This window comes from Callorhinus ursinus, unplaced genomic scaffold (assembly GCF_003265705.2).
Source record: "Callorhinus ursinus isolate GAN/ISIS: 27379988/994484 unplaced genomic scaffold, GSC_fseal_2.0 scaffold108, whole genome shotgun sequence".
Taxonomy (NCBI): domain Eukaryota; kingdom Metazoa; phylum Chordata; class Mammalia; order Carnivora; family Otariidae; genus Callorhinus; species Callorhinus ursinus.
In genome coordinates this window covers 178,987-245,793 of record NW_027397170.1, presented here as the reverse complement: position 1 = coordinate 245,793, position 66,807 = coordinate 178,987, and the positions used below count along the sequence as shown (strand labels likewise).

At 54.7% G+C, this 66,807-nt stretch overlaps 6 protein-coding genes across 6 annotated transcripts; all 6 read left to right on the top strand.

Annotated features, from left to right (window-relative positions):
• Positions 1-1,388: 1,388 nt before the first annotated feature.
• Positions 1,389-5,859, top strand: KRT19 (keratin 19). The gene is made up of 6 exons (XM_025861877.2): positions 1,389-1,907; positions 4,188-4,270; positions 4,502-4,658; positions 4,965-5,126; positions 5,228-5,353; positions 5,484-5,859. The coding sequence occupies exons 1-6, from the start codon at positions 1,479-1,481 to the stop codon at positions 5,736-5,738; spliced, it is 1,212 nt and encodes a 403-aa protein (XP_025717662.1). The 5' UTR covers positions 1,389-1,478; the 3' UTR covers positions 5,739-5,859.
• Positions 5,860-10,895: 5,036 nt separating this feature from the next.
• Positions 10,896-15,114, top strand: KRT15 (keratin 15). Its single transcript, XM_073889461.1, has 8 exons — positions 10,896-11,426; positions 12,312-12,394; positions 12,520-12,676; positions 13,132-13,293; positions 13,380-13,505; positions 13,705-13,925; positions 14,235-14,260; positions 14,784-15,114. Exons 1-8 carry the CDS (start codon positions 10,896-10,898, stop codon positions 14,861-14,863), a joined length of 1,386 nt encoding a protein of 461 aa, XP_073745562.1. The 3' UTR covers positions 14,864-15,114.
• A 7,092-nt stretch (positions 15,115-22,206) lies between these two features.
• Positions 22,207-26,428, top strand: KRT13 (keratin 13). Its single transcript, XM_025861750.2, has 8 exons — positions 22,207-22,689; positions 23,802-23,884; positions 24,077-24,233; positions 24,450-24,611; positions 24,700-24,825; positions 24,917-25,137; positions 25,810-25,835; positions 26,186-26,428. The coding sequence occupies exons 1-8, from the start codon at positions 22,207-22,209 to the stop codon at positions 26,257-26,259; spliced, it is 1,332 nt and encodes a 443-aa protein (XP_025717535.2). The 3' UTR covers positions 26,260-26,428.
• An 11,170-nt stretch (positions 26,429-37,598) lies between these two features.
• KRT36 (keratin 36) lies at positions 37,599-41,164 on the top strand. The gene is made up of 7 exons (XM_025861858.2): positions 37,599-38,057; positions 38,726-38,808; positions 39,089-39,245; positions 39,785-39,946; positions 40,050-40,175; positions 40,350-40,570; positions 40,969-41,164. The coding sequence occupies exons 1-7, from the start codon at positions 37,599-37,601 to the stop codon at positions 41,162-41,164; spliced, it is 1,404 nt and encodes a 467-aa protein (XP_025717643.1).
• A 5,671-nt stretch (positions 41,165-46,835) lies between these two features.
• Positions 46,836-50,416, top strand: KRT35 (keratin 35). The gene is made up of 7 exons (XM_025861859.2): positions 46,836-47,306; positions 48,094-48,176; positions 48,373-48,529; positions 48,699-48,860; positions 49,153-49,278; positions 49,759-49,979; positions 50,269-50,416. Exons 1-7 carry the CDS (start codon positions 46,836-46,838, stop codon positions 50,414-50,416), a joined length of 1,368 nt encoding a protein of 455 aa, XP_025717644.1.
• A 6,021-nt stretch (positions 50,417-56,437) lies between these two features.
• KRT32 (keratin 32) lies at positions 56,438-62,604 on the top strand. Its single transcript, XM_025861874.2, has 7 exons — positions 56,438-56,902; positions 57,579-57,661; positions 57,824-57,980; positions 59,281-59,442; positions 59,524-59,649; positions 60,323-60,543; positions 62,475-62,604. The coding sequence occupies exons 1-7, from the start codon at positions 56,438-56,440 to the stop codon at positions 62,602-62,604; spliced, it is 1,344 nt and encodes a 447-aa protein (XP_025717659.1).
• The last annotated feature ends 4,203 nt before the right edge of the window (positions 62,605-66,807 follow it).

Here is a 66,807-nt window from a genome sequence, read left to right as displayed (position 1 = left end):
TGTGCAGAAAGGAGGGCTGAGATTTCACTGGGGGAAACTGAGGCCTGTTGCTGCCCCACCTCCCTAACACCGTCTCAAAAGGGCTTAGGGCCTCTGTCTTGCGACTGGGTGACTGCTCTGACCTAAGGAACCATGGGGACAGTTCTGGGGAGGGGTGAGGTCCTTGGGGACAGGAACTGGGGTGAGGCACAGGCAGTGTCTGGCAGGGGGCCTGGCCCTCCCAAGTGCAAAAAAAAAAAAAAAGCGTGGGTGGACTTGTTGAGCAGGGTGAAGAGCAAGGCTGCGGGCTGTGTGTAGAGAGGGGGGCTCCTTCCTATTATTGAAGCTCTTCACTTTGTCGGAGAGCACCCTGCAGGGCCTAGCAGTCCACTCATTGATCCAGGTACTAAGACAGGACCCTGTCAGGCTCCAGGATTCAGTCTGACACCCTCCTTCCAGATGCTCACAAGGAGGGAGGGATCCCATCCCATTTTTGTCTCTGGGTGGCAGGTGCTAAATGTCTCATGGGCAAGTTATTTGCCTCCTTCAGGCTCAGATTCCCCATCATAATTTCAGCAAATCTGTGTTGAATGAATGCATGATTTGGGGGCTGGAGGTTGGGGTTGTCCTGGAGGGGGTGGGCGGTAAGAGGCCCCCAGTGGGGGCCTGCCCCAGGTGGGGTCAGGCTTGAGCCTGGGGTTGCCTGCAAGTCTTTTACAGTCCAGCCGCAGAAGCCTGCAGAAGCCTCCCTGCAGCTGTTCTCAGGAGCCTATGGTCACCCCAGGGCTTTGTACGGCTCCAGCAGGGCAGGGCAGCTTTGTCTCAGGAGGCCAGTGGCCAGATCACCCTCCTCTGGGGGACTGAGAGGAAGTCAGGGTGTGGGTGATCCCCAAGGGGCAGGCTCTGAGAGGCTGTAACTCCAAGTGGGGTGTAGGAATCTCCTGAATGTATTGGAGGGAAGTGTTTAGCTCTGACTCCCAGGAAGGGGCTTCAGAACATAATCCCAGAGGGGATGGGGGGTTGAAGGGAGGACAGGGTGTAGGAGTCTACTCCCAGGACGGCTGAATTCCTGGGGGGTTTCAAGCCTGGGTTAATCTTAACAGCTTCACGGGGGAGGGTCAGAATGTGAATGAGGGTGTCTGTGTGTGTGATGGGGGTGAAGAAAGGAAGGAGTGTGCTAGGAGGTGAGGAGGTATGCAGTCGGCGCTCCGGGACTCCGGAGTGGGCTGGGGTGGGGCAGTTCCCCGCGCGGCCGCAGCAAGGAAGAGCTGAAGGGAGAGCCACCAGGAACTGACCAATGGGGACAGTGCCCGTGTTTGCACCCAGGAGCCTGCAAGTTCCTCGGGGCTCGGATATCCGCCCCATCCCCTCCCACCTCTCCCCTTCTCCCTCCTCCTCCCCCGCCCGCCCCGGGCATAAAAGGCTCCAGGTGAGGCTCTCGCCACTCCTCTCGCCCACCGCTGCTCCTCTGACCAGTGTCGTCCGAGTCCTCCTTCGCCATGACTTCCTACAGCTATCGTCAACCGTCCGCCACCTCGTCCTTCGGGGGCCCGGGCGGCGGCTCCCTGCGCCTCGGGGCGGGAGGTGCCTTCCGCGCGCCCAGCATCCACGGGGGCTCGGGCGGCCGCGGCGTGTCTGTGTCCTCCGCGCGCTTCGTGTCCTCGTCCTCCGGCGGCTACGGCGGGGGCTACGGCGGCAGCTTTGCCGGCGGCCTGGCCGGGTCCGACGGGCTGCTGGCGGGCAATGAGAAGCTCACCATGCAGAACCTCAACGACCGCCTGGCCTCCTACCTGGACAAGGTGCGCGCCCTGGAGGAGGCCAACGGCGACCTGGAGGTGAAGATCCGCGGCTGGTACCAGAAGCAGGGGCCCGGGCCCGCCCGCGACTACAGCCACTTCTTCAAGACCATCGAGGAGCTGCGGGACAAGGTGGGCGGCGGCCCATTTGCGGGAGGTGCACCTGCCGCGCAAACCCAGCCCCGCGGGCCGGGCGAGGCCGGGGGAGGGACGGCAGCCACCCGAGCCACCACCGGCGGGGCGGGAGCTAGCCCGTTAGGACGTGGGAGGGCCGCAGGGTGGGGCAGAGAGCCGGGGGCAGGTAAGGAGGGGCAGGGCGGTGGGGCAGGAAGTGGATGTCCTGGTATCGGGAAGGGGGCGGGTTAGTGGGTGGGGTGTGCAGAGGCGGCGGGGGCGGGGCTGGTGGGCGGGGAGGTCTGGGAGGGGGGCTCCGAAGGAGTGGGAGGAGATAGGACGAGGCTGTGAGCTGCCCAGAGGTCTTGGTCCGGGGCCGCGGTGGCAGCCCGGAGACAAGCAAGAATTTGGCCTGAGAGGAATGCAGTCCACCCCGCGCCAAACCTACCCTCCGCTGCCCCCGGCATGGGCCCCTCCGCATTCCTTTTCTCTGGTGGGGCAGGTCTGGTTTCCATCACGCTCAGGCTGAAACCCCTCCTGCCCCGCCCAGGGCGGGGGGCCACACCGTACTTAGGAACTTATAGGAAGAATGAGAAGGGACATAGGCTAATGGCCTAAGGACCTGGTAAAGGCAGGACATACACGCGGGGGACCGCCCCCCCCCCCCGAACTTTTCGGCAATAGTTCTCTGTGGGTGGAGAGTCCTGGGGTTGGGGGTGCTTGAGCCATAAGTCTAACAGGGAGCCCCTAAGGGCATGCAGGGTGGGGCTTGGTCTCCACCCTCAGGGAAAAGCTGGGAGTTCTGCCGGGAAGAAATGTTATCAGAAGCCAGTGGGACCTTTAACGATCCCACCTGCTGGGGCTCCAAACACGCCGCTCCCCACTACGTGGCCCCGTGCCTGCCATGTGGCCCGCATGGTACTGGGTGCCAGGGGCATAGAGCAGAAAGACCAGACCTGTGGACAAGGAGGGACAGCTAGAGTTGTAAACAACAAAGTAGAATACTGCTTACACACTTTAAAAAAATTGTAACCTAACAATAAGAAATACATTTTACCATGTACCTTCACCCATTCTCTTTCTGTTATATACACACCCAAAACGGAAGCAAAACTTTATTTATTTATTTAAAGATTTATTTATTTGAGAGAGAGAGAGAGAGCGAGCAAGAGAGCAGGGTCAGGGGAGGGAGAGAGGGAGAGGGAGAGAGAGAGAATCAATCCTCAAGCAGACTCCCGCTGAGTGTGAAGACCTGTGCAGGGCTCCATCCCAGGACCCTGAGATTGTGACCTGAGCAAAAAAATTGAGTCAGCTGTTTAACCAACTGAGCCATCCAGGCGCCCCAGCAAAACTTTCTTGAAATAATTCTTACCGTACTGTGGGTGATCTCTTCTCATATTTTATATTCTGTTCAGGTTCATTAAGAAACTATGCAGGGGCGCCTGGGTGGCTCAGTAGGTTAAGTGTCTGCCTTCGGCTCAGGTCATGATCCCAGAGTCCTGGGATCGAGTCTCGCATCGGGCTCCCTGCTCAGCTGGGACCCTGCTTCTCCCTCTCCCACTCCCCCTGCTTGTGTTCCCTCTCTTGCTGTGTCTCTCTGTGTCAAATAAATAAAAATAAAATCTTAAAAAAAAACCTATGCAAATTATCTCCCAGTACAATGACTAATGAGTCATGACTTGCTCTTTGAAAAACATAAACCCAACTACCTAAACAATGGTGTGAATATGGCCGTCACAGCAGAGGGACCTCAGATGGGGGTGAACTTGGACAAGAAATCCTGAGCTTCATTTCCCGCCTCTATAAAATAGGCATACCCACTGACCTGGCATGAAAGATGAGGTGCAAAGTGCTTGTCACATAATTGATGCTCAACAAATGGGAATTCCCTTTCCTGAGGCCGAATGTGCTTTGAATGGGGCTACAGACAAAAGTACTCCAACACGGCATCTGGTTTGCAGATCACTAGGGTCTGCCTCCCCTAAGACCATTTAGAGTTTCCCTGGGTACAGGTCTCAGACACTTTCCTCCCAGACTTACCTCCATGCCCTCCCACACCCATGCCCTACCCCCTGGCTCAGCGTCCCTGACAATGGTTTCTCCTGCTCCAGCTCCTGGGCATGGACTGATTCTAAGACCTCCCAGAGAGCAGCCCAATGGACAGCTGAGACATGGCTGGGGCTTTGGTCTCTAGTGGGTAGAGGCATACTCATTTGCTCTCCTCTCTTCTAGGAAGAAAGGGGGTGGGCAGTGCCAGTATACTAAACTGGTGCCAACTTCCGGCCTCTTATCTTCCAGATTCTTGGTGCCACCATCGAGAACTCCAAGATTGTCCTGCAGATCGACAATGCCCGTCTGGCTGCAGATGACTTCCGAACCAAGTGAGTATGTGTTTGCCTCGGGGGGCTGCAGAAGCCAGGACAGAGAAGGAGAGGCAATCCCAGACCCTTTGGGGGGGCTCCGTGCAATGAGGGGGACTAGACTCTGTCCTCACTTACCCCAGCTGGCCTGAAGCAACCCTCTCATGGACTCCTGAACCCTGGGGGAGATGGGGGAAGTCTTCAGGGGTTCAGAGGAAATTCTGGTCTGACTACACCTATTTCCTCTGAAAGGTTTGAGACGGAGCGGGCCCTCCGCATGAGCGTGGAGGCCGACATCAACGGCCTGCGCCGGGTGCTGGACGAGCTGACTCTGGCCAGGACCGACCTGGAGATGCAGATCGAGGGCCTGAAGGAGGAACTGGCCTACCTGAAGAAGAACCACGAGGAGGTGGGTTTCAGGCTGGGCCTTCTGTCCATCCCACCCCAACTTCCCAGGGCTAAGGACACTTTTTTATCCTCCTGTATCCTCTTGACCGTGGTCACACTTGCTGTACCCTTGATATGGCCCTGGGTGTGGAGCGGGGCTCCCAGGGCTCCAGCAGGGGATGGTGGCCACCTGGTCTATCTCTCGGTGCTGGCTCCGAGGTCTGCACCTGAACCAGCCCCTTTCCCATCTGGGGGGTGAGGGAGTGACCTGGCCCAGGCCCAGCAGGCTCTGGGCTCTGACATGCCCATCTCTGCTGTGTCTTTCCAGGAAATCAGTGCCCTGAGGGGCCAGGTGGGTGGCCAGGTCAGTGTGGAGGTGGATTCCGCTCCGGGCATCGACCTTGCCAAGATCCTGAGTGACATGAGAAGCCAATATGAGGTCATGGCTGAGAAGAACCGAAAGGATGCTGAAGCCTGGTTCACCAGCCGGGTACGTAGGGGGAAGCAGGTGTCCTTTGGAGAGGTGGCTTCATGCCCTCACGCAGAGGTCTGCCTCACTGCTTATTCCTTCTGCCTGCTCTCTTCTTGCAGACCGAGGAGCTGAATCGGGAGGTGGCTGGCCACACAGAGCAGCTGCAGATGAGCAAGTCGGAAGTCACTGACCTGCGGCGCACCCTCCAGGGTCTGGAGATCGAGCTGCAGTCTCAGCTAAGCATGGTCTGTACCCCCTGCCCTGTGGGATACACACTGGTGCCCTCACAGCCTTGTGCAGTCTGGGCCATGGCTGTGCCTTTGCCCTCTCAGGAACCAGTCTCCACTGAGTCTCTTTCCCTCTCCCTGCCCTCAGAAAGCCGCCCTGGAAGGAACACTGGCGGAAACAGAGGCCCGCTTTGGAGCCCAGCTGGCCCAGATCCAGGCTCTGATCAGCAGCATGGAAACCCAGCTGAGCGAGGTGCGTGCCGACACTGAGCGGCAGAACCAGGAGTACCAGCAGCTCATGAACATCAAGTCGCGGCTGGAGCAGGAGATCGCCACCTACCGCAGCCTGCTGGAGGGCCAGGATGCCCACTACAACAACCTGCCAACCCCCAAGGCTCTCTGAGTCCAGCAGCCTCCTGGGTTTCCTGCACTCCTGCAGAGGAGATCCCCTGGGTAGGGCCATGGGAGGGGAGGGACCCTACCCCTGGTTCTTCCCCTTGACCTGCCAATAAAGTTTTATGGCTCAAGGAAGGATGTTGGGTTTGTTTTTTCGGCCCATAGAGATGGTTCTGTTTTGGTTTTATTTGGATCAGACTGCACCCTGTCCCAGGAGAGGGAAGAGAGGGTGCTCACCAACTCCTACTGGTAGGCCAATTCCTGTTTGCAGAACTCTAAGTTTGTCTAACCTGTTCCTTAAAATAAGCTTGTGAAACAAGCATTGCTCCCCCCTCCTTTCTTTTAAAGATTTATTTATTTATTTAAGTGAGAGAGAGGGAGAGCTCGAGAACAAGCGTGCACGAGTGGGGCGAGGGGCAGAGGGAGAGAATCCCCAAGCAGACGCCCCGCTGAGCGTGAAGCCCAACGCAGGGCCAGATCCCAGGACCCATGAGATCATGACCTGAGCTGAAACCAAGAATCAGAAGCTGTTGAGCTACCCAGGCGCCCCGCATTGCTCCCTTTTTACCGAGGGGTAAACTAAGGGTCAGACAGGTGAGGTGGTTTGTTGTAGATGTAACTCTTCTAACATGGCAAAGGTGGGACTTGAAACTGTGGGTTTTTTTTTTTTTTTTCAGATTTAGTTTTCTCTCCACTTTACTCCTTCAAGTGTTGGTGTGTATTTGTGTGTCTGAAATTAATGTTTACTTGAGCACATAGTATGCACCATAGGATCAAACAACCTTAAAAGGTAGTATGAGTAGCATCTTATAGAGCAAGAAACAGTTTCAGAGAGGTTGAGTAACTTGTCCGAGGTCACACAGTGACCTCACGGCAGAGCCAGGACCAGAAACTAGGTTTCCTGTAGGTGCCACCCTGTATGTACCCCAGTCTCCTGGGATTGATGCTTCTTATTTTTTTTTTTTTAAGATTTTATTTACTTATTTGACAGACAGACACAGCGAGAGAGGGAACAGAAGAAAGGGGGAGTGAGAGAGGGAGAAGCAGGCTTCCCGCGGAGCAGAGAGCCCGATGCGGGGCTTGATCCCAGGACCCTGGGACCATGACCCGAGCTGAAGGCAGACGCTTAATGACCGAGCCACCCAGGCGCCCCAGGATTGATGCTTCTTATGCCAGGTTCTCAGTACCTGTCAGTCTTGCTCGGTGTGAGGGCCTGGGACTAGAATCCCCTGGGGCAGTTCCTTGTGATACATTTCTCCACCTAACTGAAGGAGAGCCTGGGGCTTTGGGGGTCAGAGCCTGAGTAATGGGGGCAGGCATCCCACTCAAAAGGCTGAAGAGGGTATACCTGTCGGTGTCAGTGTGTGTGCATGCACTAACACATTCATCCATCCCTGGGCAGCCCCACAAAAGCCCCTTACGCCCACCAGCTCATACCTGGGCCCGGAGCCTGGAATGGGACCCAGCGGTGACCTGGACCTCCCGTACGGACCCGCAACCTGGCTTACCAGAGGCTGGTCCTAGGCCAGCAAAGGAACGTTAAGTCCCAGCTTCCTGGTCTAACTCTGCCCTTGTGTAGGTATGGTCTTGCCCCTGTGGTTTACAGTTCAGCTGCCAAGAACTGAGGCCAATTAAAGGTAAATAAGTAGTCCCACTTCCCCTTGGCTGAAAGGTGCAGGCTGAGTGGGTCTGTTAGGTCCCACGGATCTGCCTGATCCTGTGCTGGAGGGGGGCCAGTGAGGAGCACTCTATCCTGTGCCCCCAGAAGGTCTGGAGGGGAACACATGGCCGCCATGAGTGCCCAGTGCTGTGTGAAGGAGGCTGTGACCCAGTCATACCCTGTGCTAAGAATCCTGAAGGAGGTCCTCTTTCTGTCAGTTTCCTGTGGGTCTTAGAGACCTTCCTTAACTTGCTTCAGGTCACAGAACTGGGGACCCCAGAGCACAGTGCTTCCTCCTCTCCCTGGGCCGGGAGCCCCTTCTGCCACCTCCCGAGCTATTCTGCTGTGGCCTCCAGCACCCACAGCCCCCCTCTCCCACTTAAATTTAGAGGTCTGGCTCACCCTCAGGCTGAGACTGCCCAGAGATTTTTGTCCCCTGTTCATGAAAGCCTCTGTTGTCACAGCTGAAACCCTCCCCTGTGCCCCAGAGGCCCCTGGATATGTGGCCGTGGGGTGGGGTCTGGGCCCAAACAGGTGGGGCAGGTGACTGGGTCGCAGGTCTGGGTGTCAGGAATGAAGCCTTCCTGTGTGTGTGTGTGTGTGTGTGTGTGTGTGTGTGTGTGTGTGTGGCATGGGGAGGCAAGGGCAGGGACAATTTTCTCTCTCAGTCAGGGAGCTGAAACCAGGGGTACTGTGTTAACAGGCTGGGATGGAGGAGAGGGAAGGAAGGAGAGAGAAGGGGAGGGGATTCATGGGGTGAGTCTTGGGGTGAGTCTTACCCTCGCTGCTGGGCATAGCTCCATCCCTGGGCGGCAGGCTGGGCAGGGGTTATTTCCATTTTCCGGATTGGTAGACAGGCTGAGAGAGGCAGCCGGATTACTAAGAGAGCCACATACCTAATAGAGGAGGAATTATCCAGGCCCTAGGACTTGTGCTCTTTCCTAGCATCTCCCTGGGGAGTGGGGAGGTGAGGGGTGGATGTAGGGAGACCACACCCCCATGTGTCATCGAATGCTGTCTGGGACCCTGTAACAGGACTCAGTGTTAATGGCTCCATTTTTTTCTTTTTGTGTCTTCTGGTAAAATACACACATAATTTACCATCTTAGCCGTGTTTAAGTGGACAGTTCTGTGGCATTAATTCCGTTCACATTATGGTGCCACCAGCATCACCATGCGTGCTCAGGACTGTTTCCATCTTGTAAAACTGAGACTCTCAATCTGTTAAACAGTAACTCCTTCTGTGATTCTGACTACTCTAAGTACTCATGTGAGTGGAAAAATGGCCCAATGTTAAGTTGGGAACCTGGCTCAGAGAGGTAGAGTCACACCCAGAGGTGGAGTCCAGCCCAGGCTTTTCCACTGGGCCGCACATCCCATCCCATCCCAAGGAGAGAAGGCCCTGGGGACAGGGCCCTGGGCTGCAGCCTGGGCTGGAGCCAAGGAGAGCTGGGTCCCCACCCTTGCCCCGCCTCCCCACCTGGTGCTAATGAGCAGGCACCAAGTGGCCCAGACCTTGAGCTCACAGGAGCTGTTTGCACCGAAAACGTATTTGTGACTGGGGCAGCTGCTGCGCCTGCATGGGCCTGATAGCGTATGAAAGCCACCTCTCGCGGGGCGCTGGAGGGGAGTCAGGGTGCAGAAGAGGGGCTGGCTGGGGCCCAGGCCTCCCTCAGCCTGGAGTGTTGGTGTGCAATTGTTCCCCTGTTAATTGCTGGGGCCGTGATGTCTGCAGAGGCTTTAATGAGCTGTGGCTGATCTGAGTTTGATTATTTTTCTTTTGGAAGAAAAGACAATACCCTCCTACCCACGAGACAATACCGCCCTGTCTGCGCCCAGCACTCAGAGGCCTGGCTCATCCACCCCCATCCACCTAGGCCTTTGGTCCTTCTTGCACCACCCTCGCTCAGACGAGAACCCCAGGCACTGAGCCCCACTGTCTGCTTCCTTAGAAGATGGGGAGGCAGGTGGAAGCAGGCTGGGGGCTCTGGGGCCTCAGGTGGAAGCTGAAAGTGCCCCTCGCCACGGTAACACGTCCAGGGTTTCATAGGTAGTAATTGATGGAGCCAGGATTTGAACCCGAGCCTGAGGGGCTCCAGAGCTCCATCCACCTCACTGTGCTTCAGCCCTGGACCAGATATCCTTCTGACTCTCCAGATTGGCCTTGCTTCCCTCCCCAAGCCCCCAGCTCTTCCGAAACCCTGGAGCCTGGGCCAGAGGGCCAGGCTCTGTCTCCAAGTGGCACAGCCGGCATGTATTATGTATCCCCGAAAGCCTGCCCCTGGGTTGGCGGCCGAGAGAAGGGCTCTCCTGAGTGTTCAGCTCCCCTCTCTGGCCTCAGCATCCTGCTCGAGAAGCGGTGTCTTCGGGTCTGCCTGCCAGGCCTCCCTGAATCCTCCTTCCCGACACTCAGGCAGGTGGAGCCCTCTGGGTTGGGTCCCTCCCCAGCCCCAAAGCGCTTGATGGGACAAACCGAGTTACTCTGGCCCTGCTCTGCAGGGACATGCCCTCTCTCTGGAGAAGGCAGGGGCTTTCTGGACTGTGCTCCGGTCTTATCTGCAGAGGTTTGCCCCGACGTGTCCCAGGAGCAAGCAAAGGTTCAGTGACATGTGCAGTTGGCAGGTGGCGGCATTATCAATCAGCCCCTTGTCAGCCCCGAGCCTCCTGGCCTTTGTGAGAGTGCCAGTGCAATGGAGCCGGGGGCTGGGGGGGAGCTGGGGGGGAGGGGGGAGGCATGGAGGAGGAGGGTCCTGCGGTGGCAGGGAAGAGACAGACGGTAGGCTTCTCTGATCACCTTAGCTGGAACTTGACTCATGACCCCCCTCTCCTGTCTTCAGCCTGTCCCCCATGGGCCCTGCATGCCTCCCTGTGCCTCCGCCCACTCACACCCCTCCCCTCTCCTCCCCTCCCCCCTGCCAAGCCATGGCTCTCCCCAGGCCCTGCAGGCTCACACGTGGGGTCTGTGAGTGGGACAACACAGAGCAGTGATGGGGAGTGGACTCTCAAACTGAGAGTGGGGAGCTGGCCGCCTTGGGGTGAAGGTCCTGGGCTGGTGGCAGCAGAGAAGTCCAGCGAGGGCAGATCTGTCTCGAACTGCTCCCACCCTGCGGGCGGAGGCCTGGGAGCTGTGGAGTGATTGGGGTTTGCTCCCCGCTACTCTTGGTTTTCTCCCAGAGCGCAGAGATGAGCCTGCATTGGAAGTGTTAAAACCATGGCCCTGGGGCAAAACACCATTCATTCTGAATCATCTCTTTTGTTGCATTGAAAAAAAAAAAGAAAGAAAAGAGAAACTCCACATCAGCCACACAGAGGTGTGCAGGCAGTTGTGTTTGAACACAGGAGTTGGCTTCCCTTTGGGGGAGGAGATGCGGTCCCACAACACCCTCGGAGGGGTATATAAGGAGCCCCAGGCTGGGGGATGACCAGCCAGTGCTCTGCTCTCAGCCCAGCCTGCACTTCCACCAGCACCTCTGTGCTTTCAGAGAACTCACCCACTGCCTGGCCATGAGCACCACATTTCTGCAGACCTCTTCCTCTACCTTTGGGGGTGGCTCTACCAGGGGGGGTTCCCTCCGGGTTGGGGGAGGCGGCTTTGGTGGGAGGAGTCTCTGTGGGGGCGGTGGAAGCTGCAGTATTTTGGCTTCTTCTGCTAGGTTCGTGTCCTCCGGGTCAGGAGGGGGCTATGGGGGCGGCATGAGCTGCGGCTTCGGTGGAGGGGCTGGTAGTGGCTTGGGCGGCGGGGGCTTTGGAGGTGGCTTTGGAGGTGGCCTTGGAGGTGGCTTTGGTGGGGGTTTCGGTGGTGGCTTTGGTGACTACGGTGGTGGCGGGGGCAGCCTCCTCTCCGGCAATGAGAAGCTCACCATGCAGAACCTCAACGACCGCCTGGCCTCCTACCTGGACAAGGTGCGCGCCCTGGAGGAGGCCAACACCGATCTGGAGGTGAAGATCCGTGACTGGTACCAGAAGCAGAGCCCCAGCAGCCCCGAGCGGGACTACAGCCCCTACTTCAAGACCATCGAGGAGCTGCGGGACAAGGTGAGTCCTCGGGTGTCAGAGAGACGGAGCAGGCGGCTGGTCCTGCACACGTCTGTAACATCAGTGCTCCAGCTGCGGCAAGGAGACCCTTTCCTGCCCGGGCCGTGATTGTCGGTGTATAGCTCGGAGAAGCAGGGAATGGCTTCCCAGGTGTGATGCCAGGGCACATCCGCTCAACTTGGCAGTGTGGGAAGATCCTGAGATTCTGGTCAGGACGGGGTGGGGGCGGGGGGTCCAAGGTGGGGGCAGTGACACATGCCCTGCAGGGCTGTGCATCAGGTGCCCCTTTGCTTCTTTTGCAAGAACGGTAAGTGTCGCTTCAGGAGCCCTGAATGCCAGGACCACCTGCCTCACCCTTTGAGGGTATCTTTGGTGCCAAAAGCAGTATTGGGACTTAGGACACCTCGAACTCATGATGTGCTCTGCCAGCCATTTACTCACCTTTTCAACTCACCTGGACCGGTTTCCTCAGCTGTAGTGTGCCTTCCTGACCTGCCCTCCAGGTTCCTCCTGGCTGTGGGATGTTCTGTGGGTCCATGGCTGTGTCCAGGTGTGCTGGAGGCCAGTGACCAGGGCAGGCTGGTGGACTCTCCCTGGGAGGGCTGTTGTCGGAGTCCACTGAACCCCACCCCAACCCCTCCTGGCAATTCCCACAGGGGAGTCCAGGCACTCTGGGCTCCTTGGTCTTTCACGCCCTGGAGCCCAGGAAGGTGGCGTGGGGGCAGACGTCACGTGGGCACTTGAGGGGGCGCTGAACTCTGCCCTGGGAAGCCTACAGGCTTCTGTTGCTGGTGTCAGCCAGGGGTCTGACCTGGGGCACAGGGTGGGGAGAGCAGCAGGGAGGATGGAACACTGCTCTAGGCACCGACTTCCTGACTTCTGCAGATCCTGGCGGCCACCATTGACAACTCCCGTGTCATCCTGGAGATTGACAACGCCCGGCTGGCGGCGGACGACTTCAGACTCAAGTGCGCTCCTGCCTCCCTCTCCCCTTCTGGATTCCCCACCTTTTCTTGGCCTTCTCTCCCTCCTCCAGCTCCAACAGCCCAGACCTCTTGCCCGTCCTTACTCTGGGCTCCCTCTCTCTTCCCAGGTATGAGAACGAGCTGGCCCTGCGCCAGAGTGTGGAGGCCGACATCAACGGCCTGCGCCGGGTGCTGGACGAGCTGACCCTGGCCAAGACCGACCTGGAGATGCAGATCGAGGGCCTGAACGAGGAGCTGGCCTACCTGAAGAAGAACCACGAGGAGGTGAGGGCCGGCAGGGACTGCTGGTGGCGGGAGGCAGAGTAGGGCCACTGGCACCTCCTCCTAGTTGGCTGAAGGGCTTAGTGGTTCAGATATGCTCCCCTCCACCAAAACAGGGGTCCCCATGGAGAGCAAGGGGTACTATCCTTTGGGGACCCAGACTCCTTTCCTTCTCAGATCCAGAGCCAGGCCAAGTGGTCAGTGTGACCTGCTGTCCTGATTTGTTTCATGAGCTCAGACAAGGGCCCTACTGTCTTGAGGTCCTCCCGTAGCACCTGGCAAGGAAGAGAGGCCCTCAGAGCCAAGGGGCCCATGTGATCGAACCTCTTCATGTTCAGTGGGGAACAGAGGCTGGGGTGGGTACGCAGGAATGCGAAGCCAGGATGGGCCTGTGGGAACCCAGGCTCTCAGCTCTCTCTTCTGCCCTGTGTCCCTAAACGGGCCTGCCCACCCTGCAGGAGATGAAGGAGTATGGCAGCCAGCTGGCAGGCCAGGTCAACGTGGAGATGGACGCGGCACCAGGCGTGGACCTGACCCGCGTGCTGGCCGAGATGAGGGAGCAGTACGAGGCTATGGCGGAGAAGAACCGGCGGGACGCCGAGGCCTGGTTCTTCAGCAAGGTGGGCCTGACCTCGCAGCCCCGCCCCGGCTCCCCAGGTCTCCCAGGATGGCTGTGGGCCTCACTTGCCTTGTGTGTGACATATAGACAGAGGAGCTGAACAAGGAGGTGGTGTCCAACACAGAGATGATCCAGACCAGCAAGACGGAGATCACAGACCTGAGGCGCACGATGCAGGGGCTGGAGATCGAGCTGCAGTCCCAGCTCAGCATGGTAGGGCCACCTGCCCCTCAGCCCACCCCAGCCCACCCCAGCGTGGCCCGGCCTTTCCCACCAACCAGGGCTGGTTAAGTCTTGGGTTCCCAAGCCCCGTCCGAGGGGTTCTCTGCCCTCCATTCAACATTGGTACCCATGCCCGCTGCAGCTTCCTTCCTGGCCTGACGGGGTGTCTCTTGATCTGTTACCCCTCCAGAAAGCAGGGCTGGAGGGTTCGCTGGCCGAGACTGAGTGCCGCTACGCCACGCAGCTGCAGCAGATCCAGGGACTCATCAGTGGCCTGGAGGCTCAGCTGAGTGAGCTCCGTAGTGACATGGAGTGCCAGAACCAGGAGTACAAGATGCTGCTGGACATCAAGACGCGGCTGGAGCAGGAGATCGCCACCTACCGCAGCCTGCTGGAGGGCCAGGACGCCAGGCAGGGGCGAGGGTGCAGGGGGAGGAATGAGGGAGGGGCTGGTTGGGGTTGGGGTGGAGAGTCATCTTACCCGGACAGCAGCGGGACAGCATAAAGGAAGCAGATGGGGTGTTACTGGGTATCAGAATCTATCTGCTTAGGGGTGGCAGGTCTGGACAGGCTCTCAGGATGTCCCAGCCTCTAGAGAAATCAGATGTGCGGCTGGTGGTGGGGGGTCCTGGAGAGGATTGCTTAGCTAGCCACCGGGGCCTCCCTTAAGGAGATCTGGGCTCATGCCCTTCTCTTATATCTGCTTCCCCTCTCTTTTAGGATGGCTGGCATTGGCACCAGAGAAGGTAAGAACGCTTCAGTCTTCCTTCGTGGGGTGGCAAGGGCAGCTGTTGAAGCCACCGTTCCCCCTGGAATGGGCTGGAAGGAGAAAGATGCCCAACAAGCCAGTAGGGAGGGGACACACCCATTCTAGGCAATACCTCTTTCGCAGGGACCCTCTATCAGCCCCAGTAGAGTGGGGGCTGAAGATTTATTGAGAACCTTCCAGGTTGAGCAGGCTTTGTCCGGGGAATAGCTTACCCCAGGCCCCACCTTCCTGCACTTAATGGTAAGAAGCCCCCGATCACTTCCCGTTCACCTGCCACTAAATCCCTGACTTTCTTGCTCACTGCGGGGCATAACTGTTGTTACCACCGCCCACCTCTGTGATGAGTGATTCAGCGCCAGACCTCCTGGCCAGTGGCCATTCTCAGGGGTGCTGTCCAGTTCTTCCCGAGCTCAGCCAAGGTCCTGGCTGCTTTGGGAGGGAGAACAGCAAGGGTCCCCCACTCTAAAGTCTGCTCCTTCTTTCTTTTGTCTCCCTGGGAGGCGGTGGTGGCAAAGTTCGCATCAACGTCGAGGAGACAGTGGACGGGAAGGTGGTTTCTTCTCGCAAGCGAGAGATCTGAGTGCCCGGTGCAGGAGAGACGTCCCTTGTCTCCTCCTCCCTCCCCAGGCTGGGTGGAGGACTGGCCAGAGGGGCCAGAAGAGCAAACGCCAGTCCCTGCTTTCAGAGGATCCAGCTCTCCTTGTTGGGTGCTTGGCATGCTCCCCTTCCTGCTCCCCTCCAGCTCTCCCCATCCGCTTTTGAGCAGGGATGGGCAAGAAGCTGCTGGATCGTATAACAAGCTCGTTTGTACCGTGTCTGTCCATGCAATAAAGAACTGCTTTTCCTTTTGCAAATATCTCTTGGTAGTATGTCCAGTTTTTCTTGTTGGGGGCCTCTGTGGGCCTAGGACCCACAGGTTGGCATCTCTTCTTACTTTGGCCCTTTTCTCTGCATGGTCATAATTCATTCTTTGGGGTGCCCAGGGCACTGAGGACCAACTCAAACTGCTCAGGTAACTTGCTGTTCTGGCTTATTCCATCCAGTGATCATGGAAGCAGGAGATGGGGATTTTCCTCAGAGCATTTTGGTGCACCCAGCACAGTACTTGTCGCATTGAACAGTTATTTACCCAATTGACTGTATAGATATTATTGGTTCACCCTTGTGTGGCTTGGCACTGTGCTAGGCAACCCCACCCATGGGTCTTGTTTAATGCAACTGTGGGCGGTCGGGATTTATGATTCCCATCTGAGAGATGAGGAAGTCAGGGAGGTGAATGACTTTGCCAGGGATGGATAGTGAGCAACAGGGCTGGGACTGGGCCCCACATCTGCATGATTCAAAGTCCAGCCCTTGTTCCGGGAGCCCAGGCTCTGGCCCTTCACAGCTCATTGCCAGGACCTTCCTCCTTATTTCTGGCCCTCCCACACGTGTCCCTAGAACTTCCCCTTTTTTTCCAGTCCGGCACACCTGACCTCCAGAGTGGCTGAGCCAGGTAACATCTCTGCCTCCTGCAAAGAGGGACCTTATCCACCCCCTTGCCCCCTGAAGCCACCATCTCCTTTCCATAAGGCAATTAAAGTGCTCAGAGGGAAAGACACCAACTCCAGGAAGCCCTCCCTGATTTCTCTAAGCTTAATTCCAAAGAAACATCAACCCCTGTTGCCCTCCTCAGTCCAAACCCTGCTCCTGCTCCCCTGTCCCCAGCATCTCTGTCCTTGGGCTCATTAGGGCAGCAACATCCACACACACTTAATTTGTTGCCTCTGCTCTGAGGCTGGTTCTTCTGGGATTCATAACCCCAGACAGAGGGCAAGGAATGAGGAAGCAGAGAACTCTGGGTGCTGTGGCTGGGCTGGGCTCTGGTGAGGACTGGGGGGAGAGGGAAAACCGGTTTCTTAGTCCTGCTGGGAAGAGGAGGTTGGAGGTGCCTCTGTTCTCCTGAGAATCAGATCATTTGTGGGGGCAGAATCAAGCCCCCTTGAGGCACCTCCATGAGTCTTGCTGGGTGAAGCTCCTTGCCCAGCAATCCTGGTTGGAGAGAGGGTGGCACCTGTTTTTTCTGAGGGAGATTTAATCTAGAATGTGTCTCCTGAGTACACACTTTGAAGCCAGACTTCTCTAGGGCTGGAGGAATGAAACAGAATTTATTAAGTGTCTATACTTTGCAGGGCTCTGGGCAGGGCATTCAGTGGATGGTCTCTCATTTACTCTCCCAGAGGATTTGTAAAGGTGGGATCAGCCTACAGCATCAGTTTTCAGAGAGGAAACTGAGGCTCAGGGAAGTTCAGTAACTTGAATGAAGTCGCCAGCTGGGAAGCAGTGAGGTTGGGCCTGGGACTGGTCTCTCTGGTTTCAGACCCTTGCTTTTCCCTTGATGTCTCGAGGGTGATGGAAACCGGCAACACCTTTCTGAAGAGGGTGTGTTAATCTGAAACCCCTTTCTTAACCTCTGTGGGAAACCTGTTCAAATGGCATCCAGCCATTACTGTCAGCAAGAGTATTCTCATGTCTAACCGTAGCTGCTCACACCAGGACTTGAGCTCATGCTGAAGCCCAGAGCACAGGGACATCCTGAGAACAGCCACGCCCCTTCCTGAGTCTCCCAGGCCCAACGGGCTGACTGCCACTCTGGCTTCACTGGCCTCCGGGTCTCTGTCGAGGAGTCTCAGGTCTTCAGAGCAACCCACAAAGGGTTTTCTCAGCCCACAGTTTGCCACAATAACGTCTGCAAAGGTGCAGAGAAGCAAGGTGGGGCCCCCTCCTCATCCAGTGGGCCTTCTTTCAGGGCCAGACCCTGGGCTGGAGAGGGAATGAGCCCATTCCTTCTCTCCTCGGATCCTGGGGTCCGAGAGAGCTCCTTGGACTTGCCAAATCCTGTTTCCTGCCTAACCCTGGAGTGAGAAGCTCACACCCAGGTATCCCTTGTTCCCGGCCGAGCCCTTTAAATAGTCTTTGGGCAGAGATGGCCCGCCTTCTGCCTGCCCCTGGGCTGAGGTCGGGTTTCCAACCAATCTGGGAGGCAGGCAGTAGGCTCCCTTAGAGAGAGGCTAGCTTTGGGACCAGGGATTAGGGACTTGGGCTAGTCTCGGGTGAGGCTGGTCTTCCCAGAGCAGGCACAGGGAATGCCTACCCATCTCCCTGAGGACTTTGGCTGGTCCCTGTCCCTCTCCGGGTCTCAGCGACCTCACCTTTAAACTGGGGAAACTGGCTGGATCAGACTCAAGGTTCTGTATGAGTTCATCTGTGTCCTGGGACCTCCGAGGGGAACCTGGCCTGTGAGATAGGTGACACCAGGGCCTGTGTCCCCTCCTCAAACTGCTGAGCCCTCAGAATGGGACCTACATAAATATTCATTGAATTAATGCATGACCTTGCTTCTCCCTTGCTTTTCCCCACCTTAGACATGGCTCCGGACATTCACTAGTACCTTGGATGAGTGTGCGCCTGGTGGTCACCTGTCCCTTGGCGGGCAGCAGGCAGCAGAGGGGGACATCTGTAGCTGGCCGCTTTTCCTGTGAGATTTGCAGCTGGGGTGACCCCACTGGATACCCCTCCTGGTCGTTGTCCCCTCTCCCCTAAAGCCAGCAGACAGAGTGTCCCTGAAACTGCTTCTCAGGCATTTGACAGCTTCCCTGTGCCAGGAGTAGTATTTGGGGGTACTCAAAGACCTTTTCCTCAGGGAATGTAAAGCAAAGTCGGGGAAATAAGATAGGAATGCCACCAACTGTCACTTGTCTGGTCCTTGTGGGCACCATGCTGGCTGCAGGGACCAGAGACAGGAGCACAGCAAACTGGCACAGAATGGAGGCCCAGAACAGGTCAGACCCAAGGATGAGTTTGAATTTCCTCATTTGTAAAAGGGAGGGCCTACCAACCTCCTGCTTGCCAAGTTTTCCTGCATATTAGGCGCTTCTCACATGCTAACTCATCTAATGCCTGGTTTTCAGTTGTGGTCACCAAACCACTGAAATGCTGAGTAACTTTCCCAGGGTCACACAGCCAGTTGATGGCAGATATAGGGTTGAAGCTCAGTTCCACCTAATTCAAAGCCTTTGCCGCCCTCCCTGGGTTTCTGGGAAGCCCGGGTGGTATAAAGGATTTTAGAAAGTTGGGGACTATAGCCATGTAAGGACTCGGGGCATTGACACTGGGCGGGAGAAGCTCCTGACTACTGCTTATGTGAAGCAGGGGTCTCTGAGGGTGAGGGGGGCTGACCAGATAGGCCAGGTCCACTGCCTGGGGAGGTCTGCTTTTCATGAGAGGCTCTTTCACCGTCGGGGAGCCTCAAAACCCTTTGGGAGGTGGGTCAGCCGTACTGGGCTCCAGGCCCCATGTGGTCCAGGGAAAGAGAGAAGGAGAGAGGAGCCTGATCCAAGAGCCAAGCAAGGATCCCTGAATTCATAGCTGGGGGACAGTATTCATGCTTCAGCTGTGCAGGTGAACAATCTGGCAACTCTGGACAAATCCTTGAGAATCAGAGACTCAGAAAGGCATTGCTGAAGGAAACTCAGAAGTCATTCAACGTAAGGCCTAGAGCGAGTTGGTGGTAAAGCGGGAAAACCATGCATTTCTCTTTGCTTCCCACTGCCTTGGGCCTTGGCATTCTGGGTCTCATTTTCGCCACATGTGAATGAGGGCGTTGGATGGGAAAGTTCCTAGGACAACTCTGGCTTTGACATTCTGCATTGAGCACCCTTGCAAGTCCCCAAGCTTTGGCGTTCACACCGGGACAGATAGCAACCAGGCTGCCCTGTCAGGCCATCAGCAGCACAGGCCCAGCCGCTGGCGGGAACAGGACCATCTAGCCACTGGGCCTGCAGTGACAGGGAGCCTGGGAGCATGGAGGGCAACCGAGGACGCCCGTGCTTGCGCAGGGTGGTGCAGACACTGGCCTAAAGGGCTTTAGCAGGCAGTAGCCAAGGGTGTAGACCTTGGAGCCAGAGGTTTGGATCTTGGGCAAGGAATTTAACTTTTCTGGGCTTCAGTGTCCTCAGGTGAAAAGGGGATGTGACCAAAACAGTAGTTTTTTTTTTTTTTTTTTTTTTTTGCAGTGACACATGCAGAGTGTTTAACACAGTGTTCAAGAAATGTTAGCTAGTGTTAATTTATTATCTTTAATAAATACAGCATGGAACACTCAGAGAACATATACTGAGCTCACGGTGAGGCTCCAAGGCACCATTGATCGGGGTACAGAGAGCCAGAGATGAGGTTTGAATCTTGCCTTCATGGTGACCTTGAGCAAGTAACTCAGGCTTCATTAACCTCAGATGTAAAATGGGGCCAAGAAAACCCCTCTCCCGTTGTCGGGGGGACACAGTGACAGTGGGTGAAGCCCAGCCTTGTTTGCGGGGGCTTCTCACAAATGTGGCTTTCCCTCTCCTTACTGAAGTCGGTGTGATTTTGTCAGAAAGCAAAGAAGGAAGCTGAAGACGTGTGAGCTGTAGAGCCTCCGCCCCAGCACTCCGTCCTGCCCCATCAGGAGCAGGGCCAGGAGAGGTGAAACCGGGGCCCCAGGATGGGTCTCTGCCCAGCTTCCTCCAGGAGGGCCCTGGGGTTCACCATGGGTCAGGGGAGGCATTCCTGTGTTAAGGCACCATAAGCACCTGCTCAGGGAGGGGAGGGGCCTGGAGGGGAGGGGCCGGGCCCTGACCCTGCAAGGGGAGGCATGTCATGGCCACCCTGTGTTTGTACTCCTGGGACTTTGGAGGATCTGTGGCATTGTTCTTCTAAGAGGCGTTGGTCTCAACCTGCTGTCAGCCCTTGGGGGGGTGGGGGGAGGATTGTCACTCCAGGCCTGGCAGGTTTTATTAATCACCTTTTTGTCAGTTTTGATCCTCTACTGAGAGAGAAGAGAAAGAGAGCTTGAGAGCTCTTGCTTTGGGCTGAATCACACAGCTTTTCAGAGAGAGAGAGAGAGAGCAAGAGTGCTGAGCTATCAACTTGGGGCAGGAGGGCTGGGCAGGGTGAGAGGTCAGCCTGAACCCCTGGCCTCCCTGTGAGACCTCAAGCATGCCCTGGCTCTCTCCCTGGTGCTGACACCCACTGGGTGAAACACAGGCCTCGTCCCCTACCTGCAGAAAACGAAGGGCAGGAAAGCCCTGACTCAGAGCCCTCTTTCCTGGCTTGCTGAGTCTGCAAAGGGGTTCTCTGGATAACCTCAAGCCTGGGTCACCCCACCCTAGTCCTTAGCTTGGTCCAAACCCCCCGGCTGCTGTGGGCCAGCAGGCTCACCCTGAGAGGCCTCACGGTGACCCTGGCCCCCTTGGTGAGTGGGAGTCGGAGCCTGAGTCCCGAGTCCTCCATTCTTAGCCCTGGAAACTTCTCCTTCTGCCCTGGGCTCTGAGGGGCCACCTCTAGGCCCTTTGATTCTGGCCTAAGGCCTTCTCTGGCAGGGTGACTAAGCAGTCCCCGAGTTTTAGCTATGTCCCAGGCTCCTCGGCAGAGACCCTGGCCCCAGGCCCTGGGTCCCATCCTCCTATGTGGCCTCTTGGTCAAATGCTCACAAGCTGAGACAGGCGTCCTGGGATCGGGGGGCTAGAGGAGCCATCAGGCCTTGAAGGCAGCTGGTATGAGTACGATTGAACACAGGGGTCAGGCGGATCCAGCGCTTCTCAACCTCCACACTAGTGACCTTTTGGGCTGGAGAGTTCTTTGTTGTGGGGGCTGTCCTGTGCATGCTAGGGTATTTAGCAGCACCCCTGCTTTCTGTCCTCTAGATACCAGTAGCATCCCCCTGTTGTGAAAACCGAAATGTCTCCAGATATTGTCAAATGTTCTCTAGGGAGAGAAAGAGCCCCTAGCCGAGATCTCCGAATCATTCCAGGGGGACAGAAGTGGGAATTGTGGTCTCGTTAGGGGCATAGGGTGTGGGTAATTGACTAGGAAAAGGTATGGAGCTTTATGGAGTGCTGGTAATGTTCTGGGTGCTGGGTACACAGGCGAATATGTGCTTGAAGCTTTCTACATAGGTAAACATGCATTAAGCTGTTCACTAATGGCTTGTACAATTGACTGTATGAATTACATACCTAGAAAGGCAGCCTTTGTGTCAGACCAAACCAGACTTGGGTTTCCGTCCTGACTACCCTTAAGCCTCAGTTTCTCCGTGTGTAAAATGGGATGACTAGCAGGACCTACCTCATTGGGCTGCTGCAAAGATTGAATGACACAAGGAGTATACTTATGGTGAGGGATCTGAGTGTGTTAGCTATTACGATGCGCAGGGTTGTTTGCTTCCATATTCGGTACCTCAGTTTCCCCAGCTGTGTTAGATGGTCCCTAAGGTTCCTTGCCACTGTGACTTTATCTGATGGTCTTGGAGCTTCCCCACCCCCACTCCCAGCCTAAATACTTTCAAGGTGGTCGATTCTACAGGACCAAGCGAAGTTTCTCATCAGTCGCTGGAATCACTGGAGTAGGGGAAATGTTAACAAGGATGCAGAACATTCTAGTCCGAGGTTTTAGAAATAGAAAGAAGGGAGCTGAGGTCTACGGTGACTTTGTAAAGCACAGGGCCACCTTGCAGCTCCGTCCCCATTCTAGTACTGGGTGGAGCTGAGAGCTTGTGGAGTGAGCTCCCTAAGTGCAGAGATGAAATGGAATTCAGCTGTCAAAAGGGTAGTCTCAGGCAGAACACTGTGCCCTCTGAATCATCCTCTTTGTTAAGGATTAAAAAAAAAAAAAAGCAACCCCAAAAGGCACAACCCATCTTGGAGAGCAGAGGTAACTGGGCCTGTGGGAAACAGAAGTGCAGTTGGCACCAGTCGGAGGGTGGGGTGAGGAGGAGAGAAGATTGGGACAACTGTCCGACCTCGTGGAGGGCAGTATAAAAGGCACCCACTGTGGGGAAGAGCCACAGTCTTTGGCCCAGGCCAACCCCAGCTCCTGTCCACACCTGCTCCTCATCTCGCTCTCACCATGAGCTATCGTCTGCAGAGCTCCTCTGCCAGCTATGGAGGTGGTTTTGGGGGTGGCTCCTGCCAGCTGGGAGGAGGCCGCAGTATCTCTGCTTGTTCAACCCGCTTTGTCTCTGGGGGATCAGCTGGGGGCTATGGGGGTGGCATGAGCTGTGGCTTCGGTGGAGGGGCTGGTGGTGGTTTTGGGGGCAGCTTTGGAGGTGGCTTTGGAGGTGGCCTTGGAGGTGGCCTTGGGGGGGGTTTCGGCGGTAGCTTTGGTGACTACGGTGGTGGCGATGGCAGCCTCCTCTCCGGCAATGAGAAGTTCACCATGCAGAACCTCAACGACCGCCTGGCCTCCTACCTGGACAAGGTGCGCGCCCTGGAGGAGGCCAATACTGAGCTGGAGGTGAAGATCCGAGACTGGCACCAGAAGCAGAGCCCCAGCAGCCCCGAGTGGGACTACAGCCCCTTCTTCAAGACCATTGAGGAGCTGCGGGACAAGGTGAGCCCTCAGGTGTTGGCGAGCTTTCTTCTGTGCAGGGCAGAGCTAGCTGCAAAGGCCAGGGAACCAAAGGACCAGAAGATGCAGCGTGGTGGAACCCTCACCCCACCTGCAGAGGGTGGATTTTTAACTGCTTTGGAATATGAGAGTTTAGTCTTTTATTACCAAGCAAAGCTTTCTTATGCCACTACTGATAAGCTTTCTTATGCCACTGCTCCCCAAACACGTTCTTTCTCATTATCCACTTTTACTGTTCTTACTACTCATGTCAACATTTTTACTGCTTCTCAAATGGTTATGTTATTAATGACTTGATCCCTATAATTCCAATCCATAGAGCTGTTTGGAAACCATGACAGTTTTAAAAGCTGCTAAGAATGATTAAAATCAGACAAGAAAGGGATACATGTTCATACACTGGTCTGGGAATACTAGTTGATTTTGTAGGGACCCCATTTAAACTGTTATTCTCAACTGGCTATGAGGTGTGGGAGGAAGCTCAGGCCGTGCTAAGCTGAGCTGAGACTCCTTCATCAAGGCCTGTCTGTCATGCTGGGGTCCCAGCTTATTGGAACAGAAATCCACCTGCCTGGGCTGGGTCCCAGCTATGTGGGGTGGATTTTTAACTGCTTTGGAATATGAGAGTTTAGATGAGAAATTCAAATGGATGGGAATATTTATTGGCTCTTCCTTCTGCTCAGCCAGGAGGCCAGCTCCAGTGAGGTTACTATGAGCTGTGTGGACCCAGGCTGACCCCCTTCTGACCTTAAGGAGAAGGCTGTCATGACGGTGACCTAGAGAGGTCGCTAGTCTGAGGCCGTGAAGACATGACTAACTAAAGATGTCCTGGGCAGGGTCATTCCCCTGAAATGTACATTTCGATCTTCCCCATCACGACCAGGCATAGAGAGATAGGATGCCAGAGAGACAGAACCAGAGGAAGGACGTGCTCTGCCCCTCACTTCATCGAGGCCCGGAGAGCAGGGCCGTATCTGCTCATAGGGACAGTGCGGAGGCAGCCTGATGCCTGATGACAACAGTCTAGCCCGTGTTTTCTCTTCCTCCCCCGCAAGCTCGTGGACCCTCCAGTGGTTACCCTTTGTGTTTTGCAGATCCTGGCGGCCACCATTGACAACAACCGGGTCATTCTGGAGATTGACAACGCCCGGCTGGCTGCGGACGACTTCAGGCTCAAGTGAGTTCATTGTCCTCACTGGCCTTTCCAAACTGTCTTTTATTTGAGACCAGTGCTCATCTGAACAGTGAAATCAGAGCATCGCAGGAGTGAAGGTCTTGGAGAAGTAGCAGGGTCCAGTGCAGAAGTAGGGGAGGATCTAATATTTCTGTGTTGCTTCTCCAATTAAAAAAACAAAAACAAAACCTTTAGGTATGAGAATGAGCTGACCCTGCGCCAGAGCGTGGAGGCCGACATCAACGGCCTGCGCCGGGTGCTGGACGAGCTGACCCTGTCCAAGACCGACCTGGAGATGCAGATCGAGAGCCTGAACGAGGAGCTGGCCTACCTGAAGAAGAACCACGAGGAGGTGAGGGCCGGAAGGGGCCTGCCAGGGCTGAATCCCCTCCAGCGAGAAAGGGGAGCAGCCAGACCCAGCCCTCTGCTGTGGGACCTGGAAGCGCTTCCCAGAACATGCTGGTAGCACTCAGAGCCAAGGCAGGGGTGGGGGGCGGTAGGGGTAGGGGTAGGGGGGGGGGGGGGGAGGATGAAGAGCATCACACATCTTCCTCTTCCATCCCTATAGGAGATGAAGGAGTTCAGCAGCCAGGTGGTAGGTCAGGTCAACGTGGAGATGGACGCCACCCCTGGCATTGACCTGACCCGTGTGCTGGCCGAGATGAGGGAGCAGTACGAGGCCATGGCGGAGAAGAACCGGCGGGATGCCGAGGAATGGTTCCACAGCAAGGTGCCCGGCCTTCTTACCCTGTGGAGCCGGGGGCTGCCAGGGCCTTCCACTGGGCTCCTCCATAATCTTCTTCCTCCTCTAATTTCAGAGTGCAGAGCTGAACAAGGAGGTGTCCTCTAGCACCGCCATGATCCAGACCAGCAAGACGGAGATCACGGAGCTGAGGCATACGCTCCAGGGCCTGGAGATCGAGCTGCAGTCCCAGCTCAGCATGGTACACCCGCTGCCCTCTGCCCGGCGGCCCCACCACCTCTACGCCTCTGCCTGGCCTGGCTCCCCTCATCACTTCTTTGTTGCCCCACCAGAAAGCTGGGCTGGAGAGCACCGTGGCGGATACGGAGTGCCGCTACGCCACGCAGCTGCAGCAGATCCAGGGTCTCATCAGTGGCCTGGAGGCCCAGCTGAGTGAGCTCCGTAGTGACATGGAGTGCCAGAACCAGGAGTACAAGACGCTGCTGGACATCAAGACGCGGCTGGAGCAGGAGATCGCCACCTACCGCAGCCTGCTGGAGGGCCAGGACGCCAGGTAAGGCCTCTCGAGTCTCTTGGGAAAGTGACCACAGGACCCTTGGACAGCCGAGCAGGTGGGGCCTTAAGGATCAGGTCCTCATGGCCCACACGGAAGGGGACCATCTGAGCTTAAACAGACTGGATGCAGATCCAGCACCAGAGCTCCCTATTTTCTAGAATCAGATTGTGGGGGCATTTCCTCAAGCAGGCTGCAGAGTCTGTCCCTTTAAGCTTTTTGGTTTGGGCCTCTGGATTAGACGGGCAGGAATAGGGGCCATGGACAGAACATCTCATGTTGGAAAAACTATTACCTTGGGTTCAGGTCAGCTGAACAAAGCTATAAACGTGGTGATTTAACTCCCTTCAGACCATTTGCAGGGACCAGGCCACCCTTGTGGGCTCAGGGGGAGTAGAGGTGGTGGGGGAGAGGTACCAAATGGACCAGAGGGAGGACAAAACTTCTGGCAAATGTCCTGGATTTGGGACCAGTATTGTCTCCTCCTGAGGCCTCACAGACAGCAGACAGACCTGGCAGGCACCAGCTGCTGCCCCTTGGGCTGGGGGCAGAGTTGGTAAAAAAGCCCAACTCGGGGGCTCTGAATGATGATCTGAGTCGCTCCCTCCGCGGACAGGTGAGCAACTGTCCTCGGGGGCCTTCTGCTCACGTGACCTCTCTTCTCTCTTCCAGGATGGCTGGCTTACCCTCCTCGGGAGGTAAGGAAACAACCTGAGGAGAGGGCCGAGTCCGGCTCCTGTTCAGCACCCTGGGGGGCTGGGAGAGAGGCCGTGCTGGACTCCCCAGTGTAGGGAGGGAGGGAGGGGGCTCTGGTGGACGTGGTCATTTGCTTGTCTGTTTTCTTTGCAAAATAGCTGGCTCTGTCCCACTGAGCCACTGGGATACTTTGGAGGGGGAGCCGCCTTTGGGGACAATAACCTGAGTCCTTATCAATTAATCTCCAACCTGCGCTGTGGGGGCATGGGGCGTGGGGCCCTCCCCGGGGACCCTGACCTGCTGAGGTCGGTCTTCTCCAGCTTGAGTGTGTCTTGCCCTGCCCATTTCTCAGGAAGCCCCAGCGTCTCGGTCACCACCACCACCTCCTCTTTGGGTCGCAGCACTTCAGACACCCGTAGGCTTTAAATCCATTCAGCATCCTCTTCCTCTGTCTTCAGCGTCCAGAGGAGAGAGCTGATGGGTCCCTGCAGGAGAGGGAGAGACCTCATGATGCTCCCCTGCCCCACGCTTTCCCGAGGGCGGGCACTCCGTGCTTCTCTCCTTGTGCACTTCCTCTTCTCCCTTACCTGGCTACTCTGCCTTCTCAGCTTCTCTACTAACAAGAAAAGATAATTCAATAAAGTTTCCTGCCTTTTTGCAAATGTATTTTTGATTCTGGCCTGGTTTCTGAGGGCAGCACCTGCCAAGACCCTGATTTGGGACGGTGGGAGAATGGGTGCCATTGGGTCAAGTGGCTCCCCCTGACAAGGTCTGGCCCAGGGAGCTCCCAGCTGGGAAGGACACAAGGCACCTGGGTCAACCATCAGGGCACAGACATGGGGGAAACGGGTGGCTCATGGGTGGGGGTGCTCAGCAAACATGGACAAATGGAGCAAACTGGAGACATGGGGGGGACACATGAGCCAGTTCAACACCCTGTAGGATGTATGGCAGCAACAGGGTTCTAGTAGCGTCAGGTGATGGAAAGAGGTACAGAGGACTCTGGGGCAGGCTTTGAGGGGCCAGTGCAGGGCTGATTTAAGGAGGAGACCCAGGACAATTACCCCAGGCCTAACCTGCTGCCTCCCTTTCTGCAGAGCCCCCACCTTTTTTAAAAAGATTTTTTGTTTACTTATTTGACAGAGAGAGACACAGCGAGAGAGGGAACACAAGCAGGGGGAACGGGAGAGGGAGAAGCAGGCTTCCCGCTGAGCGAGGAGCCTGACGTGGGGCCCAATCCCGGGACCCTGGGATCATGACCTGAGCCGAAGGCAGACGCTTAATGACTGAGCCACCCGGGCACCCCAGAGACCCCCTTTTTAAAAGATTATTTATGTATCCGCGAGAGAGAGCACATACATGAGTGGGGGGAAGGGCAGAGGGAGAAGCAGGCTCCCCACTTGAGCAGGGAGCCTCACGCAGGGCTCAATCCCGGGACCCTGAGATCATGACCTGAGCTGAAGGCAGATGCTTAACCGACTGAGCCACCCAGGCACGCCCAGAGCCTTTCCTTTTAAGATGATGGACATCCAGACCTTCAGCTGCCCCTAGCCCCTGGCCTACCCTAAGATCCTGCCATTCCAACCCGCTCAATTTGAGCTGAGCTTCCTCCCCAATTCCCCTCTGCACTCCTGTGCCCCCTGCCTCTCTCTGTGTCCCAGCTCAGACTTACAACCTCCTCTTGCTTGGCTCACTCCTTACATGGAGTCTGGTCCTCTGGATTCTGGCACAGGCACACTTCTCTTTCTCCTTTTCACTCCCCCCTTGGCCCATCTGGGACATGTCCTTGGTCACAATTGCCAGTACATTCTGATGACACTCCAGGGAGGCCCCTCTCCTCCACACCAGACTCTCATGCCCAGTTGCACTGGCCATCGCCTCCTCAAATCTACTTGTCGGAAGGAGCGCCCCTCATTCTCCCAGATCTGTGCCTTCCTGGTCCCCCATTCCAGAGGACCTGGAAACCCAAGCCAGGAGCCCAGGAGTCACGTTGGCCTCCTCACTCCCTACTCCCCTTCCAAGCCCATCCCGTGGATGCTGTTCGCTACAATGTCCTCACAGCCTCCCTGGCCTTCCTGCCTCCAGGTGGAGCTCCCCCTGCATCCTTGCTCCACACGCCAGTGGGGACGATTGCTGGGAATGGAAAGTCTTCCTCCTGGCCTAGCGATGCTTTCAAAGCTACCCCCGGCCACTGGGGACAACACCGAGTCCTCCCTGGCAGAGGGCACCCTGGGACTCTTCCTGCCTCTCTCCAGCCCTGAACTCTCTAATCAGCTCCTCTCCCCCCCTGCAGTCTTGCCGCTGCAAACTCCTCTCCGTGACCCAGCCGTGTGGCCGGGAGCCTCCGGCCTTTGTTCAGTGAGTGGCCTCAGTCTGACCTTCCTCCTCTCTCTCTGTGTTATTGGAGACTACCAGGTTTTTATTCAACATTCAGACTGAGATGAACACCCCCCTTCTGCGGCCCCCGGGTACTGTGGGTGTGTTCAGGTGTGTGCAGGTCCGAGCCGCACAGCATTGACCATGTGCTTGGAGGGCGGGGCTGTCTGTCTGTCTCCCGGCCAGCCTGCCCCTGGGCCCAGCCCCGAGCACCAGAGGCAGAGATGGCTGAATGAACGGGGCAGTGCCTGGCCCATGCTACGTAGTTTCTGTCACGGGGTTTAGGCCAGAGCATAGGTGGGCTCTGCCGCCCCTGCCAGCTCCTCCCTTTTCTGCCTCCTCCTCATTTTCCGCCTCCCCGCCCCCAGGCCCCTGCACAGTTTATCCCCCTCGTTCCCTGTCCTCCTTCTCCTCCTCCAATTGCAAGCTTGCTGCGGGCTCAGCTGGCTGGCTTAGTCCCACAGGGTCACTCAGACATGGCCCACCTGGCTGGCTAAGCCAGACGGCTCCAGGTCGCACCCCACGGCAGAACAGGCGGGGCCGGGTTCTAGCTCCCGAGCTCAGAACTGTGCTCGAGCTGAGGCGTCAAAGGGAAACAGGACCTGGCCTCTTCTCCCGAAAGCTTTGTAACCTGTCTGTGGTTCGACTTCGTCAGCAGCTGTTTGTTGAGTGCCCGCTGTGCGACAGGCACTGTGTGGGGTCTGTCTTCAAGGAGCTCACGGACTGGCGGACGGACGGGGCAGAGGGAAGAGACACCCCAACGATAAGTGATTGCAACCTTCAAAGCTCAGCTCATGCTTCACCCTGTCTGGGTCTCCCCCCACCACTCCCAGCATTCCCAATCTGTCCCCAAAGCCTCCAGCGTCTCCATCTGTCCCCGCGTGTTGATGACCATCGCAGCGATTATTGGAGAGCAGGGCGTGAGGGCCACACGCTCTGCAGCAACATCTGTGTGCCCGGCTCTGCCACATGCTCTATTCCTAACCTTGGCCAAGAGACTTAGCTCATGGGCTCACTTTCCTCACCTGCCCAGCCCTGCCTCCCTGGGAGGCTTAGTAAAGCAGTCCTGGGCACGGAGCCAGCGCTCAGTAAGAGAGCTTTCCGACTCTCCTCCTGAACCGTGAGTCCTTGCAGGGCAGTTCCTTGTAGCCCTCATCCTCACACCCAGAATGTTCTAGGAGCTCAATAAACCTGCTGGATGGAGGACGAGAGAGTGGGTAAAGGTGAGCCATGGCGATGAAAGAAGTAAGGAGGCACATCGCACTGAGATCACCCGGAGAAAGGGTGTCCCCCAGGCCGAGGGAGGGACCCGGGCCAGAGGAGCTCCTCAGAGCTGAGCCCTGGGGCCGGTCCAAGGCTTCCAGGGTCCATATCCCAGGCTTACTGGGCCAGGAGCAGCCCCTCTCCCAGAGACCCAGGCCAAGGCTCTTTAGGGGGCAGCCCCCTCCTTTTCTGAGCTTGTGTTGAAGAACCTAGTGGGGTTTGAGGTTAGTGGTCCATGTGGAGCAGTGAAATGAGCTGGACCCTGGGCCCAGTGAGGGCTCTGGTCTGGGACCCTTTTACCCAGACCCCAGGGAGGACACTGAGAGAGCTGGGCTCCACCCGAGGGCTTCTGTGGCCCTATTGGGTGTCCCAGGGAAGCTGGGAGGGAAGCCCAGGAGGGGCTGTACAAACCAACCCAGGAGCCTTCCCGAACTGGGAGGAGGCGGTCCCCTTAGTAGTGTCATCTGAGGGGTGGGACTTTCCACCCGGGACTCAATTTTCTCCCCTGTCATCTGCAGGGGGTGGTCACTGGAGCGGGGACAGCTTTATCGGGGCTGCTGGGTCCATATTTCCCTCCCTGGTTCGCTAGGTGCCCCCACCCACCCCGGGCTCACACCCCTGCTTCCCAGTGCTGCGGCTACGAGCATCTGGCTAGGCTCTCTGTCATGATTGCCACTGAGCACATGTGAAGACAAGAGATGCCACACAGAGGGGGTAAAAATAAAGGGGAGAGGAACAATATGTCTAGCACTTGACTCTTTACAGAACTCCTTTTCATTCTTTATTTCATCTTTCTAACAAGCCCATGAGTTGGCACCATTGTGCCCATTTTACACATCTGAAGACTGAGGACCAGACTGGCGAAGTGGCCTATCGTGAGAGCGGGGATCCGTGTGCCAGTGTGCTTTCCAAGACTGTGGTTGGCCTTCTTTCAAAGTCAAGCAGTCAGCCCTGGGAATCTAGGGAAAGAAATGAGGCTCTCTTCTAAGCCCCGATGCTCAGGGGACAAAGGCGTCAACCTTGGAATGTTCCTGTGGCGTCCCAGGGCCTCAGAGCTGCTCAGGCTCCGGAGGCAAGCACCGCCACACGGTAGGTGCTGCACAAGGGTGGCTAATTGCTGTGTTGCCTCTGTGGTTCCAGGCTCCCTGGGCCACCTTGCTCCTCACCGGCAGCAAAAGCTGCCTCCCTCTCCCTCAGGCTCCACCCCCTGGATGCGGCAATGAACTTCTGCCCCTCCCTGATGGGGTTGCATGTCCTGCCTGGGCCCTCCAGGGGGCAGGCTCACCCCAGGAAGCAGATCAGCTCGTCTTCCGCCACCTGCTGGGACCCACGGAGGAGGAACAGAGTCCCAGACCTGATCCTATCTGGGCTTGGTCTTGACACATGGCCCTGGCCAGTCCCCAGCCTCGTGTTGGGCAGGTGGGCACTCTGGTGAACAGGGCATAGCTCAGGCTAGAACTATAGCCCCGAGACCCCTTGGAGGCCTCTGTCTCTCTGCTTTGGGTGGCAACCTTTGAGGGTCCACAAAAGACGCAGAGTGTGAGACGAAGTGTGCCTGGGGCTTTCTGGGAAGGGGAATCTCATGGTCCCTCCCAAGGGAAGCTTGAGGGAGGAGAAGGAAGGGGTGTCACAGGAAGGCTGTGGTCAAGGACGTGTGAATATGCACAGTTCCATCTTTCCCATGTCACCGCTGGGGCCCTTCTTGTTTCTCTGCCTGGGTCAGCACATCTCAGGGCTGCCTGGGGACCTGGCTCCTATTGGATGGTGTTCCTGGGGCTGTTAGTGGCTGGAGTGGAGCAGGGTATGTGGGTGGCATCCCTTTGAGCAGTTCCTCTGGGAGGTTCTGCAAGAGCTGAGCACGCATCAGACTCCATCCTCCCACAGAGGTTGGGAGGGATCAGGTTGGTGGGTGGCTGCTGAGACCCGTACAGGCACCTGCTGGGGGTGCGAATAGGGGGCAGTTGGCAAAGAGCTGGTATTCACTCTTCTGGCCCATTTTTATGAACAGCCATAATGACTCTGTGGCTTCTTTCATCCAAGGATCTCAGACTAGTTTGAAAGTGGAATCCACAGTATAAAGCATAGTTAATTACATCCTGGAGCCCACTGTCTGGTTTGCAGACATGCTGTCGTGAGGAGGAGATACTGAGACCAAGTGCACACCAGGCCCTGTAAATTCGGACAATGGAATCCAATTGAAGAGGGTGTTTGGGAAATTTGCTTTGTAGTTCACTTAAGTGGTACCTGAACCAAGGGGACGCGGGAGACTGAGGTACCGCTTCTTTCTCTCAGTGGGCTTGGCTGCGCGTCTCCCACAAACCGCAGGTTCCCTAGGCACATCGGGGAGGGCAGTGACAGCTCTGGAATTTTCCATAAAAGCTGGGTGGGGGGCAGTTAGGGGCTGAGTGGATCTGAGCAGGAGGCCCTGGACTCTTCCAGATGGGAGCTGTCAGCGGACGCAGCTGTGCAGGAAAAGCTGGCTCCAGGTGAGGCAAGTGGGCCTGGGATGCAAGAGGCAGAGCCTGGTGAGAGAGAACTGGAGAGGTATGGCTGAAGATGGGGGTCAGGGTGGCTCTCTGGGCCTCCTCCAAGGCCACAGCCATTTGGAGCAGAATCCTGACGCCCCGGGCAATTGCCAACATTATACCCCAGGGGGAGAGAAAGTACCTTTGTATCTTGGTGGGGGGAATGAGAGTTCCGGAAGCATTCTAGGGCTGGTGAAGTGGGAATTTCAAGGCCTAATCTGGGTGAGGTCAGGGCCATGCAAAGAGCAGCAGGCTGGGAAGCCACAACCCCAGGAGCCCTGGTGAGCCCTTGAGTCTCTGGAGGAGCCACCGCTCATCAGCTCTCCCCAGGCCTCTGAGCATGGGCTCTGGGCCCTTTAGAGGGGCAGTCAGGGAGTGGGGAAAGACCCCCTTCGTCACTTAGGGTGTGTCCAGACTATCCTGAGCCTGGTGAGGGCAGGCAGCAGCAGAGGGTAGGTGGAGGTTTGGGACTCAGTCCGGGGGGAGTGGAAATGAGCAGGGAGGGACTTGCCAAATCTTGCCTAAGAAGATCTGAGTCACCTTGCTCAAGGCAGCTGCTCTGAGGGTGGAATGTCCCTGAGGTGGCCAGGACGAGAGAGAGCACAACCCAGCAGGGTACATCTGAGTCCTGCTCGCTGTTGCCTGTGAGGGCAAAAATGGCAGCCCTGCCCAGTTAATTTGGAATTGCAGATAGAAGATGAATAATTTTTAGTACAAGTAGGTCCCAATATTTTTATGCACTTTTATTTGCTAAATCTGGCAAAGATATCCTTAGGAGGTCTGGGTACAGCTCTGAGTCTCCTATCATCAAGACTAAAGAAGCGAGACCTTTCTCTGATTCTTTGGACAAATCAAATTGGTGGCTCAAAATGTCTTAATTGAAGTTTTTTTTTTTTTTCCCCTCCCATAATGCTGCCTTCAACTTTGTGTACCTGTTACTGCATGTCTGCACTAGAACCCAACAGCTGGAGGCAGATTCGGCACGAGGTTTTGATGTGGTTATTAGACACAGAGTATATAGTAACCGCACTTTTCGGGGAGGGGCCAGGAATTCCAGGCACTTCGTTGCTTGAATAAATGGAAAAAGTAGTTGTGTGGGGGGAAGATATGAAGATCAGTGTGGGTCTCCCCATTTCTGGGTGGGTGGGTGCTGTTGTAGGGTCTAAAGAGTTGAAGACTTGGGATCAGTATTTTTTTAAAATTATTTTTACTAAAATTTTTTCTTTAACAGTCTTTATTTATTTAAGTCATCTCTAAACCCAACGTGGGGCTCAAACTTACTACCCCCAGGTCAAGAGTCACGTGCTCTTCTGACTGAGCCAGCCAGGTGCTCCTGGGATCAGTATTTCTTAGATGTCTCTTATAGTGGGAAATTGTGTAGGACCTGTGTGTATGGGCATCAAAGATCAAATAGGTACCAGGAGAATGCCAGGAAGCTCGTGCTTAAGCCAGTAGGCCAGTCAGAGAGAGATTGGGCATGAGACATTGTGCTTCTGGAATGATCTTATTCCTTTGGGCGCCCATTTGTAGGTGACCTGGCTGCCCCATGGTCTATTGTCTTCTTCTCCTGATGCCTTTGGGGCACTGTGTGGTGGTGGTGATGGGCACCTTTTAACCACAGCCCCGAGAAGCAGGAAAAGAGGAACTCTGCTATCGTCCTTGGGCACACTGTGATGGGCTGTGCCTGGTCCCTTCCATGCTGAAGGGACTGATCTGCTGGGAAGGAGATTCAGGCTTGATTTTTTGGGTCGTTGTCCATGGAGAACCTTGGCTTTCAGACGGAAGCTCATTTGGGAACGGAAAGTTCTTCTTACCAAAAAAGGCCCCACAAACCCAGTGGTTGATTTTGAACTTGGTGGCCTTCCAAGGTAGGCTTGGGAAAAGCCAGGGTGTTTTATGCTCCTGCAGCAGCATCTCCACTTATCCTCCTGCCCCTGAAGCTGGGGCCATGGTGGGCAGAGAGCCTCTTGTCAGCTCTGTGGCTCTAAAACCAGCACTTTGTGCCAGCAGGAAGTGGAGGTGGCTTTGGAAGCTGCTAGAATAAGGGTCAGAGGCCTCATCTGGGGGGGGTCCCTGCTGCTCCGGACATGGTCCCAGCCACTGTCTTTCCTTGCACAACTGGGCTAGGCCAGTGTCCCATGAAACCAGGGCGAGTGGTTTGTGCCCTTGGTTATAGCATTTGACTGGGGCTCACACTAGATGGGTTCTAAGAACAGTTTTGATCTCTTAAATCCGTGACACCCATTCCTATTTATCAAGCATGTGTCCATTTATGTCTTCCGATCCCGTGAATGTGGTGCCTCTTGGGGAAATCTGAGGCTCAGAGTGACTGAGTAGCTTGAACTGAGGTCTGGCTGAATTCAGGCCCAGGACCCCCACTGTCCAGCCTGACATGATCCGAGCCCCTTCTTTTGCAAAGCCATGTCCTGGCTCAGTTGGCCAGAGATGTCATTTCAGCTTGGACATGCTGGGATGCCTGCTCAACATCCTGGTGATGCTGTACCTCCGAATGGGGCTTCTGGGGAGCAGCCCTGGGAGGTGACTTAATGTGGCTTCTGCCTATGAGGGAAGGTCAGAAGGAAGCCCATGCCATAGCTCTTGTGGTGCGTAGGCGTGGAGGCAAAGGGTGACCTGGGGGTCCAAGGGAGTTTGCAGAAACAAAACAACAACGAGAAAAGAAACTATGTCATGAGCTTGACCGTCTGTAACTCTTCTTTACTCCTTTATTCTGTAGGTCAGTGGCAAAGAAGGGATGGTGGCTGTGGGAGATGATGAATGAGTCACAGACACGTCCAGGCGACTCCTGGCCCCCTGCATAGGAAATACCTATAATGTCTGAGATGGAAGGACCTCAAGCTGGCCTTGTCTAGGCCCTTCCTGTTCAGACTGGGGCTCTGGAGCCCGGAGTGGACAGGGCTCACTCAGGGAGTTTGGGGCTGAGTTAGCCTGGAGTCCAGGCCCTCTATCCTTAGCCCAGTGTATTTTAGATTAACCTTAGAAAGAATGGTCTCAGAATAGGGGCTCTATTTTGAAATAAAACCTGATGAGCGGGCACTTCTGGTTTCCTTAACACTGAACAGGTGGATTTTCTCCAGGGTGGGGCCACCAGGGGGAGTGGGGTGGGCAGATCCCTGGGCCTGTGCTGGGAGAGGAGCAGCTCTGTGAGTCCCGGCTTCTCTTCCCTGATACAGGTAGAGCATCTGTTCATCCTGTGGGCCTCACTTCATCCTGCGATGGTCCCGGCTCCTGGGTGGAAGAAAGTAGAGGAATTCCTCCCATGAGACCCCCTCCACGCTTCCCTCTGAGAGGTGGCCTTGCAGTCTACACCATGGAGAAAAGGCAGGGGACCAAGAGGGACCAAAAGCCCTTCTCTGGCCCTCTTGTCACCTGCTCCAGGAGAGGTATGTGCCTCTCCTCATAGCTTGGAAGACCCCTGCCTGGACTCTGGCCCATGGTGGTCCTCCTGATGCACAGGCTGAGAGTGATGGGACCTCCAGAGCAGCAGTTACCCTGAAAGAAACCTAGCCTCATCTTCAGATGTGGATGGCACAGCAGAAGGGCTTAAGAAGCCCAGAAAATGAGAACACTAACTTCTGATGCCCAGCAGCCTGACACCCCAGAGAAGAGCCGCACCAGGCTCAGTGACGGCAGCCCTAAGAATGAGCGTGCTGTGTCATCAATGAGGTAAATCGAAGCCTGGGCGCCTTAAGGACTTGCCCAAGGGGGCCCCGGAGGGACAGCCAGACTCGGCATTAGTTTTCCTAGAAAGTAAAGGGGGGTGTCTGTAGGAGGTCTGCTCAGAGCCCCGGCCCCTGTCCTGATGGGCCAGTGGTTCTTAAGCGAGGGTGGTTTTGCTTCCCAGGGGACATTTGGCAAGGTCTGGAGACAGTTTGGGGTTCACACCTGGGGGAGGAGGTTGCTACTGGCATCTGGTGGTGGAATCCAGAGATGTTGCCAACATCTTACAATGCACACAAAGCCCCCACCGCGAAGAATTCTGTAGTCTACGATGTCAACAGTGCGGAGGCTCTGCCGGGAGAGCAGGGACGATGGGCCTGCTGTAAGAACCTGAGGTCCCCGCTCTCACTCCCAGGAGGGGCTGCTCTCAGGCACCCGTCGAGGTGTCCACTGCACTGGGCGAGGCGTGTGCACCACCGCCAACCCTCCTGAGTAATTCCAGAGAGAAGCTTATAAAGCATTTTAAGAGGTTGACTAAATTACAACTTCAGAAGCACATAAATGCTTCCATAAACGCCAGCCTTGCAAACCAAGTCTGTGTGGGAGAAGAGCGAGCAGGTTGCCCGAGCCTTGGGAAATCCCACTTTGTGAGGCAGAAGAAGGAATTTACCTGCGGTGGTGAATTCTCAGGTGCTCCTCCCAGCTTGCTTAACTACCTGGCAGTGCTTCGTTTGTTCTTATTCCTTCCCTGTCCAAACAGTCTGCATGAGCCATCTCTGGTCATCTGCATTGACCCATCTCTCAGGGACTGGGGGGTCAGTGTAGGCTGCCTCAGGATCCTGATTCTACTCTCCTAGGTTCAGAGACCTGCAGGTCACAAAGGAAACCACCCTCCAAAGCAGCCCCTTTGGGGGCTCACATTCATGATCCTCTGCCGGCCACAACCATAAACCATCATCAAAGACTGTCCCGTGTAAGCAATATTTCTATAGTGCACAATGGCTTTCAAAAACACTTGACTTCTATTCTGTTTGATTCTTCTCATATCTGTGTGAGGCAGGCAGGGTAGGCTGATGACCTCCGCTGTCCTGATGAGGACACTGAGGCATGCCAGAGAGTGACATATGCTCACATCACAGGGCAGATGAGCCACAGAACCACCATTTGGACCTAGGTCTCTGGTCCCTAAATTCTGGGTGCCTGCACTTGCCCTTGGTTGTATGAGAGAAGCGGTGGGACAAGAGTGTGGGATTTGGGGTCTTAGAGCCCTGGTCTCAGTTCCAGGCTCTGTCACTTAACTGCCTGTTCACCTTGAGCAAGCTTGTTTTTAGCCATTCGGCGTCTCTGTTTCCACATCGGTGGGATGGAGACAGATTGGCCACCTCCCAGGATGGTTGTGAGGTGTAAAGGACGTAACCAGGACCCTGGCACACAGTAGCCCCATGAATCGTAGCCCCCTTGGCTCCCTTTTAACCATCCCAGGGGCCCAGGTGTCCCTGAGCACCTGTGAGCACTGGGGAAGTGGATGGGGTGACAAGTGGATGAGGGTGACAAGTGGGCAGACCGGGATGCTCAGGGGAAGGCACAGCAGAGAGAGCAGGAACCAAATGTCATTTGTGAGGCCACTCCCGATTTATGGGATCTGGTGCAAAGACTTTGAAGAGGCAATAAAATTCATATTCTGCCAGGAAATGACAATAGACAAGAGTCCTGACTTGGCAAACAAAATTAAAAAAAAAATTTTTTTTTTTAATAAGGTAAGAAATTCTGGATGGGTAGCAAAAATCACATTCTAATGAGATTAGCTTTCCCGAGAGTAACATGCCAACACCCCACGGAGAGTGTATATAAATACTCCAGAGAGGCCTTGAGAGCCTAGAACCTGATCTCCTTGCTAAGCTGCAATCTTCCTCTGCTAGGATCATGGCCACCCAGGTCTGCTCCCCCATCTTCTCCTCTGGATCTGCCAAGGGCCTGTGTGGCCCAGCAGGTGGCCTCTCTCGGGTGTCCTCCGTCCGCTCTGTGGGCTCCTGCAGGGTACCCAGTCTTGCTGGTGCCATGGCGTCCGCCTCCTCTGTCAGGCTGGGCCTGTCCAGCTTTGGGAGCTGCTTGCCTGGCTCCTACCTGTCCACTGGGTGCCACCCCTCTGGCTTTGTTGGTAGTGGGGGCTGGTTCTGCGAGGGCTCCTTCAACGGCAGCGAGAAGGAGACCATGCAGTTCCTGAACGACCGCCTGGCCAACTACCTGGAGAAGGTGCGCCAGCTGGAGCGCGAGAACGCGGAGCTGGAGAAACGCATCCGGGAGTGGTACGAGTCTCAGATCCCATACATCTGCCCAGACTACCAGTCCTATTTCAAAACCATCGAGGAGCTCCAGCAGAAGGTAATGGGGACCCGGCCCCTCTCCAGCATCCCCAGCTCTGGGGGGAGGGGGTTGTCTCATCCCAAGGGACTACCCACTGATAGCAGCTCTCGGGGAATTCTCTGTCCAGAGCAAGCTCTTCTGTCTGGGGTTCTGGTTTCCTGGGGGACCCAGAACTCCGTGTGAGTCTTCTGCTTGCTTATAACTATGCCAGCCATCCTTCTCCCCCCGTCACTGTCTCAGCTGTAGGAAGGGCAATAACCTATACCCAGCCCCTACTGGATGCAGGCACCGTGCCTGATGCTTTGTATCCATTGGATTATTTATTCCTCATCTTGGAGTGATGGGTATTACCAGACCCATTTAACAGATACAGAAGTTAAATATCAGGGAGGTTCAGCCACTTGCCCAAGATCGCACAGCCTCTGAGTGCTAGATGCAGAATCTGAATCCAGGGTGACCTGTTCTTTCCACCTTACACTGAGGCATCCCGGTGTGTCACTCTGGGGCCTACTTCTAGGGATGCCCCTCCCAGACTGATGCTCCCTCCATACCTGGGCTCAGGGCTGGGGTTGCTGAGGGTACCGGGGGTACTTAGAAACATGGCCTCTGTGAGCTGGGTGAGTCCCTCCCACCCACTCCACACTGCTGGGCCTTTCCTAGCTCATGGGATGCCCCTTGTTCCTCAGATCCTGCTGACCAAGGCTGAGAACGCCAGGCTAGTCCTGCAGATTGACAATGCCAAGCTGGCTGCTGACGACTTTCGGACCAAGTGAGTGGGTCTCATCGGGGGGAAGGTCTGTTGCGCTTTCTCTTGCCTCTGTTCCCAGCCTCGGGAGCTGGTGAGCTGGGAGGAAGGCCAGATGGAACTGTAAGTGGGAATACAGCACAAGCCCTGGATCCCTTCCAGGTCCAAGGAAAGGCTCCCCGTGCTGCTGACCCCAAATCAGCCCCTGCAGCTGATGGAGGGCAGCCTGTGGCTGGCTCCTCCCCTGCCCCCTGCCTGTGCCCGGCTCCCTCCCTGCAGACTCAGCAGGGCTCTGTGTGTGCAGGTACGAGATGGAGCTGTCCATGCGGCAGCTGGTGGAGGCCGACACCAATGGCCTGCGCCGGATCCTGGACGAGCTGACCCTGAGCAAGGCCAACCTGGAGGCCCAGGTGGAGTCCCTGAAGGAGGAGCTGCTGTGCCTCAAGAAGAACCACGAGGATGTGAGTCTGGTGCCGTGCGACCTTCCAGTGTTTCCCATCCAGCAGGGAGCCCCTGGTGACCCTTGGGCACAATGACGGTGACCACTGCTCCCACAGGAGCTCCAGCTGACATTTGTTGATGATGGCGTACTGCATGCCAGGAGCTATCTGAAACACTTTGCATTTTGTTCTCACTTCAGTTCATCCTCGCAACCATCCCATTTTACAGATGAGAAAAATGAGGCGACAGAGAAGTTAAGTCATTCGCCTAAGGCCGCACAGACCCCACACACCTGCCCATGACACTAAATCTCCCTCGGGATGCCAGTGCCTGATAACACTTACTCTATTTGCCTGACATTTGCATCATCTCATTTTACTCTCCCAAATCCGCAGAGAGGGTAGGTATATGTCCATGAGGGGACCGAGGCTCAGAGAAGTTAAGATCCTGTCTGAGGGTACACAGCCGGCCCCTGAGGAGGGGGATTTGAACCCAGCCACCTGAACCCTCAATCCAGCTTCCCTTCCACAACCTTATGCCATCACGCCTCCTCTTTCAGGAAGTCAACGTACTCCGTTGCCAACTCGGGGACCGACTGAATGTGGAGGTGGATGCCGCCCCCCCGGTGGATCTCAACAAGATTCTGGATGACATGAGATGCCAGTATGAGGCCCTGGTGGAGAATAACCGTAGAGACGTGGAGGCCTGGTTCAACACCCAGGTGGGGCTGGGGCCATCCGGGACCACAGGCTCCTGGAGCAGGGGCTCTCCTTGAAAGGAGCTTCACTCGGTCTGACCGTGCTCTGGGCCTTCTTGTGTTTCAGATCGAGGAGCTGAACCAGCAGGTGGTGTCCAGCTCGGAGCAGCTGCAGTCCTGCCAGGCGGAGATCATCGAGCTGAGACGCACGGTCAACGCCCTGGAGATCGAGCTGCAGGCCCAGCACAGCATGGTGAGTGGCCTCTGCCTGAGGGACCGGCCACAGCCCCTGGCAAGCCCTGACCCACCAGCCTCAGCACGGGGCTTATCCCGGGGCGTGATCATGAGGGATATGCAGATACCCAGAGCTACCGGGCTCTGGGTGGGACTCCTTCCCGTGAACAGCTCTTCCTCTTTCCCCTTACAGAGGAATTCCCTGGAATCCACCCTGGCAGAGACCGAGGCCCGCTACGGCTCCCAGCTGGGCCAGATGCAGTGCCTGATCAGCAACGTGGAGGCCCAGCTGGCTGAGATCAGGTGTGGCCTGGAGCGGCAGAACCAGGAGTACCAGGTGCTGTTAGACGTCAAGGCCCGGCTGGAGTCAGAGATCGCCACCTACCGCCGCCTACTGGAGAGTGAGGACTGCAAGTGAGTGGCTGTGCGCCCCGGAGAGCGAGGTGTGGGGACAGGGCTCCCTGGACCAGCCCTTGGGGCCTCGGAGAGGGTGTCAGTCCCTGCGGAGGCTTTTGTGCAGATGACAGGGATTGATCCAAAGCCTTTCTCTAGAGATCCTTTCTTGTCCCAGCTTGGTCATCACAGGGGCACAAGCCGCCCCCACCTCCCGCCCCATAGTGCTTCCCCAACCATTGTGCTTGGCTGGGGGTTCCTTGTCCTCCTCCCTGCAGCCCTTGGGGTTTTCAGAGGCACCGAAGCCATTCCTTGTTTTCACCCACCTGTAATCACTCTATCCCTTAAATCCGTTTAACAGGAATCTCAGTCCCATGCCCCGATGCCAGATGCACTCTGATCCGATTTCATTTCCTCAGGCTGCCTGCGCACCCTTGTGCCACGGAATGCAAGCCTTTGGTTAGGGGACCTTACGTCTCGACTGGGCCCTGTGCTCCGGCTGGGCTCAGCGGCCCGGCTCCCCAGGTCAGCACCCAGATCCGCACCATCACCGAGGAGATCAGAGACGGGAAAGTCATTTCCTCCAGGGAGCACCTGCAGCCCTGCCCGCTGTAGCCAGCACACTGCAAGGACATGCCTATGGCTCTCGGCTCTAGACGACCCTCCCTTCCCTAGAGGGGCTCCCCGCTCAGCAGATTTTTTTCTACCAAAATACTTCTTATATTGTGTTTCTGGACTTAACTGCTTTTATGCTATGCAAAACTAGGGTCCCCTGGACATATACCCAATAAAGTGTGTTCTCTTGGCATTGCAAACTTGGTTCTGTTTATTCTCGCGAGGTTAGTTAGTGGGGATGTTTGATCAAGGGTCACAGTAAAGCTATGGGTTTGGGTTTCAAGTCTGTCTTCTTTGGGTCTGAGTGGTAGGAAGTGACAGGACGATTAACATATTTAAAAATGGGGATACCTTGGGCCCTGGCCCTCAGGAAGAGATGGGCATTGCCATTACCCACAGGCTCAGCCCTGCCAGTGGGTACCCACCTGGGGCGGCCCCACAAGGGGCAAAGGTTCCCAAGCCAGGCCTCCTTCGTTGCCCTGCCTGGATCTGGGGGTTCCCTCTCCTTCCCTTCAGCTTTTCCTCCTTTGTCCTGCTTCCACCACCCTGCTGCCTCACCCCCAGGCCTGACACTGGTGACAGTTCAGGAGAGGGGTTTCCAGGACCAACCAGGGAGAGGCAAACTGTAGGCAGCCAGCCTGGGCAGACCACCTCGGGGAGGGGAGCTGGGCAATGAAGGCAGAAGGGCCAGGTGACTCCCTGTCCCCAGTGCTGGGTACAGGGCTGAAGTGAAGGGCGGCAGAGACAATGACGTGTGTGTGTGGGGGGTCAGACGTGGAGCAGGGGGAGGGAAGCTCACTGTAGGGCAGAGGTCAGAGTGCCCCGAATTCTACTGGCCGAGCTGTGACCTTCCGGGCGTCCAGCCTAACTGCACTGGGCCCCGGACACCCCTCTGAGCAGAGAAGAATGGCCTGTGAGAAGTCTGAGGGCCCCACGCCTTCTTTGTCCCCCTGACTTATTCTTTAGTGGAGAACACAGACCCAGAGAGGACAGCAGCTTGCTCCAGGCCACACGGCAGTGAGTGGCAGAGAAGAGGCTATTGTCCGGCCATTCTGATTCTGACGCTGGTGCTCTTCCCAGTACATCGTGTCTCACCTCTCCCCGCCAACCTGAATCATTACTACCTGCGGGACAAAGTCAGAGGGGCAGCCCCGCCCTGACCTGCTTCTCTCTGTGCCCCACACTCCTGCTCTGGGGCTTGAGGTCTGCCTCTCCCCGTTCTGGTCTGAGGCTCCGGAGAGGAGAGGTGGGCGGCCGGGCTGCACAGAGCACGTCCCACCCGTTTGCTGGTGCATGGAGACCAGCCAGGGATGGGGCAGTGACTGAGCCTTCTGACTACCGCTCAAGCTGCCCTCCTCCTGCCGCTGCAGGCAGACAGACCACACTGGGTTGTGTCCTGACAAATAGTCACAGTCAACTCCTCTCACTGCACAGCGCGTTCCCTTTATGGGCGCACTCTACAGGGTATGGGGTGCCTCATCTCTGCCCCGTGGGATTGTGGGTGCTTTCTTTATGTAGCTTTGTCTAGGTTTTTATGAAATTTTCAGAGTGTCTATACTCGTTAAGGAAGCCCTCCTATTCTCAACCTCGCACCCACCCTTGACTGAGTTCCAGCTTAAATCGCTCACTGCCGTGCAGACCAGAACTTAGTGCTGCTGGGGGCCCGCACTTGGCGCAGCGAGTGGCAGGCTTAGGACGCCTTCTCAAGCCTTTTGATGCCCATGTCATTGCTCTTTTCTTGATGGCAAGAGAGAGATGATATAAAACATTACATTTTATCAAATTTCTCCAGACTGAACATAATCCTTTCTTTCAAGGTGGTTCTGATCTCTGATCTGATATACTTTGCCGAGATGCCATCTGGCTCATTGACACACACTCAGATCAATTAGTCCGTCAACAGATAATGTACTGAACACCCATGCATGAAAAACCCAGTGCTAACGCAGGGGCATGTCTAGGGAGAAGTGGGGGTGCCCGGGAAGCAGCTGGACCCAATGTGGGATCACAGGACCTGTCCTCAAGAAGCTGATGGCCCAGCTGGCCCAGGCATGGCAGGTGTGGGTATGGGGCAGGCTCTCAGGTTCTCAGGACAGGGAGAGATCATTGAGAGCTGGGGATTTCAGGGAGATTTGGAATTAATGGGGGCCTTGAAGGATGGGCAGAGCAGGAAGGAGGAAGGCAAAGGGTATTTTAGAGCATGGCCACTGCATGTTCTGGGGACAGTGTAGACCCCATCTCAGCAGAGTGCACAGGTCCTGGAGGGAAAGTAGTTTGGATACTTACTAAGCAAGATTGGTTCCTGCTGATAAGGGGTTCCAGGTAATTATTTCGTCCTAATAAAAAGAGTGCTAAGGAAGAATGGAAATAGCCCAGAATGATTTAGAGGCTACTTCATAGCTTTAAAAATATTACTTATATGTTTTTTTTTTAAAGATTTATTTATGAGAGAGAGAGAGCACGAGCAGGGGGATGAGCCGAGGGAGAGGGGGAGAGAGAACCTCCAGCAGACTCCCTGCTGAGCGTGGATCCAGATGTGGAGCTCCATCTCAGGACGCCGACATCATGACCTGAGTTGAAAACAAGAGTTGGGCGCTCAAATGACTGAGTCACCCAAGCACCCCTAAAAATATTACTTATATGTTTTATAAAATTACCTAAAAAAACTTACCAAGAATTTTTACCCATGCCTTCAGCATAGAATTGGCTTATGGGCCTGTCTCTCTCTGGCAGAATGGCTTTTGGCCCAGAGAACAGTTTGTTAGTGTTAGTGTGGGTGGGCACTGCTCCCCTACACAGAGCTGCCTAATCTCTTTCCATCTCTGAGCCTCGGTTTCCCCATCTATAGCAGTAGGGATAGTAAGACTGACTTTGGAAGTGTCTTTCTCTTCCAGCTCCCTACCTACTTTTTTTCTCCTTCCTTCCTTATTCCCTTGTTTATATATATATAATATATATATATATATATATGTTTCCCTTCTCTCAAAGTCCTTTCTTTGCTTTCTTTCTTAGCACAATTCACCACAGGTGAAGCATTCATTCATTTGCCCTTTCCTTCTGAGACATCTGGAAGCCAGAACTGTGCTTGAACGCTCTGTTTGGAATCAGAGCAGAAGCGAAAACAGTAAAGCTAAATTTCAACATATTTTATAAATATGTTTAGGTTATGGTGATTTAGCAGAACACAGGAAAACAGGAAAACGTGTCACACTTATACCAAATTAAGGATTTTGAGTTTTGTTAATAATGTATGCAACTTTAATTTTGTTTAACACTATCTGCCAAAATAAACTTTATTCCCTATAACTTAAAATGTGTATATATATATATATATATATATAATAGTTTATTATGTACAGTTAATTCCACTGTTTTGGCTGCAATAAAATCGATTTTGAAATTAAAAAAAAAAAGAGAGAAATAGGAGGTCTGTCCTTGCCCCCAAGAACGTACAAGTCTCCCTGGGAAGATAGGGCTCAAACACCAGACAATTTGAGGACATCAGTGAAAGGAGGGCCAACAGATCAACCACCAGTCATTGCCATGGGCGTTCAGAGCCAGGAGGGCAAAGCAGGGCTGGAGCAGGGGTAGGCTCCAGAAACATTCCAAGCCTCAGTTTGCTCACCTACTAAATGGGGCTATTGGCAATGCTAGTCTCATGAGATTGTTGTGAGCAGTGAATGAGAGAACGCCTAGAGAGAGCTCAGCTTGGGGTCTGGCAGTCCTAAGTACTTAGTGACTGATGGCTGGTACCATTAGCCTTGTCATTAATTGGGCTGTGTAGGGGAGAAAAACCCGTTCTGGGCAGCACAGGTGTGGAGCCCTGCCTAGGAACCCATGTGACCCCAGGGCTGTATAAACAGCATGAGGCTTCCCAGGCCCTGGCTGCTGTGGCTTTTCTGGGTCCTGTGGATCCAGGGTAGCCCTCATTGAGCCCAGAGCACAGGAGGCTGTGACTTAGCAGGGCTTGGGTGGAGCCCATATGGATGGGAAACATGAACACCAAAGGAGGCTCATCTAGGCTCTCAGCTCAGCTGCGTCCTTTGCACTGGGGCATGGATTTCCAGGGAGGAGAAGGTGAGGCAGCCAATGGGCCCTGGGATTGTGTTGGGCGGGTGCCAGTCACACCAGGCTCCTGGGTGTGGGAAGGGCATGGTGACTCATGAGAGCTCTAGATCTGAGGGCCCCCAAACACAGGCACCTGGCCTGGGGGATGGTGGCCTAGGTGCTCAGAGCCCATCTATGCTCCCCAGTGACAGCTGCTTAGCCTTGTCAGCTTGACTACAGCTACACTCCGCCCATGTGGGGACTGGTAATCCTAGTGGTTGCCGTTCCTGAGCACTCACCGTGAGCAGGTGCTGTTCTAGACGTTTCCTCAGCTCTGAGGTGGGGGTGACAAGCTGGGCTCACAGGGCAACATGAGGGTGAAGAGATCATGCACGGCAGAGCAGTGAGCCCTGCACCGGGAAGATGGCTGGCGCTCAGCTCACAGCTGTTCTCCCGACAGGAAGGTAAAACCCGTCCCTAGAAGAGTAAGCAGGACCCCAAACGGCAGGGCCAACTGGAAAGCAAGCGCACGGGGCTCCAGCTGATGAGGCCCATCTGCAGCACCACCTGCCCTCTGGCTCAGCTCTCGGCCCCTCTCCCAGGCCTCCTCTCTTGGCACATTGGGTTTTCAGGAAAAAAACCCCCCACCCTTGTCAAGCTTTCTGGACATCAGCCCGGACAACTCTGGTAGCGGAGATGAAACTGAGGTTCAGACTGTGTCTTCTGAGGAGTTCTGTGATCATGACCCTACACTCTGCCTCAGCGCCCAGGCAGCCGGCAGGAAAAGGCTGCCCCACTTCTCAGCCAGGGCCTGGGGAGACATACCTTCCTACACATGGTATGTGTCACCACGGGCAGGTGCTCAGTTAGCTGACCACTAGTTGTTTGGGCTGATGTTGGGGCTATACACCCAGCTAGATTTCCTGGTGAGGGAGGGAGTTGGGGGAGGTCTGTCCACCAGGGCTCTGCTCTGTCTGGGGCAACCAACTTTCCCATTTTGTGTGGGACTGACAGGTTCCCAGGGTTAAGGGGCTTTTGGCACTAACACCAGAACAGTCCTGCGGAACCTGGGATAGTTGGCCACCATGGCCCTATTCCAGGGCCATTCTAGAGCCTCCCGTGTCTCCTTGGGCATGAGGTCTCTGCTTCCTGCAACAACCAGGCTTGCTCTTCCATCGCCCAGGGGCCAACCCGGAGGCCTCCTCTACTCCCCTGGGCCCATAAAAGGAGATGATGCTAGAGAAAGTCAAGACTGGGGCTGTGGGTTCCCACACCTCCTAAAGCGGAGGCTGAGGTCTGGGCTGTCTGGATGACAAGCCCCTTTGAAGAACTGACGGATACTTGGTCTTCTCGGCAACACGGGGCGGAGGAGACGTCTCGATGTAGCCATCAGTTCAACGGGGCTCCCGTTTTATGAGGCCGGGAAATGTTCATGGGAAGCTAAATAACAGGGTAATGAGGGGTTCTTATAGAAAGCGGTATTAACTTTAATGAGGAGAAAACCCTTTGTAAAGGCCAACGCCCACTGGAGCAGAGATATAAACCTGGGGTGAAGAGCTGCTTCTCCTCATTGGGGGGCGCCTGGCCTCAAAGACCCATCACTTGTGTCTGGGCTGCCAAGGCCATGGCTTCCAAGGGCCTCAAGGCCAGCTTCTCTTCGGGGTCTCTCAAGGGCCTGGGAGGGGCTGGCGGGGGCTCCGCTCGCGTGTCCGCGATGTACTCCAGCAGCTCTTGCAAGCTCCCGAGCCTCTCCCGCGGGGCCCGGAGTTTCTCTGCGTGCTCCGTTGGGCTGGGCAGGAGCAGCTGCAGGGTGGCCAGCTGCCTCCCTGCTCTCTGCCTCCCGTCCGGAGGCTTTGCCACCAGCTACAGCCTGGGCGGGGGCTGGTTTGGGGAGGGCATCCTCACCGGCAGCGAGAAGGAGACCATGCAGTCCCTGAACGACCGCCTGGCCAGCTACTTGGAGAAGGTGCGCCAGCTGGAGCGCGAGAACGCCAGCCTGGAGAGCCGCATCCGGGAGTGGTGTGAGCAGCAGGTGCCCTACCTGTGCCCCGACTACCAGTCCTACTTCCGGACCATCGAGGAGCTCCAGAAGAAGGTAGGAGGTTCAGAGAGGCTCTGGCTGCCCAGGAGTCTGATGCCACGAGCCCTGGACTGGAAGCTAGATCACCTGTGCTGGTAGGCCTGCTCCCATGGGGCACTTCAGAGGTCATGGAGCGTGTTCACATCTCTGGCCTCATCTGCTCCTCCTGACGAGGGAGATATCATTAGCCCATTTTACAGATGAGAACACCGAAGCTCAGGCTGGTTAAGTGCCTTATTCTAGCTGGTCCAGCTGGCTGCTGGGGGAGCCAGAGCCGGGCTCTATGAACTCACTGGCTGCTAGCATGGTCTATCTCTATGAGTTTTAATTTCTTCATTTTTTTTAAGGTGAGGGGATTGAGCTTGACCTGTTTGGTGCAGATCAGGTTTTCCATAAAGAACTCAGGGAAGGAGAAGCCCATAGCCCACATCCCCTGAGGGTCCCTGCTGGCTCCTGGCAGGGACCGTTTGTGACCAAGGAATCACAGAGTACGCTGTTGTTCATGACCTGCCCTGAGCCCCCAGCGGCCTGGGAGATAGGAAGACAAGAGTTAGCCACCATGCCAGTCTTTGCTGCAGCATTTCCATACTCTCCCAGTCTGTGCCAGGTTACGGGTCCCAAAGGCACTGCACTGGGAGGGGCTATAGAGGCTTCCTGGTCTGATCCCTACTTTGTGCCTGTAAGCCTCATGGAGCCTCAGATGCCAGGAATCCAGGGATGGTTGACTCCCTCTCTCAGGAGGTGGCCCTTGCCAGCTTTGGGGAGCTCCAGCCAGCAGATTGTCCTTCCTTTCTTTCCCCAGACCCTGTGCACCAAGGCAGAGAACGCCAGGCTGGTGGTGCAGATCGACAACGCCAAGCTGGCCGCAGACGACTTCAGAACCAAGTGAGTGTCCTGCTCGATCCTTGGTTGGGGGCTGGTAGAACTGGACATTGGTGATGCCAGGATGCAGGCTTTTGGCTGCACTAAGTCGCTGAGGCCTTAAGGTGGGACACACAGAACCAGAGCAGCCTGGGGTGGGATCTGACTTGAACGTAAAAAGGAAACGGAGCTTCAAGCATCCTGTTATGTACCTGCACAGGTACGAGACGGAGCTGTCCATGCGGCAGCTGGTGGAGACGGACATGAACGGCCTGCGCAGGATCCTGGATGATCTGACCCTGTGCAAGTCCGACCTGGAGGCCCAGGTGGAGTCCCTGAAGGAGGAGCTGCTGTGCCTCAAGAAGAACCACGAGGAGGTGAGCACAGGGGAGGAGGTGAGCAGGTGAGCATGGGAAGGAGGCAAGTATGGGGAAGGAGGTGAGCGTGGGGGAACAGGGGGACATGGGGAGCAGGTAGGCATAGGGGAGGAGAGGGAGTGAGGCAGCCAGCTGGGACAGTTAGTGCTGACCCTGATCTGTGCCACAGGAAGTGAACTCGCTGCGCTCCCAGCTTGGTGACCGGCTCAATGTTGAGGTGGACGCTGCCCCACCTGTTGACCTGAACCGTGTTCTGGATGAGATGAGGTGCCAGTATGAGACCCTGGTGGAGAATAACCGCCGGGATGCTGAAGAATGGTTCAACACTCAGGTAGGTAGCTGGAGAGAGTCAGTGTAATAGAGACACAGGGAGGGTCAGACAGAATTGACCTTGGGGCTCCAAATCAGGAAACTGAGTTTGAGCCTCAGCTCTGTTTTGACCTTCCTGTGCACCTTGGGCAGGTTGCTTTCCCCTAAGCAATATTGTCCTCAAGGATGAAATGATTGGGTTGGACTGGGTGTTCTGGAAGGTCCTTCTTGGCTCACGATTCTGTGCGGCCTCTGTAGACCTCTGAAGCCGAATCCCGGTGTTCCTGACTAGGTCCTGTGTGTGTATGTTTCAGACCGAGGAGCTGAACCAGCAGGTGGTGTCCAGCTCGGAGCAACTGCAGTCCTGCCAGGCAGAGATCATCGAACTGAGACGCACGGTCAATGCCCTGGAGATCGAGCTGCAGGCCCAGCAGAGCATGGTGAGCCCAAGGCTTGAGATGGGGCTCCTGGGGGACCAAACCCAGCAGCACATGAGCACCCTGGGCTTCCATGCTTTAACCACACAAGCAGGCTTCAGGGGTTCAAGTTCTTGAGCATCAGGGACTTTCTGTGTAGGGTGGGATGAGGTCCCAGCCCCCATTCACAAGTGTCCCAGGGGTAAAAGACAGGAGACCTATGGCAACCGACATGTCCCAGGAGCAGCTCTGTGTACTTGTGTAAGTTGTTCATTCTGAGTAATTATCCCGTCCTCAGGGATATCCTTAGTAGGGGAGATACTCTCTAGGTCAGGGAGGCTACAGGGGCTAATTGGCTATCTCAAATGAGATGTCCGATTGTGGTTCATCCGGGTTCAAAGTGATTCTCTGAGCTTCTGTTCTTGGATTCTGAGGACTTGCTGAGACCCAGATGGATTAAGTGCATCTTCTCTGACTTCTCATCTTTGTCTTTTGCTGTCACAGCGAGATGCTTTGGAATCCACCCTGGCGGAGACTGAGGCCCGCTACGGCTCCCAGCTGGGCCAGATGCAGTGCCTGATCAGCAACGTGGAGTCCCAGCTGGCTGAGATCAGGAGTGACTTGGAGCGGCAGAACCAGGAGTACCAGGTGCTGCTGGATGTGCGGGCCCGGCTGGAGTGCGAGATCAACACATACCGAGGCCTGCTGGAGAGCGAGGAGGGCAAGTGAGTGGCATTGCATGCTCCCTGTCTTCCTGATGCAGTTTACAAAGTTCTGGGGAGACCCCATGGTGCCTGGGAAGAGCCCAGCGTTTGGAGTCAGGAGCCCTGGGGTTTAAGTTCTGGTCTTATTACAAATTCATCGTGCGAGCCCAGCAAGTCCTTTTTCTCTCTGGCCCTCTGTTTTCCCATTGGTAAAATAAGGGGGCAGGACTGGGTGATTTTTAAGGTGCTCTGAGTTATTGAAAACAGTAACTGGAAAATCACAGTAATCTGAACTTACTCTTTCCCTTAGGCTGCCCTGTAACCCGTGTGCTCCTGACCACTCGTCTGCCAAGTCGTGCCTCCCCTGCCTTCCTGCGGTCTCCTGCGGTCCTGGTGCGGTCCGCACCACCTGCAGCCCCCGTCCTATGTGCGTGCCCTGCCCAGGGGGCCGGTTCTGAGAGTGACTGGCCCAGAAAGCCCAGACCAGTATCCAGGGCCTGGACTTGGCCTCTGTTCAACCCGAACCCTAGAGCCTGATCCCCTCTCTCTGTGCAGAGCCCGGGGTGCCGGGGCCTGCTCTGAGAGGGCTCACTGCAAATGCATCCCTCCAAGTCTCTCCAAGCCTGTCACGAAGGCTGGCCATCCCCGAAAGCCTTAACTGCTCATCATTTCAGTGGGTGCCAGCCAGGCTCTCTGTTTTCAGGCTGCCTCCTGGGTCAGGTTTTCCTTCCGGGTGCTGTTTTAGTGGGTTCTGGAATGCAGTAGAGGGCTTCTGTGGGCAGAATAATAAAGTGCATTTGGCTTTGGCTCTCTATGCCTAATGGCACTGTTCTGGTGTCCCTGTTGTATGTCTCTGCTGGGTGAAGAGAGGGATGACTCCTGGGCAGATGGATAGGGATGTTTGACTGCGTATGACAGGGGCATGACAGGGTCCCTGTGGCCCTGTTTGCGGTGACTAAGGGCCTCCAATGGGGCTTTTTGCTCAGCAGCTCAGCTTCTCTGATGAAGACGCTTCTCCAAGATTCCCATGTGGTGACCCATATTACCAGACCTCTCCTACTTCCCTCCTTAGTCTAGGTGGCCACCCTGGGATCCCAGAGGAGGGTGGATAAAGCCAGGGCCAGTACAAGGTGAAGCATTTTAGGCTACTTTTCACTTCATGCCTCTGGTTCTCATAAGAGAAGCAATGCAGACATCCTACACCAGGGTATTTTCATTTCATTCCTTCCACGGTGATACTTCCACACAGCCCTCCAGCTTGGCAGATCCCCCCAAAACCTACACCTCTGCAGGTGCAAGAGTGAGCCCACCATTGTGACCTCCACCCACAATTCAGAGATTCTTGTCCGTAAGAGACTCATCATGTTCTCTGTGCCTTTGGCATCTGATGCTGCACACAGAGCCTTTGGGTACCAGAGCATTTCTGCATGGAAGTGGGAACTCCCAGCCTCTTGGCCTAAAGATTCTCATTTATGTCCAGACTGTCCTCCCCCAACAGACCAGGAAAATGCCAAGCTCCATGGATTCTAATGGGAAATGGTGATGAAGATAAAACTTTCTCAGGTAGAAAGGAAGGCGGGTTGTCTCCAGATAGCCCTGTGCTCCTTATAAGATGCCAAGAGCACCACTATGGAATTTTAGTGATGTTAGGGGAGTTGTAACAGCACACAAGGTGGAGAACGGATTGGGGAAAGACAGGTGACCAAGTGGGCCTGAGACCCCCACCCCTTGAGGGGGCCTGGTATCATTCACCCTGATTCAACTTTAGAGTCGTCCCCTTCATAACCCCCCATAAAGGAGACCCTGGGGCTTTGGTTTCTCCCAGCCCCCTCACTCCGGGCATCCTGCACTGCCTTGGCTTTGGTCTTCTTAGAACACCTTGGCTGGTTTTGTTGAAGCTCAGTCACCAGAAGAAGATGATGGTCTCACGATCATTCACTTCATTCAACAAACCTTTGCTGAGCGCCTTCCTGGGCCAGACAGTGTGTCAGGTGCCAGCAGCAGGATTGAGCCTTGTCAGAGGGAGGCCTTGGGGTAGGAAAAGAAGGGCACCCACTCCCTGCCTCAGTGGTAAGAGGAGGCCTGCTAAAGGGGCTGTGGTGTTAGTGTGATGAAGGTGGGCTCCGAACGTGGAGTTAGACTGACCTGGGTTCAAATCCTGTCCCCAGCCCTTACCACCTGTGGGAGCTTTAGCAAGGGGTGCCCCATTGCTGAGTCTCAGTTTCCTCATCAGTAAAACAGAAGCCACGACACTAAATGTACTCTGAGGTCCATACTGCTTTCCCGAGCACATACTTGGCCTTTGAAAATGGCTCGATATTGTTGACTGTCTATCCTAGCTGGAGGCCTGGATTGCCCTGAGGCTGGGCATCTGCCCTTTCCCTGTCCAGACTTTCATTTCTGAGCTTTCCTTCCAGACAGCAACGCCTAGCAGCCGAAGTAGAGATGCCGTCCTGTGGCTTATTATCTTTTCCGACTCGGAGAAAAGTTGGGCGTTGGGGACCTGCAGTCAGCAAGCCGTGCAAGGGTTGAGCACACAGCTCTAGTTAACTCCATGTCCCATCAGCCACATTTCCTCCTTTTGTGGTCCAAACCCCTTCCAAACCCATCCTACTTCCCTCCAAGATGCAGTGAACCAGATCCTGCAGAGCCTTGCCTCTTACTATTATTTACATCATCTGCTTGTGCTCTTTGAATGAAATGCTGTTCCCATTAAGTCAGAGATTCTCAACCTTGGCCGCACTTTGGAATGATGAGCATACAGGTCACTGGTCTGACCCCCAGCAACCCTGACTTAGTTGGTCTGGGATATGGCCTGGGGTTGGGGGTTTAAAAAGCTCCCCAAGTGATTCCAGCACACAGCTAGGGTTGGGGTTCCTTTGTCGGAGGGGAGGACCTTCCGGCTTGGCAGCTGGGGGCTCAGGCGGCTCAGCCGTCGCCCTCATGCTAAGTAGATCCCTGACGGGTGCTTTTGACTATCTCTCAGCTCTGGCTTTTTTCTCTACTTTAATCTCAAACATCTGTGCTAAACTTGAAATTTCAGTTATCGTATTTTTAATTCCAGAGAGATATTTTTTTGTTCTCTGTTCCTCTTTTGTAGCATCCAGCTCTTGTTTCATGACTGCTGGTTCTTAACTCTGAGGTCATTGCAAAATACACACACGTGTATATATATTAGTGTATTAAGAGATTGTTTTAGAGTCCGCATTGTTTCCGTTTCCCCCAGTTTCCTCCTGTTTTGTTCATTTGCTTGTTTTGTTGTTATCTCTGTCTGTGATGCTGGAAACTTCTCTCCAATGTCTGGGGATCCTTCTGCTTATGTCTGATGACACGACACTATGGGCGGGTTGGCAAACTGGCTTTTTGGATGGTAGAACTACCTAAATTCAGCTTTGATAAATCTTTTGTCTGGGGTCAGTCTGGTTTTTCAAAGAATGGAAGGAAGGAGACCGTCTAGGGTCAGTTCCCTGCGTGCAACCTACCTATCCTTGTTTATTTTTATTTTTTAAAAGGATTTTATTTATTTGAGAGAGAGAGAGAGCACGGGAGAGAGCACACAAGCAGGAGGAGCAGCAGGCAGATGGAGAAGCAGGCAGATGGAGAAGCAGGCTCCCAGGGAGCCCAATGCAGGACTTGATCCCAGGACCCTGAGATCATGACCTGAGCTGAAGGCAGACACTTAACCGACTGAGCCACCCAGGCGCCCTCTACCTACCCTTGTTTAAATGGGCCCTCCACCCTGGACACAGTCAGCCCCCAGTTCTCACTGGTGTTTCTTCTGCCTTTGCTCCCACTTCCTTGCCCTTCTCTGAGTGACTTTCCCTTCTCTCCCTTTTTCAAATACACTTCTTTGCCCAGTAGTTGGCTTTGGCCTCAGAGGTGTTGGGGGTACAGTGGAGAGGCTTTGGACTCGGAACTGTGTTTGAGAACTGGCTGCACAAGCTCCTGCCCTGGGTCCACCTGTCCCTGTCCCCATCCTTCACCCGGTTGGGGCTTTGAACACTGCTGTTTTCCTTTTTCACACATACTCTGACATGAGACCCAGTCCTTCCTCTGTCAATGTGAACTGATGCTCATGCCAAGAGTTTGAATTTAGCGGATTTTGCTGAAGGTCTCACGGACACCATGGAATGGGACGGCGCTCCACAGCACGGCCCCTCAGCTCCTTCCTGGTATCTGCCCTCCTTGCTCCTGCAACCCTCTCCCCTTCACCCCTTGCTTCCATGATTGTCCTGGGAACTTCCAATTCCTCTCCCTTTTCCCCCTCTGATGTCTTGCCAGCCAACATCCAGGCACTTGGGGTCCCATCTTCTACCCCAAGAAAATATATTTTTTTCAAGTAAAGACAGCTCTGGGATGTCTGGGTGGCTCAGGTGGTTAGGTGTCTGCCTTTGGCTCAGGTCATGATCCCAGGGTCCTGGGATCGAGTCCCTGATCAGGCTCCTTGCTCAGCAGGAAGCCTGCTTCTCCCTCTCCCACTCCCTCTGCTTGTGCGTGTTCTCGCTCTCTCTCTCTGGCAAATAAATAAATAAAATCTTAAAAAAAAAAAAAACCAACACCGCTCTTTCTGCAAGAGGAATTCTGGTGGCAGGTATTAAGATCTAGATGCTCCTCTTAGACCTTAGTGGTTTTCAAGCCCGCCTGGAGAACTCATTTAACACAGATCGCTGGGCCCCACCCTCAGAGTTTCTGACCCAGTTGGTCTGGGGTGGGTGTGAGGAATTTGCATTTCTAGCACGTTCCTGAGTGATGCTGCTGTTCTGGAGGCCACACTTTGAGAATCACTGCTACATCTTATTACAGTAATAATTATTTTACAGTTTTTTGGGTGAGGATTAAGTGGGCAAATTAATGCCAAGCACCCAGCACGGTGCCTGGTACTTGTATAGATTCAATAAATGCTGGTTATGATTTTGTAGGCTGGTCCAGTGAGTCTCATTCCACCTAGTTGGTATCATCATCATAAGCTCCTTCCATCTGATGCCACTATCTTCTCTAAATAGTTAATCCAGACAAAAGAATTGGAATTTATGGTTGGTGCAACAAATTTCAGGGAACTGGGCTACGTGGCATTTCCCCTTCCGTGGCCCTCTGCCAACCCTTCTAGAAATAGAAAAAATAATACAAGTACTTACGCCCCAATATCATATTGAGAAGATTAATGAATAAAAAATGGCTCTCTAACCCCACATATTAAACATGTGATGTGTGAGCCCACGGGTATTGTAGGCAGGACTGAAAACCACTGGTCTTGCTTATTGCCCCCCCCCTTTTTTTTTTTGAGAGGGAGTGAGGACAAAGGGAGAGGGAGAGAGAGAATCCCAAGCAGGCTCCATGCCCAGTGTGGAGTCCAACTCAGCGCTCGATCTCACGACCCTGAGATCATGACCTGAGCCAAAATCAAGAGTCGGACGCTTAATCACCTGAACCACCCAGGTGCCCCTTGTCTGTTGCTCTCTTAAGAAATGCCCAAGGCTTCCCCTGGCTTAGCTTATCCCAGGGCTGCAGAGGGTCGCTTCTCAAGGGAGCCGATTCACACTGCTTCCCGTCTCTGAGGTCCCGAAATGAGCCCTGCATGACAAAAAGTGAAAATAGAGCTTGTTGCAGCCTGTCCACCCCAGTCCTTCAACAAACAATCCTCAAACTCTCGACGTCTCTGTATGTGGAGCAGTGATAAATGAAGGGAGGATCCAGGGATGGTCCAGATAGAGCGTCTGCCTCACGGGGATGGTCCTGGTACTGATCTCCTTTTCTGAGAGAGGGGTCCTCACGTCTCTCCTTCTTACTAGCATCCAGCTGAAAAGATGCCCCTGATTCTTAGGCTTTCTGTCTGTGTCTTGAGTTTGTTCTCTCCTCCCTGACATCACTTCTTCCCCTGGGTAGGAAGACGATAGAGGTTTAGAAGCCTCCAAAGTTCTGTTTCCTATCTCCCTGGATTTATACCACTGCCACTATCCATGCAGCTTCCAGCACCCACACACTTTCTCCTTGGGGGGCAGGCCTCTCCCCACAGGAAATGCTCTCATTAAAAGGAACAGCTGCTGCCCCACAGAGCCACAGCCTTTCTCAGGCCCGGGCAGGCAGGGGTGCAGTGGGCAAGGCCATTGGCGGCCCAGGGCCAGGTGCTGTGGTCTCCTGGCAGCCCCACCCCGGTAATGAGGCCCCGGGCACCGAGCTGATCCTTTGAAGATGTGTCCTGAAGCTCTCCCCTGGTGATCAATGACAGGAGCCCAGTGTCCTGCTTTAGCCAAATGACTAGCTTGGCCTCTTTTATGGGGAAAGGAACTCCTTATTGGAAACCAAATTATAAATTAATTAGCAGCTTCCTCTGGGGCTGAGCATCAACAACAACACCACCCCATGATGACTTTCTAGAGTGAACCCCCTCATTCCAGGGGTATAAAAAGTCCCAAGCAGGTTGGGGTCTGCAGACACTGGCAATCCAGGTGACTGCTGCTGAGGAGAAGGACCTCCCCGACATGACATCCAACTGTTCAGCTTCCATCAAGAGCTGCCCGAGGTCCTCCTCCGTCTGTTCCAGCAGCCTGAACTGCCGGCCTGAGCTGTGCCTGGGTTATGTCTGCCAGCCCATGGCCTGTGTGCCTTCTGTCTGCGTGCCCACCACCTACCGGCCCACCAGCTGCCTCTCCAAGACCTACCTCTCCAGCTCCTGCTGGCCCAGCAGCTGCTGGCCAACCAGTGGCATCTCCAGCTCCATGGGCACCTGCAGCTGGTACTGTGAGGGCTCCTTCAATGGCAACGAGAAGGAGACCATGCAGGTCCTGAATGACCGCCTGGCCAGCTACCTGGAGAAGGTGCACCAGCTGGAGCGCGAGAACGCAGAGCTGGAGAGCAAGATCCAAGAGGCATGCCAGTCTCAAGTGGCCACCATGTGTCCCGACTACCAGTCTTATTTCAGGACCATTGAGGAGCTACAGCAGAAGGTGAGGGCAAGCAGTGAACAGACTCACTGGGAGGGCAACCAGAAGAGCAGAAGAGCTAGCATTCCAGATTTGCATCTTGTTAATTCAGTAAGCCACATTCAGGGGCAAGAGACTTCCCTAGGGCATAGGATTAGTTCATAATTTGAGCGTTTAGCTAGAGCCCTTAACATGGAAGAAGTCTGGGATCTAGTCTCCATTCTACTGCTGCATGACTTTGGGAGGGCCCTGCCTTTCCCTAGACCTCAGTTTCCTCATCTGTAAACTGGGGATACTAAGAGTTCTCACCTGGTGGGGCTGTCACAAGGATTCCACAAGGTGAGGCAGGTGAAGTGTTTAACATAGCCTCTGGTACATGGTGAGTTTTCAGTAAATGTTAGCAGTCGTTAAGGATCTGTCTGTCCCATGAATGACTTCACACTTAATGGGATTCTTTCCCATTGTTCATTGCAACCAAATGGAGCAGTTGGATTTATGAAGACCTAGGTGCTTAAAAAATAAATCCCATGTTCTCCAAGGACTAGCAGTTCACCAACTATTCCCCAGGGCTCTAGGGAAGCGGGGCTTCTGCAAGGATGACTCCCAGGCTGCTGAGCCCTGTCAGCTACTGGCTTCTCATTTGGGTTCTTTCTCCTTTTTCTCGTCCTGGATGAACCCCTTCTTGTGCGTTGGCCCCCAGGTTCTGTGCACCAAGGCAGAGAATGCCAGGATGGTTGTGCACATTGATAACGCCAAGCTTGCTGCGGACGACTTCAGGACCAAGTGAGTTTGGCCGGGGGATGGGGGCGCCCCCTCTCCCTGCACATCCTTGGGGGCAGCTCTCCATTAGTTTCAGAGAGGCTGGAGAAGCCCCCGCATTTCCAGGGCTTCCCTGATTTCTGTGTTCAGCACCAGCGCTCAGGTGCTGACCCTGCCCTTGCACAGGTATGAGACGGAGCTGTCCATGCGGCAGCTGGTGGAGGCTGACACGAACGGCCTGCGCCGGATCCTGGACGAGCTAACCCTATGCAAGGCCGACCTGGAGGCCCAGGTGGAGTCCCTGAAGGAGGAGCTGCTGTGCCTCAAGAAGAACCACGAGCAGGTGAGCCCTAAAGTCAAGCTGACGTGGCCCTGGGAAGCCGAGTGGGAAGAATGTGAGGTTTTGGGGTTGAAATTCCCAGGGGTGCCACGTAATGTTTCTGGGACTTGCCCAATTTACTGAACCTTTCTGAGGCTCCTCGTCTGTAAAACAGAGTGGCACTGTCACACAGATCGCTGTGAGCTTTAAGGGAGGCCATGGGTGTGAAACACCTGTCACTTGGTCCGTGCTCAGAGAGGCGAGCAACCTTCTCTTCTGCATCTTGGTCTTGTGTGACTGCCAGATGCTTGCGGTGACTGCACGTGTTTTTCTCATGCAAGCATTGAGAAAACATTCTGGGGGTGGAGTGGTGCCTGAGGGCCTGAGGGGGTTGTGTTCCAGAAATCGCATGCAATGGCCTGTCCATCTCTTTCAGGCTCGGCTGTTGTGGTGACCCCCATCCTTCCAAGGGAGGGTCGAGTGCGGTGGTTTTTTTTTCTGTCCCCACCCTGTTCTTCTTCCACTCTCCTGTTTGCATATAATATGCTTGATCTAATAGTCACAGGTCTTTATTTTCTGATTTCCCCCCTCATCTCCTGCAGGTCCTTGGAGGGAAATTCCTCCACCCTGGGCACCCGTGTGCTGCAAAGCCCACCAGAGCTCTGGTGTCTCTCCCCGCACCCCCTCCTCTCCCCCCGCCCATCTGAGTTGACTCTCAACCTCTTGACTTGGGATTTGAAAGAACAAGGGTCTCTGAATCCTGGCTGGGTTTCCTTAGGCTTAAATGTAAAGTAACAATCAGTCACCACATACTCACTGAGTGCCCTAAGGTAGCTGACTCATCCTATTTAAATCAGAGAGCTGGAAACCGCACTGAGAGGCCACTAATGAGGCATCATCACACACCCCGGGGCTGCCTCCGAGACAACTTTCTCTCCTTGGCAGCCAAGCCTAGGGAGGTGCCTGCTCGCGCTCGGGCCTTGAACCAAGTAAAGCCAGACTCCTGCTGCCCTCCGTCCCAGATGAACATGGGCTGCGAGGGTGGCTGGGAATGCAGGGGCACGGGTTTCCCTTTGTAGCCCAAGGAGATCAAACAAATCCTGAAGTTGCTCTCGGCTTCTGCCAAAGTGACAGGAAGGGCGATGGGGTGCTTCTGCCCTTATGGGAGTGTCCAGCCGGAGCTGGAAGACCACAGGGCATGCTGCAGAGTGGACTGCAATCCTCAAAGGACCTCTCTGACATAGACATCTTAGCATCTTTTGTTCCATCATTTTATGTCTCCCTGGGGTGGTGACCATGTGACTTCATGCTTGTGCCTTTTCAGGAAGTCAGTGCCCTCCGATACCAGCTGGGGGACCGCCTTAACATTGAGGTAGACGCTGCACCCCCCGTGGACCTGAACAGGATGCTGGAGGAGATGCGGTGTCAGTATGAGACTGTGGTGGAGACCAACCTCAGGGACGTGGAGGAATGGTTCAACACGCAGGTGAGCCTCTCGCAGGTGGGCCGGCCTCCCTAGTGTCCCTGAGAAGGTACTCCTGCCCTTCTTCTGTCTCCCCCGTTGCAGATGGAGGAGCTTAATCAGCAGGTGGCCACGAGCTCCGAGCAGCTTCAGAGCTACCAGTCAGACATCATTGATCTGAGACGGACTGTCAACACGCTGGAGATTGAGCTGCAGGCCCAGCACAGCCTGGTGGGTGCTGGATCCCAGGTGGCATTGCGCTTAGGTGCAGGCATCCAGGAGGGAGGAGGAGGCCCAGATTCAGCCACCATGGTTGCTTGCCCAGCTGATGTCTCCTAGAGGGAGTTTCTCCCCAGACCCAGCACAGAGATCAAAGGGGCATGTCTCACATCTGACATGGGGCAGGTAGACACTTGTTCTCTGCTTGGTCCATCCTTCCAAACCCATGCTGCCTATTGGAGTGATAACACTTTCCATGCTCAGGTTCTTCTCCGGATGAGTGAAATCAGAGTCTCTGGAGGTGGGGCCTGGGCGCCAGGATTTTCTAAAACCTCCCATGTGACTTTAATGTGCAGCCAGGGCTGAAGACCATGGATCTAAATAATGCCATAGGGGATGAGCCCGGTGAACCTCAGATCCAAGGTGTAAAGCCAGACTGAGGATGAAGAAGGAATAAGGGATTTAGGATCACATGGACCTGGGTTCAAATTCTAGACTTGTTACCTACCAGCTGCTTAAGTTTGAATAACTCACTCAACCTTTTTAGGGTTAGTTTCCACAGTGACTTAGGTGGGGAGGGGTCATTCCCATCCCCAAAGAGAGAGGTGGCTCTTCTTGAGCTCTTCTTTCTGAACCAGGAAAATACATCTCCTCCTCCACTATTTTGTCTTTCCCTTTGCCTTAGAGGGACTCTCTGGAATCCACCCTGGCAGAGACCGAGGCCCGCTACGGCTCCCAGCTGGGCCAGATGCAGTGCCTGATCAGTAGCGTGGAGGCCCAGCTGGCTGAGATCAGGTGTGACCTGGAGCGGCAGAACCAGGAGTACAAGGTGCTACTGGACGTCAAGGCCCGGCTGGAGTCAGAGATCGCCACCTACCGCCGCCTACTGGAGAGCGAGGACTGCAAGTGAGTGGGCCCTGCTGACGCTGTATAAATGCGGGCCAGGGTTGGAGGAGGCCACGGGAAGCACCTGGGCCTACCCATGAGATAGAGCCCTCTCATGATTAAGAAGCAGTTGGAAAGCTGGTATGACCCAAAGAAGGGCAGGTGTTCATGCTGCCATCCCAAACCTGGCCCACTGGGGAGACCATTGTGTTCCTTTCTGTGTCAGCAAACTCCTTCCAAGGACTTCCCAGGTGCGGGGCACCATGGGGGATGTGGGGATAGATGGTGACAAGGCCTCTGCTCTCAGGCTGTTTCCATCTGTTTAGGGAGACAGGCAAGCAACTGGAGCTCATACTTGGGGGAAAGGTTTTCTGCACTTGGGGGGACATGGGTAGCTCAGTGTGATCAAGCTGTGGTGGGAAGGAGGACAGGGAAGATTGGTGAGGCCCATCCCTGAGAACCATGAAGGCCATGCCGCGGAGGGAGGACCTTATTTCATAGCAATTGAAAAGTCTAATTTTTTGGGGGGCGGGGGAGGAAATGATAGAATTTGCTCAACTGCCTATCTCCCCAGTGAGATGAACAACTAGAACTCAGAGACATTTTTATCTCCTGCACCTGGCACATAGTAAATGCTCGGTAAATGTTTCTTGACTAAGTCCGTGAAAGCTCAAAGCTGCTCTTTAGGAAGACGGTACGGATGGCTGCAGGAAGGACAGAGTAGAGGGAGGAGGGTCCAGGCAAGGAACATGTTTAGGAGGCCCTGGCCATGGTCTGGGTAAGCAGTGGGGAGGGTCGGAAGCTGGGCAGTGCAGATAGGCTCAGCAGGGCATGGTGGTCACCTGGGCGCAGGACACCTCAGGACCGTGGACACCTGGTGGGCTGATTGCTGTTGCAGGCAGTTTCTTATTCAGCATTCAGCCTTGCTTTTCTGTCATTCGCTCTCACCCTCCGGGGCAAGAGTTGCAAAGTCAAATGCTCTTCAAGGAGCAGGCTGTTAAAGTGCATGAGTGACACAGGTCACTGTGGGGCTCTGGAGGACCAGAGAGCTACGCCTAGTCCAATGAGGGCACTGCCCCCACCCCCCAAGGCTGTTTCTACCGTGTGAGATGCAGATCCAGTACGGTTGGGTCTTTCGATTGTTCAAGAGAAGCTGGGGATCTGGATGTCTTTTAAATATTAAATTCTTCTGATTTTTAAATATCTTCAACAAATTAAAAAAAATACAGTGCCGGCCATATGAAACATATTCCAGGCTGGATGTGGTCCCTGGGCACCTGTCTGGTTTCTGGGCTATTTGGCTCCCATCTATTGTTCAGGGTGTTGTTTCTGGTTTTGAGCCCACACCTGTCAGTCTCTGAGATCATCCTTTCTCCTTTTGCCATGTATTCCTTCTGTATGAATTACTTAGTTCATCTTATTCAATACATTCTTATGACATGCCTGCTCCTGGCCAGGTTTGCAGGGTGCGCATACATATGTGGCTGCTGACCTCACTGTTTAATGGGGAGACGGACCGTGACAGAATAACCACCAATCACTCTGGGAGTAGGCACATGGTACCCCTGGGGGACTTGATACAGAGAGATCAGGGAGGGCTTCAAGGAGGATGTGACAGTTGAGTTGAAGTTCGAAGCTGTTCTTCATCATGGCTCACGTGGAGTCACTGAAGGTTTTAGGCAGGGAGGGGCATGCTTCTATTTGTGTTTGTAGAAGATCGCTCTGCCCTCGAAGTTGATAGTGGTTAGGAGGGGAAAGAGAGGGGCTGCGGAGACCAGTGAGGGGGCCGCTGGGGTCATATAGGCAAAGGTGATGGAGGTGGGACTAGGGAGGATGAGTGGAGAAGGTGAGCAGTGGGTGAGTTTGAGAGGCACCTGGGGGGCAGAACCACGGCACATGTTGCTGAGCTGGACTTTTTTTCTAATCCTGCCCCATGTGCCTTTCTTCCACAGGTTACCCTGTAACCCCTGCTCCACTCCCTCCTGTCCCCCTTGTGCACCTTCCCCCAGCATGCCCCGCACCATCTGTGTGCCCCGCACCGTCTGCGTGCCTTCTGTGCCCTGCCCTCCGGGCCGCTACTGAAGTTCCTCAGCATTGTTGGATCCTGGAGAGACCTGAGCTGGGTGCCTGGAGCCTCCTCAGGCAGAGTCTGACCACAGTCAGGGGCCAGCAAGGAAGCCTTCCAGCAGCTGCGCCAGGAGGTGGGCTGTGTGCAACATGCTCTGATCTGCAGGGGGCGCCCTAGCCCCCACTTCTTAGAAGCGGCTTCTCACTTCCACCTGCCCATTGCTCTCTTTGCTGATGTTTCTGGTTGTCTCTTCTGCCTCAAGAACATATTCTTTTAACTGGTAAATAAAGCCCCATCCAGTAGCCCTGCAAGCATATCTTTCTCTATTTGTCGCTTTGTTGTTGTATCCACCAGCCAGTTCTACTCAGTTGGGCTCAAGAGGAATGTGGCCAAATTCTATATTTATTTTTATGCCCCGTCTGTTTCCACAGAGGCTTGGGAGGCACTCGCTAGAAAGTCCTGCATGCCATAAACTAGTTAAAGCCAGGCAATCGGTCCAGAGCCAAGTAATAAAAGAATAAAGAGAAGAGGGAGTTAATTATGCCAGAAACCTAGGCCAAACTACCGTAATTGAGAATAATACTGTTATAACCCCACCCCTCCACCTCATTACAACTGGTACAATGGGATCATTCATTTATTCATTCATTCAAATAACCTTCACTAATGGCCTCCTACGTGCAGATTTGGCATTAGGGACTGGCTAAGCCCTGGGTAGTCCTCCAGACATTTTGTTAATGCCCCATTTACACCTTGTGACAATCTGTGAGAAAGATACCATTATTTTCTCTTTCTAAATGAGGAAACTGAGACCCAGAGAGGTTAAGAAACTTGCTCATACAACTAGTAAGAAGTAGACCCAGGACTCAGTATAGGCTGTTAGGCCCCAGGGAGATTCAAGCAATTCGTAATTCTGAGTCCTCATATTTGCAAACTACAGCTGGGTGCAGGGGCTACAAAAAAATGCAAGTGATCCCCGCTGTCCAGATGCCGAGGATTGGAGAGGGCTCTGAGACCAGTGTGTGTAAGACCCCACTCTTCCTCAATAAGGGCCAGATGATGATGATGATAATAATAATAACCATGACTACCACTTACTGAGCACTTATGATGCACCTGGTACTGTGCTGAGCATATTGCATAAAACAGCCTATAGTACCTTGTGCAACCACCGTGTAAGGGAGGCATCGTGTCCATTTTAGAAAAAAGACACCAAGGATTGGAGAATGGGTTAACCAGTTGCCCAAAGTTACATGCAAGGGCAAAGATTTGAACCCAGGTCCATTTGCTTCCACTGAAGCATTTATTTGAGCCACTCTGCTAGACAGCCACATTCCTACCTAGAAAGAGCACACACTAGCAAAGACTGGGAGAAAGTACTAGCCTGGGGAAAGCAGGGAAGGGCGTCATGCAGCTGGTGGCATTTGAGATGGGCCTGAATGTCTATAGAGCAAACGAGAGGTAGACATGCATGGGGCCTGCATGGAAGCAGAGGTCCTGCTCAAGAGTGGCTAGAGCAGCAGGTGTCCCTGTGAAAGCCTGGTGGGAATAAAGCTCATGTGGTAGGAAGGTATCAGACCATGGTGGGTGGTTGGGTACCCCACAAAGAGCCTGGACTCCATCCCAAAGGCAGCGGGAGGGCTGCTGCAGGTTCTGAGCCCCAGGATGGCATGGCCGGAGTGATATTTTAGAAAGTTTCACCGAGGAGTGTCAAAAGGATGGCTGAGGGGCAGGGGGAAAGCTGATAGGAGTGTATGGAAGAAGCTAAGGGGACCTCACCTCAGGTTGTGACAGTGGGAAAGTCAATGTGAGAGGCTCAGTAAAGGACCCGACTTGGCAAGGCTGGCCATGGCAGATGAAGAGGAGAGCACCAGAAATGGGAATCTCGCACACCTTTCTGAACCTCAACTTCCAAACACACCGTTCCTCCTTCATGAGCTGAGGTGATGTTTCTATTAAAGATCTGCCCTCTGGACTTGCCAAGAAATGATGAGAGATGGATTTGTTCCTGCAGCTGCCTGGGGCTCTCGGGACATGATGCTGCGCGCAGGCCTGGCAGGCAGGGTTGTGAGCCTGACAGGAGACACAAACACACTGCTTAGCCAGCTGTGGCTCCTGAGTGTGGAGGTGAGGGTAACATTTCAGTGAGCTGGAATGCCAAGGGAGAGGAGCTTCTGGCCAACTGGATATTCTCATAACTGAGTACCAACCAGCCGTCCTTCTTGATTTCAAGCCCTGTGTAAATTTGCCTAGAATGTGCTTAGCTTGATAAACACAGCAGACTGAACAGAACCAGATCTTGGGTTCTAAAATCCTAGGCCTGTTCTGTCCAATATGGTAGCCACAAACTGCAGGTGGCTATTGAATTTTTAATTAAATAAAATGGAAAATTCAGTTCCTCAATTGTACAACCCACATTTCAAGTGCTCAATACCTACATGAGGCTAAGGGTACCATACTGAAGAGGGCAGATGTAGAATATTTCCATTATTCCAGAAAGTTCTATTTGCCAGCACTGTCCTAAACTGTCAGAATCATAAGGAGCCTTCCAGATGATCTGGCCCAGCCTCTTCCATTTACAGATGGGGACTCTAAGGCCCAGAGAGTTGGAAAGATGTGCTCATAGACATACAACCAACAGGTGGGAATCGAAGTCTAGGGGGTCTCTCTGAGCCCTTTATGTTTTCTCCAAGCACCAAGGTTTATTATTATTTCAGGCTAATAAATATTTTTCCCTTCTCCTTCTTCCATGTCCTTAAGAACAGAGGCATTTTCTCTGAGATGCTGAAACTCCATCCTGGGACTATATTTCCCCTTTAAAAAAATAACTGGAAACCACCAAACTCAGAATCTCCTTATCCTTGGAGCATGTGGCTCAGTAAGAGCACAGACCCCAGGCTGTGGCCAGAGCTGTAGCCATCAGACAGGGGTTGCAGGCCAGGAGTCCAGGCCCCTGGGCCCTTTGGGGACTTCTGTAGGCTCCTTTTCCCTCAGAGCATACTGTCCAATCCAACCGGGCCCCTGTTTCCACCCTTGTGTGTCATCTGACTTGCCAAGACCTGTCAGACCACCGAAATGCCTGTTAAATCTTTTTATATGATACCAAGCTCGGAGTGCTGCCCCCTCTGCTGGACATGGATGGCCACCATCTTCTGTGTTCAGATGGTGCTTCCAAGTGAGAGAGGTTGCAAGTTATCCTCCTGCCTAGCCCATCTCTCTTTTCTGTTGGATGAAAAAGCCATGGGTGTAGACTTTGGGAAATATTTATGCCCACCAGCACCAGGACCTCCTGGAAAGTGGACCCAGTGCTACACATATGTGGATTCGCAGAGGAACTCTGTCCTCATATCAAAGCATTTGGATTTAATTAACTCCAGTTTATAGGAAAACTTAGGCAGGACCAGAGTAAAGTAATAAAACCTTTGGTGTATTTGATGTTTGAGAGAGACTCCCACAGGTAGCAGGATCCTCCCTGAGTGGGGACTGGAAAAGTTAGGACGTGTGTTTCAAAGATGTGACTCCCCCTGAGGCCATTAAGGAGACTGGTGCACAGTGTTGGGTCTGCCTCTCACTGCCCTAGAGCAAGGCCCCCTTCACGGGGTGGGAGTGAGGGCCAACCAGGGCAGAACTGGGTTCAGAGAAGCTTCCAGAAAAGAAAGGCCCAGTGGTTGGACACAGTGACTGGGAGAATAACCAAGATAGTTTGTGGACTGAATTGCACTGAATGGGACCTTCCCTATGATATTGGGAAAACTTCTGCAATGTGATCAGGAAAGGAGATGCTGGGTGCTAACTGGGAAGATCGTGAATAACAAAACAATTCTTTGTGTGTTTCGTAGATTTTAGCACATGCATGCAATGATCTCAATTTGGCTAAATAGAAATTTCCTAAGAATTTTATCTTTTTGAGCAATTGGTCAAGATAAATTCGTTTCCAAAAAGTCCTCTCTCTAAGCCCTAAATACGTAACCAAATACACCAATGAGCCCCTTGCCACAAGGGAAACCATCAGCGACTTCAGTTTCACAAAACCTGTGCTGGGATCCCAGTCCCACCACCACTAGCAGTGTGATTGGGGCAGGTCTCCTAACCTCCGTGCATGGCAGTCTCCTTCTCCCTGGGGAAAGGGGGGTAATTCTACCTCCTCCACAGAGTCAGTGGGACAGAGTGCATCTCAACTGTCCATCATGATGTCTGGCATACCCTAAGGGCTCAAT

Excerpts from the sequence above, each read along its gene's own strand:
- KRT36 (XM_025861858.2), top strand. The coding sequence starts at position 37,599 with ATGGCCACCCAGGTCTGCTCCCCCATCTTCTCCTCTGGATCTGCCAAG. Across the intron at positions 38,058-38,725 it reads TCGAGGAGCTCCAGCAGAAG|ATCCTGCTGACCAAGGCTGA; the intron begins GTAATGGGGACC and ends CTTGTTCCTCAG. Across the intron at positions 38,809-39,088 it reads GCTGACGACTTTCGGACCAA|GTACGAGATGGAGCTGTCCA; the intron begins GTGAGTGGGTCT and ends CTGTGTGTGCAG.
- KRT19 (XM_025861877.2), top strand. The coding sequence starts at position 1,479 with ATGACTTCCTACAGCTATCGTCAACCGTCCGCCACCTCGTCCTTCGGG. Across the intron at positions 1,908-4,187 it reads TCGAGGAGCTGCGGGACAAG|ATTCTTGGTGCCACCATCGA; the intron begins GTGGGCGGCGGC and ends CTTATCTTCCAG. Across the intron at positions 5,127-5,227 it reads AAGCCTGGTTCACCAGCCGG|ACCGAGGAGCTGAATCGGGA; the intron begins GTACGTAGGGGG and ends CTCTTCTTGCAG.
- KRT35 (XM_025861859.2), top strand. The coding sequence starts at position 46,836 with ATGGCTTCCAAGGGCCTCAAGGCCAGCTTCTCTTCGGGGTCTCTCAAG. Across the intron at positions 48,177-48,372 it reads GCAGACGACTTCAGAACCAA|GTACGAGACGGAGCTGTCCA; the intron begins GTGAGTGTCCTG and ends GTACCTGCACAG. Across the intron at positions 48,861-49,152 it reads AAGAATGGTTCAACACTCAG|ACCGAGGAGCTGAACCAGCA; the intron begins GTAGGTAGCTGG and ends TGTATGTTTCAG.
- KRT15 (XM_073889461.1), top strand. The coding sequence starts at position 10,896 with ATGAGCACCACATTTCTGCAGACCTCTTCCTCTACCTTTGGGGGTGGC. Across the intron at positions 13,506-13,704 it reads TGCAGTCCCAGCTCAGCATG|AAAGCAGGGCTGGAGGGTTC; the intron begins GTAGGGCCACCT and ends TTACCCCTCCAG. Across the intron at positions 13,926-14,234 it reads CTGGAGGGCCAGGACGCCAG|GATGGCTGGCATTGGCACCA; the intron begins GCAGGGGCGAGG and ends CCTCTCTTTTAG.
- KRT32 (XM_025861874.2), top strand. The coding sequence starts at position 56,438 with ATGACATCCAACTGTTCAGCTTCCATCAAGAGCTGCCCGAGGTCCTCC. Across the intron at positions 56,903-57,578 it reads TTGAGGAGCTACAGCAGAAG|GTTCTGTGCACCAAGGCAGA; the intron begins GTGAGGGCAAGC and ends GTTGGCCCCCAG. Across the intron at positions 57,662-57,823 it reads GCGGACGACTTCAGGACCAA|GTATGAGACGGAGCTGTCCA; the intron begins GTGAGTTTGGCC and ends GCCCTTGCACAG.
- KRT13 (XM_025861750.2), top strand. The coding sequence starts at position 22,207 with ATGAGCTATCGTCTGCAGAGCTCCTCTGCCAGCTATGGAGGTGGTTTT. Across the intron at positions 24,234-24,449 it reads TGAAGAAGAACCACGAGGAG|GAGATGAAGGAGTTCAGCAG; the intron begins GTGAGGGCCGGA and ends CCATCCCTATAG. Across the intron at positions 24,612-24,699 it reads AGGAATGGTTCCACAGCAAG|AGTGCAGAGCTGAACAAGGA; the intron begins GTGCCCGGCCTT and ends CTCTAATTTCAG.